The 59,030-nt window shown below is 54.4% G+C and overlaps 5 protein-coding genes and 1 long non-coding RNA gene across 12 annotated transcripts; 2 read left to right on the forward strand and 4 right to left on the reverse strand.

The window, feature by feature from the left end:
• Positions 1 to 3,154: 3,154 nt before the first annotated feature.
• On the reverse strand, positions 3,155 to 3,746 carry LOC126030518 (uncharacterized). The gene is made up of 2 exons (XR_007503128.1): positions 3,701 to 3,746; positions 3,155 to 3,243 (listed from the first exon to the last, which is right to left on the reverse strand). It is a non-coding gene; the product is annotated as an uncharacterized LOC126030518 (long non-coding RNA).
• A 3,927-nt stretch (positions 3,747 to 7,673) lies between these two features.
• On the forward strand, positions 7,674 to 33,367 carry LOC126030399 (ATP synthase subunit f, mitochondrial). 2 transcript variants are annotated; one of them, XM_049788604.1, is made up of 11 exons: positions 7,674 to 7,819; positions 11,178 to 11,285; positions 24,991 to 25,001; positions 25,197 to 25,658; positions 26,932 to 27,072; positions 29,160 to 29,378; positions 30,318 to 30,419; positions 31,151 to 31,807; positions 31,942 to 32,058; positions 32,427 to 32,609; positions 33,050 to 33,367. In XM_049788604.1, exons 1-11 carry the CDS (start codon positions 7,810 to 7,812, stop codon positions 33,182 to 33,184), a joined length of 2,145 nt encoding a protein of 714 aa, XP_049644561.1. In that variant the 5' UTR covers positions 7,674 to 7,809; the 3' UTR covers positions 33,185 to 33,367. The 2 variants fall into 2 exon arrangements, with proteins under 2 accessions (XP_049644561.1, XP_049644560.1); XM_049788603.1 differs by lacking the exons at positions 24,991 to 25,001; positions 25,197 to 25,658; positions 26,932 to 27,072; ... (4 more) ...; positions 32,427 to 32,609; positions 33,050 to 33,367 and adding exons at positions 12,550 to 12,666; positions 12,775 to 12,883.
• CPSF4 (cleavage and polyadenylation specific factor 4) lies at positions 13,279 to 23,951 on the reverse strand. 3 transcript variants are annotated; one of them, XM_049788689.1, is made up of 8 exons: positions 23,757 to 23,951; positions 21,708 to 21,758; positions 19,948 to 20,100; positions 19,143 to 19,238; positions 18,953 to 19,046; positions 18,629 to 18,701; positions 17,363 to 17,455; positions 13,279 to 13,879 (listed from the first exon to the last, which is right to left on the reverse strand). In XM_049788689.1, the coding sequence occupies exons 1-8, from the start codon at positions 23,857 to 23,859 to the stop codon at positions 13,811 to 13,813; spliced, it is 732 nt and encodes a 243-aa protein (XP_049644646.1). In that variant the 5' UTR covers positions 23,860 to 23,951; the 3' UTR covers positions 13,279 to 13,810. The 3 variants fall into 3 exon arrangements, with proteins under 3 accessions (XP_049644646.1, XP_049644645.1, XP_049644644.1); XM_049788688.1 differs by having other exon boundaries at positions 17,363 to 17,458; XM_049788687.1 differs by having other exon boundaries at positions 17,363 to 17,533.
• BUD31 (BUD31 homolog) lies at positions 33,325 to 39,529 on the reverse strand. 3 transcript variants are annotated; one of them, XM_049788711.1, is made up of 6 exons: positions 39,423 to 39,529; positions 38,084 to 38,188; positions 37,489 to 37,610; positions 35,881 to 36,003; positions 34,380 to 34,546; positions 33,325 to 33,574 (listed from the first exon to the last, which is right to left on the reverse strand). In XM_049788711.1, exons 3-6 carry the CDS (start codon positions 37,580 to 37,582, stop codon positions 33,524 to 33,526), a joined length of 435 nt encoding a protein of 144 aa, XP_049644668.1. In that variant the 5' UTR covers positions 37,583 to 37,610; positions 38,084 to 38,188; positions 39,423 to 39,529; the 3' UTR covers positions 33,325 to 33,523. The 3 variants fall into 3 exon arrangements, with proteins under 3 accessions (XP_049644668.1, XP_049644670.1, XP_049644669.1); XM_049788713.1 differs by having other exon boundaries at positions 39,419 to 39,500; XM_049788712.1 differs by having other exon boundaries at positions 39,415 to 39,500.
• A 382-nt stretch (positions 39,530 to 39,911) lies between these two features.
• PDAP1 (PDGFA associated protein 1) lies at positions 39,912 to 46,266 on the forward strand. Its single transcript, XM_049788706.1, has 6 exons — positions 39,912 to 39,976; positions 42,578 to 42,669; positions 43,213 to 43,320; positions 44,506 to 44,627; positions 45,268 to 45,419; positions 45,770 to 46,266. Exons 1-6 carry the CDS (start codon positions 39,967 to 39,969, stop codon positions 45,826 to 45,828), a joined length of 543 nt encoding a protein of 180 aa, XP_049644663.1. The 5' UTR covers positions 39,912 to 39,966; the 3' UTR covers positions 45,829 to 46,266.
• A 1,308-nt stretch (positions 46,267 to 47,574) lies between these two features.
• Positions 47,575 to 56,521, reverse strand: ARPC1B (actin related protein 2/3 complex subunit 1B). Of its 2 annotated transcripts, none has more exons than XM_049788663.1 (10): positions 56,450 to 56,521; positions 51,781 to 51,857; positions 51,550 to 51,654; positions 50,891 to 51,113; positions 49,935 to 50,042; positions 49,283 to 49,489; positions 49,131 to 49,206; positions 48,278 to 48,483; positions 47,802 to 47,888; positions 47,575 to 47,724 (listed from the first exon to the last, which is right to left on the reverse strand). In XM_049788663.1, exons 2-9 carry the CDS (start codon positions 51,842 to 51,844, stop codon positions 47,819 to 47,821), a joined length of 1,059 nt encoding a protein of 352 aa, XP_049644620.1. In that variant the 5' UTR covers positions 51,845 to 51,857; positions 56,450 to 56,521; the 3' UTR covers positions 47,575 to 47,724; positions 47,802 to 47,818. The 2 variants fall into 2 exon arrangements, with proteins under 2 accessions (XP_049644620.1, XP_049644619.1); XM_049788662.1 differs by having other exon boundaries at positions 47,802 to 47,892.
• Positions 56,522 to 59,030: the final 2,509 nt, after the last annotated feature.

The raw sequence follows: 59,030 nt of genomic DNA on the forward strand, positions 1-59,030 counted from the left end.
CTGGCTTGGGGGACTAAATGGGATGCTGGGGATCAAACCAAGGTCTGTCCTGAGCCAGCCACGTGCAAGGCAAATACCCTACCACTGAGTTATCACTCCAGCCCCAGATTCTTTTATTTATTTATTTTTTTTGGCTCACACCCAGTGGCACTCAGGGATCTTTGCTCAGAAATCCTTTCTGGTGGGGCCAGTGAGGTGGCGCTAGAGGTAAGGTGTCTGCCTTGCAAGCGCTAGCCAAGGAAGGAGACCGCGGTTCGATCCCCCGCGGTTTGATCCCCCTGCGTCCCATATGGTCCCCCAAGCCAGGGGCAATTTCTGAGCGCGTAGCCAGGAATAACCCCTGAGCATCAAACGGGTATGGCCCGAAAAACCAAAAAAAAAGAAAAAGAAAGAAATCCCTCCTGGTAGGGTTAGGGGACCTTATGGGAAGACAGGTTGAACCTGTGTCGGACCCAGGTGGGCTGCATGCAAGGCAAACACCCTACTGCAGTGCTATTGCTCAGGCCCCAAAACAATATATTCTAACTTTGGGTTGTGACCCATTCTGAGTCTAACTTTGTGATGGTAGGGATGAAGGAGGCACCTTTTTCCTTTTGTTTTATTTTTGGGTCACACCCAGTGGTGCTCAGGAGTTACTCCTGGCTCTGCGCTCAGAAATTGTTCTTGGCAGGCACTGGGGACTATATGGAATGCCATGATTCAAACCACCATCTGCCCTAGATTGGCTGCATGCAAGGCAAACACCCTTGTACTCTGCTATCTCTATGGTCCCCAACTATTTCCTTTTAAACCTTTGGACGTCCAAGAGTGCCAGCAATATTCACCCAGGGAAGAGCCTCAGTTTCATGTGGAAGTACTTTGGGATCTCTGTTGGAAAGGAACTCATGGCCCACGGTCAGATCTGGACCACTTGCTGTGTTCTGCTGATCTGTATTCCCTTTCCCTGGTAGCACATGGGTTTTACTAGTGGTCACTCTTTGGGGGTTATTTTTGGATCACAACTAGCCATGCTCAGGGGTTACTGCAAGCTCTGCACTCAGGAATGACTGCTGGCAGTACATGAATGATGAAGGACCAAAATGGATGCCGGGGATCGAACCCTTGTTGCCACATGCAAGGCAAAACTCTTCCTGCTGTGCTATGGCTCCATTCCTAGATGGTCATTTTTTCTTTAAGTCTTAGAATCAATAAGATGAAGCCATCATATTCTTTTTTTTTTTTTTGGGGGGGGGGGTTTGGGCCACACTTGTTTGACGCTCAGGGGTTACTCCTGGCTAAGTGCTCAGAAATTGCCCCTGGCTTGGGGGGACCATATGGGATGCCGGGGATCAAACCACGGTCCTTCCTTGGCTAGCGCTTGCAAGGCAGACATCTTACCTCTAGCGCCACCTTCCCGGCTCTGAAGCCATCATTTTCTTTGGTGGTTGTTTTTTTTTTTGTTTTGTTTTGTTTTTGGGTCACACCCGGCAGCGCTCAGGGGTTACTCCTGGCTCTACGCTCAGAAATCGCTCCTGGCAAGCTCGGGGGACCATATGGGATGCCGGGATTCGAACCACCGTCCTTCTGCATGAAATGTAAACGCTCTACCTCCATGCTCTCTCTCGGGCCCCGAAGTCATCATTTTCCATTCAAGGCAGAACTTACCTTTACTTACCTTGAAAAAAGGAACCAAATGCTGAGTCCCAAGTCATCTCCAGATCCCAAGAAAAACTATAGGAATTGATGAGGGAGGGTCATACCAGAGATGTTCTGGGATTACTCCTAGAGGGGCTCAGGGGACTATTTGGAGTATTGAAAGCTACATGCAAGGCAAGTATCTATCAGGGTACTATAGTAACAATCCCATCTTTTTTTGACAAAACAACTTTCTTACCCCAAAAAACCAGGCTGCCACAACCATCCAGCTCCATTTCCATGCCCATATACTTGTGGGCCGAATTCAGTGCCTCCATCTCCTCCTGAGCCAAGTCTAGCTCCTCATCCTTGACTGTCACCAGCTCCTGGAAAATAAGCACATTCACCATGAGCCTGACAATCACAAGATTGAACAATTAAGAAGAGCAAGTGTTTAGTCTTTGGTTTTGTTTTCAGGGCTTACTCCTGGCTCTATGCTCAGGGATCACTCCTGATGAGATACCAGGAATTTAAAACTCAGGTTGGCTGCCTACAATGTGAGTTCCCTGCCCACTGTACTATCATTCCAGCTCCATCCCACATCTTTTTGTTCTGCTTTTTTGTTTTCAGGCTATACCCAGCAGTGCTCAGGAATCATTCCTGACTTTGGGGTGGCTTGGGTATGCATGGCACTGAAGTAGCATGTCCTCAGGTCCCTGCATTGAACCATCAGCCCAGTAGGTTGAGAACTACAAGTTCTACAACACTGAAGATCCTCCCAGCCCCTCTTCAAACATTACTGCTCTGAGCTTCTAGCTCAGTCTATTCACCAGGATGTCCAGGCTTTGCATATGCGGTTCCAGATTCAACCCCCAGTAGCACCACACGGTTCCCAGTACTACTGGGATCAACCTTGGAGCAAGTCTTGAAGCCTAGAGCAGCCCCTGAACACCACTGGGTATAACCCCTAAAACACAAAGAAAAGAAAAGGAAATGAAAATCTCAGTTTGCAGGGGCTGGTGAGGTGGCGCTAGAGGTAAGGTGTCTGCCTTGTAAGCGCTAGCCAAGGAAGAACCACGGTTTGATCCCCCAGCATCCCATATGGTCCCCCAAGCCAGGGGCAATTTCTGAGCACTTAGCCAGGAGTAACCTCTGAACATCAAACGGGTGTGGCCCCCCCCAAAAAAAGAAGAAAAAAACTCCAAAATCTCAGTTTGCACTCTCCCCATGAGCAAAGAAAAAGGACTTTGGTTCTGGTCTCCAAAAGCAGATCAAAGAAATGGGGATACTGGGGAGATAGCATGATGGTAAGGTCCATGTTCTACATGGGCCTGACCTGGGTTTAATCAATCCCCAGCACCCTATATGGTCACCAAGCCCTGCTAGGACAGATCCTTGAGCTCAGAGGCATGAACAAGCTTGAGCACAGCTGGGTATGGTATAAAAATAACAAAACAAAACAAAAAATAAGAAAATAAAATGTTGATAGTGGGAACCCCAAGATCAAATTGCAGGAGAGAGAAACCACACTCTGACTGACCTGGAACTCAACTGGAAACACCTCCGCACTCGGCTCTGTTTCTTCCAGGCTCTGGTTTGGGGACAGGGCGGCATCCTGGGTCGGCAGGGCTGGAAAGAGCAGAAATGGCTCTAGACCTGGACAGCTCTCCTCCTACCCCCAAAAAGATACTACACACACACTGCCAGCACACGCCTGTCACATCTTTCCTATGAACTCAAGCTTTGTTGAGGACAGAGTACAAAGCAGTGAAGATGCTCACAAACCCACAATCCCATAACCTTTTGGTACAATCTTTTAGGGACTTCAGTTGCAAATCAAGGACATATTCTGACTTCCTGGGTTTGTACGGCCTGGGAATAAGCCTGAAAGTACAGGATAAGGAAATGGGAGTGGAGGATGAGCCCCAGTCACAATGGCTGCTTCAGCACTTCTGACAGGGACTTCTCTTACTCACATGTGCCCCCATCTTCTGCTGCTGGGATCACCTTCCCACTTCCTTCTCATCAAGGTCTGGCTTCCCCATGCACCCCCATTTAGCCCCAAGATAATTTCTGGAATCCCTACCTTCCTCCTCAGCTTCAACTTGCAGATAATCCATGACCAGTTTCTCGTTTATCCTGTTACCACCAAATCAGATTCTTCACCGATGAATGAGAGAGGAATGTGGGCTCTTCCAGAACTCTGGAACCTGCTGCTTAGTAGAGATCGTCTTGCTCCACTCTGAAGATCTGCAGAGTGATTCTGAGGTGAAGTTTGGTCTTGTCTTGCTCTCAGATAGGTTCCCAGGCCATCTCCCTCTTGCTTCACTCCTAGGCCTATGGTATGTATGTATTTCTGCCAGAAAGCTCAGACCTCGTTCTACTCTGTTTGTAACCATTATTCACCATTATTGTTTGTTTGTTTGTTTGTTTGTTTTGGGGCCATACCTAGCACTGCTCAGGGGTTACTCCTGCCTTTACACTCAGTCATCACTCCTGGAATGCTCAGAGGACCATAGAGGGATGCTGGGATTAAACTCAGTAAGCCGCCTGCAAGGCAAACACCCTTCGGTACTATCAGTTCAGCCCTGGAACCAATATTCTCTAAACTAGACTACCACGAGGGCCAGAATGATAGTACAGCAGGTAGGACACTTGCCTTAAGCATGGCTGACTAGGGTTTGATTCCTAGCATCCCATAAGGCACCAGCAGGAGTAATCCCCGAGCATTGTTGAGTGTGGCTCACAAACCACACACACAAACACACCATGAACAAAAACCAATTAAACTCTCACCACATCCACAAGACTCTCTCCCTCCATTCCAAGCCTGTTAGTCAGTACATACCCTATAAGGACCACCATACCCAGTTCCAGGTGCTACAAGCAGACAAGTGGCCTCAAAGAGCAGAATTGCCATGAGCTAAATTCTCACAATTGATTCATCCTTAACATTGTGGAGGTTTTAGGGGCAGGGCAGCCTGATTCTGGAGTTTACAACTTGCTCTGTGCTCAGGCAATCTCTCCCAGTGGTACTATGGGCCGAACCTAGTCCTCTTGCATGCAGAGCCTGCATGCAACTATTGAACTACCTGATTCCGGCCTTAATATTCCTAAACATGCGACAGCTGAAATGGAACCGCTATAAAGCCATTTCCAAGAGCCTTGAAATGCAAGTGTCGAGATGCCCTTGTGTGGAAAGTGGAACCCCTGGAACCAAGCCCCCAAATGTGCAAGTCCCCTATAACACTGATGATAGAGCTAAACACAAAAGGGGCCCGAGTAAGACATGAATCCCAGGGGCCAGAGCGGTGGTGCAAGCTGTAAGGCGTTTTTTGGTGGGGGGAGGGGAGTCACACTCAGCAGTGTCCAGGGGCTGTTACTCCTGGGTCTACGCTCAGAAGCCGCTCCTGGCAGGCTTGGGGAACCATATGGGACGCCGGGATTCGAACCACCGACCTTCTGCATGCAAGGCAAACGCCTTACCTCCATGCTCTCTCTCCAGCTCCAGCTTACCCTTTCTTGATACTTAAACCCCATTTCAAGCGCCCACCGGCAGGGGGAGCTCTCGCTCTCCGCATCGGCCTCGGCCCGGAACTCCCGCCCCAAGCACTCCCGCAGCGCGCGCTCGCGGACTCCATTTCCCAGCGGGCCTTGCGACACCCCCCACTTCCGGAATGTCTCCCCCACCCACCACCACCGGGTGCAAAACTAAACCCGGGACCGCGGCCGGACACCCCGGGGAGACGCGCGGAGCTCCGCGCCGCACGTCTGAGTCGGGGCTGCGGGCGGGTCGGACCCTCCCGCTCCGAGGCCGCCGGCGCAGCGCACGATCGGGCTGTAGCGGAGCCCTTGGAGCGGCTCCGCCCGGGGTGCGCGGCCTGGGGCGCCCCCGAGCCGCCTTCTCTTACCCGTGCGCGGGCCGGGCCGGGGCGGGGCGCGGACGAGCCCCGGGGACGCCCGGCGAGCCGCGGGGAGACAAAAGGCTCCAGCCCGAGGCTCCGTGTGGACTCGCATCTGCGCACTGGCGGGCGCCCGCGTCGGGTCGGGGGTCCAGGCGCGAGGACTCCACTTCCCAGAGGGCTCGGGGGCGCGTGTAGGCGACCGGGAGCCCGACGGAGCAGCCCGAGCCCCCCTCGCAGGGGTCCCCTTGTGGGAAATTGAAACACAGCCCTTTAGAAACGCCACTGCAGGCTGGAGAGACTTTGGGGAGCTATGGCTCGGCCGCCGATTGGTGCCTCTAGCAGAGAGGGACCCCTTGGGCCTATGTGTGCCAAGGCAGTGGCTCCATCCCCTCTACCCCAAATTAAAAAAATTTCTTAAGAGACCAGGGGACAGATGTTTTGCATGCATGCTGGAGCAAGTGTGTGTGTGTGTGTGTGTGTGTGTGTGTGTGTGTGTGTGTGTGTGTGTGTGTGTGTCTGTCTGTCTGTCTGTCTGTCTGTCTGTTGGTTTTAGGGGGCCACATCTAGCAGGGCTTACCCCTGGCTCTTAACTCAGGAATCACTCTTGGCTTGCAAGGGGATGCTGGAGATCAAACTCAGGTTGGTGCATGCTAAGGCAAGTATCTCCTCCCTGCTGTGCTATGGCTCCTGTCCCAGGATGGGAACCCCAGTTGCTAGATCTGGCAGAAAATTAAAAGCCAAAGTACAGTTATTGTGTCTAGGCCAGGCAAGTCCTGTGTAGGTCATCTTCCTATTGGCATACTGTTTGCTATTCGTTCACTTAGCTGTCACTTCTTCAAGGCATGAATCCATAGCTTAATGGCTAGATTCATATAGTATTTGAATCCCATATAGTATTTGAGCCCATATAGTATTTGGCCTGCTGGAGGGTGAGGTTTGAAATCTAGGCCTCCACGGGTCCCTGAGGACCCCCACAAGGAACAAGCACTGCTCAGTTTAGTCCCCAAACTAAAATACACAGGAATTAGATTTAAAAAAAAAAAAAAAAGAAAACTGAAGGCCAGAGAGATAGCACAGCAGTAGGGTGTTTGCCTTGTATGCTGCCGACCCAGGATGGACCTGGATTCGATTCCTGGCATCCCATATGGTCCCCTGAGCCTGCCACGATTTCTGAACGTGGAGCCAGGAGTAACCCCGAGTTGTGCCAGGTGTGGCCCAAAAACCCAAACAAACAAAAAGAAAACTGCAATGTTAAACCCAACTAAATGCAGCCAAGCAGTCTCCACCGGGTCCTATGAAAGTGAAGGAGAGAGTGGACAGATGAATGTTGGGTCGACACAAGACAATGGTGCGGCCTTAGGTTAAAGGAAGGAGGCTAGAGGATGCTCTGGACTCCAGATGTGAAGATCTGGTGGACATATGCATCCTTTGCCCATAGTTTGCATGAGCAATGCAGAGCAAGGAGCAGTCATTGGAAATGGAAGCAATGCCAAGGGGCACTCTGTACTGAGGACTCCTAGATCTCCAGGTTTCTCCAGGAGTGAGCCTTAGGCACAGCTAAGTGTGACCCCAAAACTAAACTCAAGCTGAGGTGTCCTAGGAGAAGGTACAGCAAGAAAACTTTAGTTTTGAGAGGGGCTACAGTGCTCAAGGGCTACATTTGGAGGTGTTGGGGCTTTTTGGCGATCAAATCCAAGGTTCCTACATGCAGAGTATGTGCTCCAGCCCTTTGAGCCATCTTTCCTGCTCAAAAAGTCTTGTTGTTTGGTGATATTTTTGTTTTGTTTTTTGTTTTTGGGCCACACCCGGCGGTGCTCAGGGGTCACTCCTGGCTGTCTGCTCAGAAACAGCTCCTGGCAGGCACGGGGACCCTATGGGACACCGGGATTCGAACCAACCACCTTTGGTCCTGGATCGGCCGCTTGCAAGGCAAATGCCACTGTGCTATCTCTCCGGGCCCCAACCAGTGGTGCTCCTGACAGGCTCATCCCCATAGGGGATGCCAAGGATCAAACCCAGAATGGCCACAAGCAAACCCAGTTGCTATCTATCGCTCGAGTCCAGCTTCCCACTTTCAAGTTCCTTCCAGCCACGCCCTCTTCCTGCCAGGGGCCGGACGCCTCCGCTCAGGACAACACGCGCTCTGACCTTCACTCCATGGCGTCCTCGCAGCCTCCACCTTGGGCGTCGCGACCTTCTTCCCGTGAGCCTTGCCGCCGCCGGCGTGCCGCTTTCAACTTCCCAGCAGCCTTCTCGCGGCGCAGCCCAGCGGACACCGAAGGACTCCAAGATGTCGGTCGGTGAGTTTCCTGGCCGGGGAGGGCCGTCACTTGGGAGCCAGAGCCAAGATCGGTCCCGGGTTCGGGACCCAGGGCCACGCTCCGAAGGCAGGAGGCTGCAGAGCCAATTGCTCTTCTGCAAGGAGCCTTGCATGCGGCTTCTGTGGAGTGGCGCTGGAACCCGGACCCCGGGCCCTGCACCGTTCGACCCTACCTAGGAGGCTGTTGGTAGCGACGAGGGTGACGCCTGCACGGCCAGCCGCCTCCGGGCTCCGGGATGCAGCGCCCTGGCAGGCTCACTCAGGAGGCGCCGCGCTGCTCCGTCCCGCCGCCCGGAGGAAGGCTGTGCACGGCCTCTCCCTGGCCTCAAACCGCTGCTCGGTTGGAAGTGCTCGGGGGAGCCGAACCCTGAGGCCCAGGATGTGGCCGATCGCACCCGAGGCTGACGCCCTTGTGTTTAGCTTTAGCTTCGGTGTGCGCAGTGACCTGCTCAAGGTCACATCGCTTGTCCTCAGCCGAGCTCGATTCACCCGGGGCCTGAAGTTCTCGGCGACTCGTGTCTTGTCCAGGGTTTTGCATTTAGATTTTTTGTTTTGGTTTTGGTTTTTGGGTCACACCCGACAGTGCTCAGGAGTTCCTCCTGGCTCTGCGCTCAGAAATCGCTCCTGGCAGGCTCGGGGGACCCTATGGGATGCCGGGATTCGAATCAACCACCTTAGGTCCTGGATCGGCTGCTTGCAAGGCAAACGCCGCTGTGCTATCTCTCCCGCCCCTGCATTCTGTTTTGTTTTGTTTTTAAATAAAGGAATCGTCTCTGCATGCTGTGTCCTCAACTTAAGAGATCAAAGAGAGAAAACGGGATGTGGGCACAGCCTGGTGGTGGCAGTTTTGATGATCCTAGGGTTGTCCTTTTTTTGTTTGTTTCTTGCCCCAGTTCTTGCCCTAAAAAGAAGATAAAAAGTGAGCCTGTGTTTGACCTGTCTGAACGGGGCCAGAGACTGTTCAGAGGGTGTATTTTCTACAAAACAGTGGGGTGAAGGGGTATAGGAGCACGTGTACAGTAGGAAGAGCGTTTGCCTAGCACGCAGAACCTGGGTTCAATACAGCATCCCATGTGAGTAACCCCTGAGCATTGTCAGTGTGGGCCAGAAATAAAACAAAACAGGAAACTGGACCGAAAGTACAGAGTCCAGGCCTCTTGTCTATCTTTGCTCTGGGTCATGTCATTTATTTGACTCATTCATCATCTGGGTTAAGGGAATGCATTTCAAGCCTCTAAGCCCTGCTTTGTGTGTTTGCCCACGTGATGGATGGAACCAGGGGCTTCTCATATGCAGTATACGAGCTGTCCCACTGAACCTGCAGTAGTCAGGGGTAGAACCTGCAGGGCAGATGTTCCATGCCGCTGTTCCTTCTCTCTTCGTCACCCTGATGGTCTATTTATTTGTTTGGTAGAGGTAGAGGTGGAGGGCATACCCAGTGGCACTCCAGGGTTACTCCTGGTTCTGTGCTCAGAAATCGCTCCTGGCAGGCTCTGAGGACCATATGGGATGCCCGGGCACCTGGGTCTGCCACATGCAAGGCAAACTTTCTGACGCTGTGCTATCACTCCAGCTGATGTTCTTGTAGAGGGTCTCTTACCACAGCAGAAAGACACAGGTGCATTAAAGAATGATACACGAGACTTAAAATGGGTATTAACCAGCATTCCAGCAGTGCTTGGAAGACTGGCTGTGAACACTGCTGTGTGATGCTTGTGGTCTTCACTTTGTCTTGAGAGCAGTGCTTTCGTTGAAGTCAGGCCCTTCAAGCAATCGATGAACTCCAGTTAGTGGAGTATAGACATAAGGCTGGATTTCCCACAGCCCACAGATCTAAAATCTTTACTCTCTGGCCAACTCCTGGGTTGAATTTCACTCTCAGGAGCCACTTGATGCTTCATTGTCTTGCCACTAAGTTTCCTGCAGCCGTGAGATGTGGCCATGGGTGTGGATGCATGTGTAGCTGCTGGTGGAGCAGGACACAGTCATTCCCACTTAGCTAATTCTGGGGCCCAGGTCCACAGTACTTTCCTTTCTTTCCTATTCTACAGACACTAACTTCCTCAGGGTCCTCCAGCCAGTGTGGCACTGACACGAGGCCTGTCTTTGCTTGTCATCATGCCCACTCTACTGTTGTGACCTTGTTACTTCAGAAGGGTGCACAGTAGAGTGTTTAAAGAATGGCCAAGAACTGAGGGTTGTCAGGGAATGACATTTTTCACCTAAAGAAAAATCCTAGGAGAGTGGCTATACCTTGGATGTCTCTTGACATTCTCTGGTTATTTCTTTGGGCCACACCTCTTGGTGCTCCAAGATCATACTCCTGGCCCTATGCTCAGGAAATCAGTCCTGTGATGTTCAGGGGAACATGGGATGGCGGGGATGGAACCTGGGCTAGCTACGTGCAAGGCTAATGCATTTCTGGCCCCATCTTATGAGGACTTTTTTTTGGGGGGGTGGGGTACACCCGGTGACACTAAGGGGTTTCTCCTGGCTATGCACTCAGAAATCCTTCCTGGATTGGGGGACATATGGGATGTTGAGGATTGAACCGAGGTTTGTCCTGGATCAGCCGCCTGCACAACAAACGTCATACCACTGCACTATTGCTCCGGTCCCTAGAAGGGACTTTTTTTTTTTAAGTAAAAAAGATTTTATTTGTAAATTCTGAGGATGACAGAGGAATGCACTTAATAAGTAGGACAAGTTTGAAGCAGCTGGCTTGAGCCTCTGCCATGCTGTGCTAGTCTGAGGATAAGGCTTGTTGGGCCCAGAGCCCTGGCAGTGCTCAGGGCTTCCTCCTGGCTCTGCATGGGGCTTACTCCTGGCAGGGTTCTGGTGCTAGGATCAAGCTTGGATGCAAGGCAAGGGCCCTCCCAGTTGTGATGTCTCGGGCGTTGATTCCCATTGAAGCTCCTTGTGCTGGCCCTAGGGTTGGCAGCCTGTAAACCCGGGTGTTCCTTAAAGCCTTTTGTCTACCAAGACTCTGGTATATCAAGCCTGGCTCCTTCCCCACATTCTCTCAGTAACCCCAGGGCCCTGGACATAGCCTCCCTGACTGGTCCCTACTTGAACCGTGTTCTCAGCATTCTGACCACCCCATCGTCCGCCCCCCACCCCATCCCCTCCAGCTCCCACACATTTGGCTTTTGGATCTTTCCCTGTAATTACACAACATGAGGTCTTAGTTCTTTCCCATAATTATGGTATTGTGACCCCTGCTCAGGAAGAGTGCTGCAACTGCGGTCCTGGCCTGAAACGGATCTGGTGGCCCAATGACTGCTTGGCCAGTGTTCGGAGGCCCCATGGATTGCAGCGTATCTGTGCTTCCTTTCCAGTACCTTTGAAGGACAAGAGACTCCTGGATGTTAAACTTGGGGAGCTGATGAGCTGGATAATGATGCGGGACTTCACCCCCAGTGGCATTGGCGGGGCGTTTCAGAGAGGTCAGTGCCTTGGGAGAATGAACAGGAGGCACGTGTGGGATGTACATGTATGTATGTCCTGTCTCAGTTACTACCACCAGAGGCTGGTTCTGTGGGAATTCAGCCGGGAAATGGGCCAGGATTGCTTGGCTTCAGTCTAGACCAGGGGTCTTCAAACTTTAAAGTGGGGGCCGGATTACGGTCCCTTATAGAGCTGGAGGGCCAGACTATATGAGCTACTAATTCCTACTCACACTGCACATATCTTAAATAAATAAAATGAAAACCATTTATAAATAAACAGATCATGCACCAGTATTTCAATGGGAACTGTGGGCCTGCTTTTGGCTAAAGAGATGGTCAATGTCCAGTTCCATATTTGTCACTGCCAGCTGTAACAAGTGATGCAAGTGGGCATCAGTTAATCTTGATCTGGTTGGAGATTTCAGATGTTTCATTCTTGAAAAAGTCTGTTCACAGGCATAAGTGCTACCAAAGATGGTTACCATTTTGAGTGCATGGTTCCTGATATTTGGATATATACTGAGTGTATATGCTGGCAGATATCTTGGTAGCCAAACAGCGCTCACTGCTGGCGGGCCGGATCAGACTCCTGCGGGCCGCATGTGGCCCGAGGGCCATAGTTTGAAGACCCCTGGTCTAGACATTTCCAGAGCATAAGGCTTCAGAGGAAGTTGGAAGCATCAAGGCGGATCTTTGAGGCTTTCCACCCACCAGGGAACTCTGCTAGGCATTTGGGCTTATTGGTCTTGTTTTGAGGGGCCACAACTGGGGGTGTTCAGCTATTTTGCTTTGTAACTGTGGGAGCTGTGGCCCCCATGCATGTCTCCCAACTCATGAGGCTTGGATGTAAGGCAAGGGCCCTCTGGTTGGAATGCCCTCCTGGGTATTCCAGGGGTGCCACAGGATGAGGATGATGCAACCACAACTCGAGTAGGGAGCACTACAGGGACTAAACCAGGTGAGAGGCACTGTTCTGTCCCTCTGGGTTCCCACAGCAGCATCTGCCCCACTACTTTCCTAGGTACTTACTCTAGGGTGTAGGGTGTGGGAGGGATGTCAAACTGATGGAGTACCATGAAGATGGCATGTTAGTCCCCAAGGAGACTTTCTGGGGGAGGGAGGCAGAGTGGGCTCTAAGACCATTGGGAGTTATCGGTACTCTCCTGTTAGCACTGCTAGCCCTGGTTAATGGTTGGACTGGGGAGCCCCTCCCTCAAAATGGGCAGAGCCAGCAGCCTTAGCACCACACCCCACTTTGCAGGCTACCAGCGGTACTACAACAAGTACATCAATGTGAAGAAGGGCAGCGTGGCAGGAGTGTCCATGGTGTTGGCCGCCTACGTTCTCTTCAACTACTGCCGGTCCTACAAGGAACTCAGTGAGTTCGGGGAGAGAAAGTGGGGGGTGTTGGATGTTTAGACCCTGGGTGCTGGTTGGGCCCCTGGCTGGCCCACTGCCTTCCACAGCATTTTGCTGTTTCTCACAGAACACGAGCGACATCGCAAGTACCACTGAAGGTCAAGGTGAAGGCTCTGCGCCCAACTCTGTTCTGCACCCCAAATCCCTATGCCCTAAATAAATGACAGCTTCCAACTGTTTCTCTCTGGCTGAGCATCAGTGCTGGGTGAGAGGGGGCAAGCAGGATCTAGGGATGGGTGGGGCCCTGTCCATTCAGTATCATGGGACCCCAGGGTACTGACTTACCGTAGGACACCAAGAGTCCCTGGGCCCTGCACCTTCTTCCTTATCGTTAAAGTATGGCTCCCTCATGGGGTTACCTCCTGAAACCCAATTGCAGGGTGCAGAGCCTCAAGTGGCTCCTTCCACACCATTGTAAAAGGAGTGTCTTGAGGTAGTCACTGTTCCACTCTGGAACCTGCCTCTGGTTTCCTGACAACCCTCACTCCCACTCCAGCCTCATTGCTACTGTGTTGGCAGGCTGGTGGCAGCCCCAAGCTGAGTCATGCTTACAAACCAGGTCTCAGCCAGCTTTATAAACGGTATCTTGTAATTGGACAGACCCAGTCACCACAGTGACAGGTGGTTTCACTTGGCCAGGCTGAGGGTCTGCGACAGCATAGGCGCTTGCTGGCCAAGAGGTAGGTGCACAGGGGGAGGCCTGTGGCGCCTGCTTCAGTTTAAGGCACACACCTCACCCACCGTGCCCCAGCCTCACCCCGACACCCAGGTGGGCAAGGCTGAGAAACAAGCGCACTTGAGTTTGCCCTGAAGGCGACCTCGAGGCTCACATCGATGGGCACAGCTTCAGGATTCAGCAGGACAAGGAGGCGGGCAGGGCCTGTCCATGAGCCCCAGAAAGCACCTTCCTCAGCTGCTTGGCTCAACTCGCAGCCCTCCGAGAACAGGTGTGCAGGACCCCCCACAGGAGGCTGAGATGTTCCGGCAAACATGATGCTGACTTGAGGGACAAAATTAAGCCAGTGTCCCTTAACAGGATGACAGCAAGAGGGTGGGAGGTGACAGGCATGGGCACCTCCAGGTCAAGCACGCTTCTGCCAGTGTCACTGTCCGCTGAGAAAGGCCAAGTGCCCTTTGGTGCATCTGTTGGCGTAGTGTCCTTTCTCGCCACACTGGGGACACCGGGAAGAGGGAGAGAAAAGACTGTCTAAAAGTCTACTTCCAGCCTGGCAGCCCTACCACATACCAGCTGGGACAGAGAACAGTGTCTGGGCAGCCCCCTAGCTCAGAGTTCCGGGAAGCAGGCAGGGCTAAAAGTGCAGGCAGACCTTGGGCAGGTTCCATGTGGCCACAATACACAGTGACCCATCACTTACCTCTATGAGACACTGTTGGGAATCCTTGGAGGCAGGATGGAACAGGAATTCCCTGTATGGGAACCTGCCTGCTATTAATGGAGTGACTGCACCCAGTGCCCCCTGCCTCAGCTACCCACAGGGGCGGAAACTGGTCAGATTTAGGCCTGAAGCCCAGAAGCACCATCAGAACAATCTAGCATCAAGCCTGCCCATCACAGGGTGTGTTTCCTGGCCCAGTTCCACATGGCAGAGCACTGTGCTGAGGTGGTAGCAGTCAAGCTACCACACCCCCACCTTTCAACATGATTGAATCTCAAAGAGTTGAGTCCTGGGGCTGGGGAGCACTTGCTGCTTTTAGCACAAATTGCCCCCACCCACACCTCTTCACCCCCTGGCTCTCTACATACTCCCGCTCCAAGACTCTAAATCTTTGTACCCTCTAGGATCTCTGGGTCACCCACTTCCAGGGCCATTTCCTGGGAAAGTCACAGACTAGTTTTGTGGGGCTATCCCTGGCAATGCTCAGGGACCATATGAGTGTCAGGGATCAAACCCAGGCTAGATGTATGCAAGGCAAGTGCCTTCCCTGCTGTGCTATCACTTCGGCTCTTGGGGGAAGGCCCTTAATGTGACTCCTCTCCTTGCAGACAGACAACACCCCAAAGAACATATATTTCTTAGAGTAAGCATTTTTCCCCACAGTCAAGGAACCCAAGTACCACGGAGAGTGACCCATTAAAAGTAAATTGTGGGGGCTGGAGTGATTATACAGCAGGGAGAGCACTGGCCTTGCATGCGACTAGCCTGGGTTCAATCTTGGCACCCCTGTTGTGTCCCCTTCCAGGAGTTAAACCCTAAAAAAGGCTGGGTAGTGTCCCCAAAACTAAAAATTATGGTTTATAGAGTCATTTGAACACTAAGTTTACATATGTACATAGTTAAAGAAAAAAGAGATCTGGATGGTACATACACCAAGAGCCCTAGAGGTTTGTGGAGTTTGAATGGAGGCACTTCTACAGGAGTAGAAGTGGTGGACAAGGTGAAGTTTTTGTTTTTGGGCCACACCCGGTGGTGCTCAGGGGTTACTCCTGGCTATCCGCTCAGAAATAGCTCCTGGCAGGCATGGGGGACCATATGGGACGCCGGGATTCCAACTAACCACCTTAGGTCCTGGGTTGGCTGCTTGCAAGGCAAACGCCGCTGTGCTATCTCTCTGGCCCCTGACAAGGTGAAGTTTTAAGAAAGGAGAAAACAGCACCAGCCAGCAGTGCTTATAGGGCTGCAGACTCATTCCACAAGACAGACTCACACTCACTCACAAGCTAGGCTCATGCTATTCCTCATTTCCAGACTTAAGCTTGTTCCAGAGGTTTTTTGGTGGGTGGGTGGGAAGGGAGTTAGGTTTTGTTTTTTTGTTTTTGTTTTTTTTTTTTCCGGCCACACCCGCTTGATGCTCAGGGGTTACTCCTGGCTAAGCGCTCAGAAATTGCCCATGGCTTGGGGGAACCATATGGGATGCCAGGGGATCGAGTGTGGTCCTTTCTTGGCTAGCTAACCCTCTAGCGCCACCTCACCAAGAAGTTTTGGGAATTAGGGTAAAATTTTTTTTTGTTTTTTTGTTCTCTTTTTCTTTTTTTTCCTTTGGGAGTTAGGTTTTTCTGTCATCTCCACAGATGCTCAAGAAATATGTGGTGCTGGTGACAGAGCCACTGGCCTACTAGTCCAGCTTCTGTTCTGATTTTTTTTTTTTTTTTTTTTTTTTTTGGTTTTTGGGCCACACCCTGTGACGCTCAGGGGTTACTCCTGGCTATGTGCTCAGAAGTTGCTCCTGGCTTCTTGGGGGGACCATATGGGATGCCGGGGGATCGAACCGCGATCCGTCCTAGGCTAGCGCAGGCAAGGCAGGCACCTTACCTCCAGCGCCACTGCCCGGCCCCCTTCTGTTCTGATTTTTAATGAACTCCAAACTCTAGTCAGGAATTCATGTGGCTAGAATGAGAATGATCTCTCAGATACCCAGGCCAGGAGCCCACCTGTACGGCATGCTTGGATGAGAGGCCTCTGTCTAAAGCTGTTTTGCCCTTGCCAAGCATGTGACCACAGGTCCCACCACTTAGTACAGCAGCTGGTATGGTATCTAGAATAGGGCCTGTCCCTTTCCTACCCAGAGCTTGGAAGGGACCTAGGGATTTCCAGGGGTTTTAGAAGAGTTTACTCTTGTTTTGGGACAACATTCACCAATTTTTTTTTTTTTTTTTTTGGTTTTTGGGTCACACCCGGCGGTGCTCAGGGATTACTCCTGGCTGTCTGCTCAGAAGTAGCTCCTGGCAGGCACGGGGGACCATATGGGACACCGGGATTCGAACCAACCACCTTTGGTCCTGATCGGCTGCTTGCAAGGCAAACGCCGCTGTGCTATCTCTCCAGGCCCAACATTCACCAATTTTAAGGGCTTACTCTTTTTTTTTTTTTTTTTTTTAAGTTTTTGGTTCTTGGGCCACACCCAGTGGCTCAGGAGTTACTCCTGGCTATGTGCTGAGAAATCGCTCCTTGCTTGGGGGATCATATGGGATGCCAGGGATTGAACCGAGGTCCATCCTGGGCAACCACATGCAAGGCAAACGCCCTACTGCTGTGCTATCTCCGGCCTCAGGGCTTACTCTTGACTCTGCATTCAGGAGTCACTCCTGGCGGGGTTCAGGAGAGTATATGGGACACCAGGGATCGAACCTGTGTTGGCTGCTTCAAAGCAAGCATCCTCCCCACTGTACTATCGCTCTAGTCCCAAGATCTTGCTCTTCTCTGGGGCCTTGTCTGAGAGTGCCACAAGAGATCTAGGTGCTTCCAGAAAGGATCACTCTCTGGCAGCTTCATTCTAATCCTGATCTAACCCACCTCCTGAGCAGCCTCCACTTGAGCAGCCTCCAATTGTTTTGTTTGGTTCATACCCAGTTATATTCAGGAATCACTTCCGTCAGTGCTGTGGGGACCATATGGTTTCAACATGCAAGGCCAGTGCCCTATCCACTGTCCTGTCACTCCAGTCTTTTAATTTTTGAGCCATACCCAGTGGTACTCAGAGAACCATATGTGGTGCCAGAGATCAGACCTGGGTGAGCTGCATGCAAGGCAAGTGCCTTCACCAGCCCTAGCACTCAGGCCTTGCCACCCTCTCTCACCAGTATCAGAATGTGTGACACCACATGCCCCAATCTACCTCTCGCCATCAACCAGAAGCACGAGGGCTGGCCTGCGACTCCCCAGCCAGCCTAATTGTTCCCCCACCCCGGAACTCACCTTATAACAAGTGACCTGCTCCAGTGGCCGGGGTCCGCGGTTGCCTGCGCTGCTATTTTGACTCTGCATGACCCCGATGAGCTGTGGGGCTCTCTGCTGGTTGGGAGAAGAGTTCTGACTCGTTAACTGGATCAAGGAGGACGACCTTTGTAATGGCGGATTGTTACTTTGCTGGAAAGAGCCACACAACACGGTTTTACTGTGGAAAACACGTGCAAGACTACCAACGGGGGCTGGAGAGAGCGCGGGCCACCGCCCGTAGAAGAGCTTCGGGGCCCGAGAATCACCATGCAGACACACAGAAACGGAAACCAAAAGGAGAAAACAAGACACTGGAGACGCAGTGGTCTCTGGGTGGCGGGGCATGGGCAGGAACGGGGCTTATGTTTGCTCCTGAGCGTGGGATTCAGCTCAAGTGAATGCTTAGTCCAGCCTGGTGGCAGGCAGAGGTGGCATGGGCTGATGGGCACTGCCCATCTGGGCTCAAGGATCCCACTCGGGGTCCTGGGGCAGGGGTTTCAGCCAGCCAAGTGAGGGCATGGGGTGGTTGGGTGCAGACTGCCTAGTTCTTGCTCTGGCCTCAAGTACCAATACCCACATCACCCGAGGGTGCCCTTAGCTCAGGAGAGGCAGCTTAGGTGGGTCAGCAATGCTGGCGTTAAACCCCTGTACTGTGGGAGACTGCTTTAGCCTGCACAAAATGGATGCTATCAACCTTAGCCTTTATCTCTGGGGATAGTTCCACTGAGCTGCATACGTGACTGTCGGCAGGTTCCTAGCCCATGAGCAAATAGGATCAGATAAAAGACTTAGGCCTTCTTTCTAACCTCTACAGATTTTTCCCATAGATATTTCGGATCGGGTCGGCTTCAGTGAACCCACGAATAAGTTGCGGCATTCATCCCCTTCACCCTGCTGGCCGGGGTCCCCAGAAAGCCGCACTGTACCAAGAGGAAACTGCCCCGTCAGGCCTTTGCAGCCACCAGCTGTTGACCTGGGTGCTACACACCACCCGCCTGACAGGAGCCTCAGTTTCTGTGTGCATGTGTACACATGGCTCATGCAACCTCTCTTTCCTGGAACTTCAGTTTCCCTGCTTGTATGTGTGTGCATGCACATGTAGTCCTGATCAGAAGAATGAGTAGCCCTGGAGTGGGGTCATGTGCACCCAGTCCCAGCCCCAGAGCAGAGCTCAGCACAGCCCTGCATAGAGCGATGCCACCTACTCTGCTCCCCAGCACATTCTCAGTGGGAGGGCGGCAGTACCTTGGTGGGAGGCTGCGTCTGCTGCGGCAGTGGGGGCTGCTCAGTGGTTCCCATGGGCAGCTCGAAACGGGGGCTGGCAGGAGAGAGGATAGAGGGGGTGAAGGGGCAGGGCCACCACATGTCTCTGGACAGAGACAGCATATGGCAGGGGCTCAAAACAGTACCCCCCACCCTCATATTCCTATACAGGGCTGAAGGGGTGAGAGCCAGAGCCTCCTGGGTAGCTCCTCTCTTCTACCCGTTCCCGGCAGTCCTACTAGAAGGTTCCAAGACAGCCGAAGCCCTGCCCAAGCAGTGGAGTTCAGGGACAGGGTGGGTACTCACTGCATGAACTTGCACGAGGGCCCCTCCGGACAGAATCCCACGAGGTAGTTGACACAAATGACCCTACGCGTGTGCCGGTGCCTGCACAAAGGGCCTGGGGGAGACAAGGGGTTTAGATACACTCTGGGCAGCCCCGGGCTCTGCTCCCCTGTAGTCCAGGTTGGAGCCAGAAAGGGTAGGGGGTACTTACCGTGCTTGCAGAAGCCGCGGTCATACCACGGGCAGTCCTTGATCTTGGACTCGGGGTCGATGTGTAGGAAGGGACACTCCTTATTGCTGCACTCCCCTGTGGGCGGCAGACCTGTCACCACAGCACCACCGACCCTGCTCTCCACACCAAACCCATGGGGCCTCAGAGCTGTCTGTGGGCTCAATGACCTGCTGGCCTGGTCAGTGACATTGAGGAACTCAAGGCTTCAGCCTCACCCCAGTGTTTGTGTGTGTGGGGGGGGGCCTGGCAAGGGGGGATCCAGCCACCTACATGAACCAGGAGAGCTCTGGAAATGCTTAAAGCCAGGATGGGAAAGAAGACAAGATGGTCCCGGAGGCCAGGGTCTGGAGGAGGGATGCAACTCAGCCTGTTGTCAGCTCCTTGAGGGACTTTGGCACCAGGGATTGGGACTGGAAGTGCCTTGGCAGCCAGCCAGGCCCTCTCTTGGCTGTCTCAAGTCCGTGCCACATACGAGATGGCAGATTCCTCCAGGGACACACAGATCCCCATTCAAGGCCTCCCCCCCCTTTCTTCCACAGTCCCAGGGCATGTGCATGGAAGCCCTCAAAGGCCCTGCCGTCCTCTTCTCCACTGTCCCTACAGTACTGATGGGGATCCTCACTTGGGATCCCTGAGGTACATGTCAGAAGCACAGGGGGGCCAAGGCCATGGGGAGTCCAGAAGTCTGCCCAAAGTTCCCTTCTAATGCAGATGCCAATGCTCTGGAGGAAAGCAGACACAGGCAGCCTGAGCCTGTCCCTGCCCACCTGCCAGGTGTGCTCACCGAACTTGGAGTAGAAATAGCACTCGGGCATCTTGGTCATGTCGTACTCATGCAGGAACTCGCATTGGTCCCCTTTTTTGCATAGCCCCCGCAGCCAATGCTTGCACACTACTGTCTTCTCACCACTGATGTGGCGGAAAGGGCACATGCCCCCTGCCAAGAAGAGGGGGTTTGAGGTGGGTACAGCGGATACAAGGGCACACAGACACACACTCCCTGATCCAGGTGTTTTAGGGCCTCTCCCTTCCCCTCTGCCTTCCCTCCCCCCTCTTTTTCCCCCTTTGCCTTCCCCTCACCCTTCTTCCTGATCTCAGCTCCTTAAGTATTAAGGTATGTGAATACTCGCTGAAAGTTCCAAAATACCAAATCGGGAATTCAGTTATGATTGTTAAACAGAAGTTTTTAAGCTCAGGAAAGGAGTGTTTTTGCTTATTTCTATAGCTACGCAGACACGGTGGAAATTGTAGAAGCATGGCAAGGTAGAAAGGAGGGCTGGTGAGAAAGATCACCTGGCAAACAGTGTTTGCCAATCAGATTTCCGGCACTACATTCAGTCCCCCGAACAAAGCCAGGGATGACCCCTGAGCATAGAAGGAGTAAGCCATAAGCCTTGCTGGGTCTGACCTCCAAACCCCCAGTAAAAATAAACAACAAAGACCAGAAGAAGGAGGCCTGCTTTAAAGGGCAGATGCTAGGCCACTCCAGTTCTTATTTTTCACAATACAGATCCAAGAGTGGCTCAGACTGTGACAGTGGGGTGAGGTGGAGGTTTTCCTGGAGGCCCCAGTTACCAACATCAGCATCTTCTAGACAACCTGGATGATACAAGACTGGGACCAGAAAGAGCCAGGGCAGGCACAACAGAACCAACTGTCTCTGGCAGGGGATGCCCAGATGGGGCCGTGTACAGAGCTGGAATCCACCGGTGTTTTCGGAGAAAGGGAGGCCACACTGAGGACAGCCAGGGACAGACCTAGGACCTACTTCGTAGGCCCCTTCAGTGCTAAGCACTCCTGGTACAGAAAACAAATCCCCCCAAAGTCTCTCAGGAAAACTGTTTCCAAGCAGTAATCCTGGGCTCTTTTTTTTTTTTTTCTTTTCTTGGTTTTGGTTTTTGGGCCATACCCAGCAGTGCTCAGGGGTTATTCCTGGCTCTGTGTTCAGAAATCGCTCCTGGCAGGCTCAGGAGACCATATGGAATTGAACCCCGATCCATCCCAGGTCAGCAGCTTGCAAGGTAAACACCCTATCACTGTGTATCTCTTTGGACCCATCCTGGACTCTTCTATCAGGTTCTCAAATTTATCACAAACAAATGTGCCTGAGGGAAGAGAAACACCCAGGGGGGTCCCAGCAGTGTTGTTTGCTCTAGGTGGAATTTGGGGGCTCCTACCGGTGAGGCAAGAGCTCTGCAGATGAGCCAACAGGCAATGGGATTGGGTGGGGAGATGCACTGTTGGTGGGGAGACACACTGTCAGGAGGCTCTTAGACAGAAGCCAGTGTACCTATGGAATCCAAAAGACCAGGACTCAGCCTGCACTGGATTCAGGAAGATCCCAGGGCTCCGTGCTGAGCTCACGCCCCATCGAGCCAGTGTTCTGGTTTTGGGGCCCCTGAAGATCCTGCTTCTTCCTCACCTGGACCCACTTATCTAGAGACACTGCTGAAAGCAACGAAAGCCTGATAGCCCCCAAGCCTTTGGCCACAGAGGGAGGGTAGTGGGCCCCCAGGAGGAACGTCGGGAACTGGGGTCTCTTACCTTTACCACAGGCAGCCTTCAAGAAGAACTCGCAGACCGCAGCCCCCGACTCTACAAAGATGAACAGGGAGGCATTAGGTGGACCTTTCAGGACCAGCACGCAATGGCTTTGAACCTGGTCAGGATTGGAGCAGGGGAAGCACCAGCTCAAGGAGTCACCAAGAGGAACTACAGCTACCGAACTGGAACAAATGTGCCTCTAACTCAGGACTCTCAGGCTGGTTTCCAGGACACAGAGGCTGGAGGAAGGCTGGGCAATGTCCCCTGAGATGCTATTCCAGAGGGAGCAAGAACTGGGGAAGCCGGAAGCAGGATAGGCTGAATGAGCAACCCTGACCCCTCATTACAGGAACACAGGCTTTCCTAGGAGGATGCAGTGCAGCAATTTAGGGGCCTCAGAACCCAGGAAACACCTGCAGGCTAAGGGGAACAGAGTATGTCAGCATCTTTCTCCCTCAGAGGCTAAACCTTTAGCATTGCTAAGCCGTGGCAGACACAATTCCCTGGCATTGGGAAGCAGGTAGATCTCATCAGGGCAGACAACTCTCTCTGCTTGTGCTTTAAAAAGCCTCAAGGAATAGCACAGGGGGAGGATGTTTGCCTTGCACATGACCAACCTGGGTTCAATCCCTGACATTCCATATGGTACCCTGAGCCTGCCAGGAATAAATTTTTTTTTGTTTTTGTTTTTGGGTCACACCCGGCAGTGCTCAGGGGTTATTCCTGGCTGTCTGCTCAGAAATAGCTCCTGGCAGGCACGGGGGACCATATGGGACACCGAGATTCGAACCAACCACCTTTGGTCCTGGATCGGCTGCTTGCAAGGCAAACGCCGCTGTGCTATCTCTCCGGGCCCAGGAATAATTTTTAAATACAGAGCCAAGAGTAACCTCCCAGCAAAGTCGGTATTGGTCCCCAAACAAAACAAAAAGCTTCAAGTCTCATATGAGAATGTTCCACTTGGGGGAATAGTGTGTCTGGACTTTATTTTTTTATCTGGGTTTTATTCATCAGTAGGGCTGCAATGCTGCCTCTGAAGATAAATAGAAGAACATGGTGCTGGGACCCAAACCCAGCTTGGGCACAAAATTATCCCTTTACTCTTGCAGAGTAGAAATGTGGGGTTCTAGGGATGGGTCTCAGGCGAAGTAGAACTCAGGACCAGAGAAGGGCTGACAACTTTTACCCCAAAGGACTGGGAATGTGACGGGAGTGGGGAGGGTCATAGGGCTTGCTGCGACAATGGCACCCAGCCCCGCGGGTCTGAGACCCGTGAAGCACCTACATTCTCCAAGGCCAGAGCACTTGACCCCGAGGAACAAGCATCCTTGGGCTGGAGTCAGAGGGGTGGTACTGGTTCCTTCCGTGGACCCCAGCAGATTCCCCGGGGGCCTGGCAGCTACCAAGGTGGGGTGTGTAGAAGCAACTGAGGCTCGGACAGGACAAGGGGTGCATGTGTTTGATCAAGGCTGGGCAACCTGCGGAAGCCCTGCTTTCTGCCCAAAAAGGGGAGAGGGGAGCGGATCATCTCTAGGGGAAGGGAACGCAGCTGCAGGGGAAGCTGAAGGCGCATGGGGACCCCGCAGCCAATCAACTCGGCGGAGCGGCCCTGAGAGCAGCAGGTGTAAAGAATGCGGGAGAGCCAGGGGCCCAGGCCGTAAGGAAACGAGAGCAAGAAGAGAGGAATCAGGTGGCTGATTGAATGAAGTTTTTTTTTTGGGGGGGGGGGTGGGCTAGAGGAAAAAAACTGGGGTGCGAGGGCTCCGGGGAATGGGAGTCTTCGGAGGAGCACGCAGCTTGGGGGTGGGGGGGGCCTTGTGCTGGAGAACAGGGCCCAGGGCTTCAAAGAGACTTCCCGTCCAAGGGCACCCCAACCATCCCTAGGCACAAGAGATCCGGAGCCGGGAGACGGAGCGTGGGTGCAAGGAAGGTCCTGGGGCCTAGGGAAAGGGGTGGGGGAGTCCCCAAGACAAAAAAAGGAAGGCGATCCCTGGGCCGAGGGCGGCGCAGAGGGGCTCCCGGGTCCGCGCCCGCCCGCCCCGCGCTCACTGTCCATGCCGGGGAAGGGCAGCGGCTGCGCCCCGAGCTGCTGCTCCACCGCGATCTCCAGGTCGAACTTGATGTGATCCACGCTGGCGATGATTTCCTGCATGGCGGCGGCGGCGGCGGACCCCCCCCGGCCCGGTCCCCGCTGGCCCCGCTGCCTTCCCCCGGGCCCCGCCGCCGCGCACGCTGCGTCTCCGCCGCCTCCGCCTCGCCGCCGCCGCCACCGCCGCCGCCGCCGCCGCCGCGCCTGGGGGATGTCGGGAGCGCCCGAGCTCGCCCGCCCAGCCCTGCCGCGGCCAGCCCGCGCCAGTGTGCTGCGCCGAGCGCCAGGCCCGGGGAGTCGCCCGCCGAGCGCACTCGCGGACTCCCGGAAGCGGAAGTGTCCGGCTCCGACAGCCGTCGCGGCGTTAGTGCGCCTGCGCGGCGCCGTTACGTCATTTAGGTGCGACGCGGGGCTGTCAAGGGCGCGCATGGAGCCAGGCTGCAGGGCTGTGAGACCTTCGTAGATCCTTAAAAAGAGACCCAGGTTGGTCGATCGGTCAGAGTGACGGCGACACTGCGGCGGTGTTTGGGGAGTTTCGGAACTCCCGAGGGTCTGGGGAAGGGCGCAGGTTTGTACCTGGGCGGGTAACAGAAGTGTGGTAACTGGATCAGTAACAAAAAGTTTGCTGGGACCGGAGCGGTGATGCAAGCTGTAAGCCGTCTGTCTGCCTTGCCGGCGCTAGCCTAGGGCGGACTGCGGTTCGATCCCCCGGCGTCCCATATGGTCCCCCAAGCCAGGAGCCATTTCTGAGCGCAAAGCCAGGAGTAACCCCTGGGCGTCACCGGGTGTGGCCCAAAACAAAACAGAAAAGAGTTTTCTTCGCCTTGAAACTCAGCCTTCCCCCTAGACCCCTGCAGAAGCCCAGGCGACTAAATTCAGAGAAAGTGCTTTTTTTTCGGGCCACACCCGGTGGTGCTCAGGGGTTTCTCCTGGCGGTACTCAGGGGGAACAAATGGGATGCCAGCCATCGATACCCGGTGGGCTCTGTGCAGAGAAACACCCTTCCCTCTTTTGCTGTTGCTTTGGCCCCGACGAGAGAGAGAGAGAGAGAGAGAGAGAGAGAGAGAGAGAGAGAGAGAGAGAGAGAGAGAGAGAGAGAGAGAGAGAGAGAGAGAGAGAGAGAGAGAGAGAGAGAGAGAGAGAGAGAGAGAGAGAGAGAGAGAGAGAGAGAGAGAGAGAAAAGAAGATCTGGAGGCGGGGGGGGAGTTCTGGGTCTCTAACATGTAAAGAGAACAATGAAGAGTCTGGAAGCCAGGGATCATATGGGATGCCAGGGATTGAACCCAAATCTGCAGTTTGCTGTATTATTACTCTGGCTCCAACCGCATCTCCTTTTTTTCAGCTGTTTGCTCCCATCCTCAGCGAATGCCACTGTTTTCCTACCCTCCGCCAGGCCCTAGCAGGGTACACTGGAGATGGACCTTCTGAGGTTTGCCCACCTTTTCTCTGCCACCTGCACAAGAACACTGCTGGGCGTGCAGCAGCTGCACCCAGTCAGAGCGCGATGGGTGGGACGCTGCGAGAGGCTGGCGGCAGCGCGTCAGCCAGTGTCCACAATCTGCAACAGTGCCCTCTCAGGGCATCCACTGGGCCCAGGGAGCCAGAAGACAGATCAGCGCCAGCCTCACCCCGAGGTCTCAGTGGAGGAAGAAGCAGGAGAGGATGGCTTCGGAACTCTTTCTAACAAATACTCGTCACGAAGGATGTTCCGCAAGTCCACGGCCCAGTTGTATAACTTGCGGCTCCAAGAACTGGGAGCTGAAGAGGAGGAAAGGGATCCTGAGCCACGTGTGTGGCAGGGCACCCGGAACACCCCATATTGGTACTTCTTCCGATGCAAGCAGCTGATCCGGGAGGGCAAGGTGAGGGGCTCCTCAATCTGCTCCTGCTTCTGCTCCAGCTCCTTACCTGGGAGCCTCCTGGGCTCCCAGCCCCTTCCCAGCTGCTTTACTATTAGCTCCAGTCTCACTACCTCCCAACCACGCTCTGGAGCTCTGTTCTTGGCTTTTTTCCCCCAGCTTTTTCTCACTTCACTGTCACTAAATAACAAGCCTCTTACTCCTGGCCAGGCCCAGTTGTTGCATGTCACCTCAGCCTCAGCTCTCTCTGACTCCAGTGTCAGATTGTTCTTAAGGCTCCCCATACTGTGTCCCAAAAGCCCAGGCCCAGACTCTCCTGTTACCTCTGCTCTCCCCATGCTAGTTCCTTCCTCCTGTATCTCCCTTTCTTGCACTTATCCCTCAAGACATCAGAGATCAGAGAGCTTTGCACTCTGCCACCGGCTATACCCCTGGCCTCTCTTGCTACCTCTGCCTCAGCCTCTAGTGCTGATAGTGCAGAAAGCGACTTGTGACCCTCTCACCCCAGAATTTCTGGTACCTTTGAGCTTGACTGAATATTTGGGACGGGGGTGTGGAGTATGGCCTAAGTGAGACTGATCAAATAGGTTCTTTTGGTCCTGCTTTGAGATAAGTTTGAAATTTGCAAGCTGAAAAGTAGAGAATCAAAAGCTAAAGCCCTTATAGTGGCTTCTAAGGCCTGGGAGTGTGGCTGCCAGCCCCTGGTATTTGCTGCTTCCACAGGTGGGCAAGTGATTCAGTCCCCATCACCTCCCACCTGCCCTCAGTCCCTGACACAGGCCACCCAGGGGTGTTGTGCTGGGTTGTCTGCTGTGGCCTCTGTCCTTCCCATCAGTAGGTGCCCTGTGAGTGAATGGCCTCTGTTCTCAGTGGCGGCACCACCCACCCTCGTCCAGGGCGTGAAAGGGGCATGGAGAGAGGGCATAGATGGGCTGCAGGTGCCGTGGGCCCTGTGATGGTGCCGTAGCACTTGTTAACTAATGACAAGAGCTAGCTCTGACTCCCCCCCCCCACTACTGGGGGGGCGTCGACAAGGAGACAGGCAGGGTTGGGACCCTCTGACGTAACTGGCTCTGGGCTTCCATGAGCTCCTGGCTCCACACCCTGCCTGTAGTGGGTCCTGCAGTCCTGTAGGTCCGGAAATCTTGGCAGAATTTCTGGAAGCTTCTTTGCTGCAGAGCACAGAAACCTAGGGTGGGCTTTGGCTACTGGGCAAGCCTAGGCTTGGGGAGGGCCCCTCAACCTCAGTATCCCTCTGCACATAACCTCCCCACAGCTGGCTGAGGCCTTGGACCTGTTTGAGAGGCAGATGCTGAAGGAGGAGCGAATCCAGCCTCTCGAGTGCAACTACACAGTGTTGATCGGTGGCTGTGGGCGTGCTGGCTACCTAAAGAAGGCCTTCCGGCTCTACAACGACGTGAGTGGTGGGTGGGCATGGGCCAGGGGCCCTGGTTTCCAGTTTCTACACACTGTCCCCAAGCACTGCCATATATGTCCCAGACCCCCCCTGAGGCATCCCCTCCCCCAGCCCCAAGAGAGCAGAGCGTGGACCTAACCATGCCATCTTTTTGAATCACTGGGCAGATGCCCAGCACTGTGTGGCTGGCCACACTGTCTCTCTCTCTCTTCCTTAATCTAGCCTGGTGGTTGGAGAGACCACATGGAAGTAAGCAATGGAGTCAATGGCTTTGCACATGCCAGCAAATGTCGGCTGCTGAGCCACATCCTCAGTCTTAAAATTTTTCTCATATTTGGGGCCGGAGATAGCATGGAGGTAAGGCGTTTGCCTTGCATACAGAAGGACGGGGGTTCGAATCCTGGTATCCCATATAGTCCCCTGAGCCTGCCAGGAGTAACCCCTGAGTGCTGCCGGGTGTGACCCAAAAAAACAAAAAAAAGGGCCTGGAGAGATAGCACAGCAGCGTTTGCCTTGCAAGCAGCCGATCCAGGACCAAAGGTGGTTGGTTCGAATCCTGGTGTCCCATATGGTCCCCGATGCCTGCCAGGAGCTATTTCTGAGCAGACAGCCAGGAGTAACCCCTGAGCACCGCCGGGTATGGCCCAAAAACCTCCCCCCAAAAAAATTTACTTTCTCATTTTTCTCTTTTGCTTTACTGCTTTAATGTTTTTCCAAATAAGCTTATTCATTTTTTTATTTTTGGCTTTCGGGCCACTCAAGGATTATTTCTGGTAAGGTGCTGGGGATTGAACTCAAATCAACCATGTACAAGACAAGCATCCTACCTGTTGTGCTATATTTATATTGCTCAGGCCCCACTCCCAAATGCTTTTTTGAGTGGGTCTTTTATTGCTTTATTTTGGGGCCACACCAGGCAATATTCATTGGTTATTCCTGGCTCTGCTCTCAAGGATCACTACTGGTGGGGTTTGTGGATTATATGGGATGCCTGGGATTGAAACCAGTTGGCTGAATGCAAGGCAACACTACCCACTGTACTATCGCCTCAGGACCCCAGTAAGCTTTTTATTTATTTTTTGAGGGGGAGGTTGGGCCACAGTCTGTGGTGCTCAGGGGTTACTCCTGGCTCTGCACAAGGGACCATATGGGATGCTGGGAATCGAACCACAGTCCATCCTGGGTTGTTGCAATTCAGCCCTTGATGGGGCTGGAAGGTGATAGGATGGAGGATGAGGTCTTGCTCCTCCAGCTCGGCCCACTCGTCTGCCACCCTGTTCAGCTGGCAGGTCTGAGGGTTCAGGATAGCGTAGGGTAGAAAACTCACAGGAAGTCAGGCTTCAGGAAATATCAGTTTTATTCAGTGGAAGAAGACTGAAAAATCCATCCCATAATGATCCCCCATCTTCCTCAGACCCTTGCTTTTATACGCAAGAATCAGGTACCACCCTAGGGTGGGAGCAGAATACCAAGTAAGGAATAATCCAATATACCAGGTCACACCCTAGGGTGGGGCACAACTATTGATTAGGGTAGGATCAGTAACCCAACACTGGGTCAGCTGCATGCAAGGTAAACACCCTACTGCTGTGCTATCTCCGGCCCCACCAGTAAGCTTTTTAAAGGAGTGATAGACAGTACAGCTGCCTGTAGAGCTGAGTGCTTCATATATACCTCTGTACCTCACCCTGGCCCCTTATGGTCTGTGCCAGTCAATAGTCACCTGTTTCGGATGGGCACCATTTTCTGCAACCCAGTAACCCCCAGTTACCCAGCACTTGCTTGCAGAAGACTTGATTGTCCTCATTTTTCTGAGGTGTTCACTTGCACTGGAGCTTGGGTTCAGGGGCTTCTGTGTACCCTTTTCCAGCCCACACCTAGCCAGGGACTCCTCAGTGCTGCATGCACCCATCCAGGCCTCAGCTGCTGTGATTTCCGCAGCTGCCTTTCAGAGTGGTTGGGGGCTTCTGACTGCCCTGTAGGGGCTCCCTTCAGCCACGTCCGCCTCCCAGACCTGGGTGGCACACACATTGCATCTTGGCCATTGGCCCCTGCATGTCCATCTGAGTTGCTCCCTGTCTTCACAGATGAAGAAGCGGGACCTGGAGCCGTCAGACGCCACGTACACGGCCCTGTTCAACGTGTGCGCCGAGTCCCCCTGGAAGACCTCAGCCCTGCAGAGCGCCCTGAAACTCCGGCAGCAGCTTCGGGCCCGGAACTTCCAGTTCAATCTGAAGACGTACCATGCGCTGCTGAAGGCAGCTGCAGTGTGTGCAGGTCTCCCACTGTGCCTCGAAGTTTTCAAGGTGGGAATATCCCCTAAGGGTGTCAAACCACCTGTCACCTCACCTTGGGGTGTCCCTAGGCTGGAGTGTCCAGGTTTGTCCTTGTGTGGGCTTGGGACAAGGTCCACACAGTCGTCTCTGAGCTGGGGATGTATTTAGAGCCATTCTTACTCAGAGGGCCCCTTCCTCTGATCCCCAAAGTCGGGTCATGGCCAGTTGAGGGGAGGCTCCAGGGAAATGTGGGGAATAGGCTGTGGAACTAGCCTCTGATCCCCAAAGTGGGGTCGTGGCCAATTGAGGGGAGGCTCCAGGGAAATGTAGGGAACAGGCTGTGGAACTAACCTTCAGTGGCTACTGTCCTCCAGGTGAGGGTGAGGGGATCTTTTTTTTTTTTTTTTGGTTTTTGGGTCACACCCAGCGGTGCTCAGGTTACTCCTGGCTCTGCACTCAGAAATTGCTCCTGGCAGTCTCGGGGACCATATGGGATGCCAGGAATCGAACCGGGTCCGTTCTGTGTTGGCCGCATGCAAGGCAAACGCCCTACCACTGTGCTATTGCTCTGGCCCCAGATGGGGGGAAATCTTGAGGTGTGAATAGAAAGACTCAAGCTTGGTGTTTGCTCTACCTTCTTGCATTGTTGGGGAGCGACACAGAGCAGTGAACCCTGAGGCTTGGGGAACAAGGGAAAACAAGGTCAACTTCTTTTTTTTTTTTTTTTTTTCGTTTTTTTTTTTGGGGGGGGGTCACACCCAACAGCGCTCAGGGGTTACTCCTGGCTCTATGCTCAGAAATCCCCCTGGCAGGCACAGGGGACCTTATGGGATGCCGGATTCGAATCACCTTCCTTCCGCACGGAAGGCAGGCGCCTTACCTCCAGGCTATCTCTCTGGCCCACAAGGTCAACTTCTGAGTGTCCTGTTTAGCTGTAGCTCATGGTGGGGCTACTTTGTTTGCTCCCAGGAGGTGGTGCAGAAGGGCCACACGGTGACAGAGGAGACCTTCAGCTTTCTGCTCGTAGGCTGCATCCAGAACAAGGAACACGGCTTCCGCCAGGCACTGCAGGTCAGTCCTGCCTGCCCATGGGCTTTCCAGAGCACCTGCCCAGTGCTGGTTCTTTCTAGATTTCTGCACTGTGGTTTCTGAGTGCCATTCCGACCCCTCACTCCAACCATGAGGGCTTAGCCAGCACATACCCTTCCCCACCCATCTGCTGCTTTCACACAGCCCCCTGGGCTCTCTTGACTCCTGGTGGCTTCAAGTTCACTCACTGCAGGACCCATTCAGCATCTCAGCCTGGGGAGGCTGTAGCTACTCCACATGTAATGTCAGGTAGCCACAGTTATTGGGGCCCTCTCAGTGTGAAGCTGTACCCGGCTGGTCACTAAGGGACGTGAGGAAGCTTCTGGCTGAGGCGCATGGCGGGTGTTCGGAAACACAGTTGCACCCTTGAATGTTCCAGGAGCTTGTAGAACCTTCTAGAATTCTCTAGCTTTCCCTCCCAGAGCTAGGGAGAAGGAAGGCAGAGGCCGTGCATTCCTGGGCCTATAGGGGAGTGAATTACAGCAGCATTTCTCTGGGTAGTCTAAGGGGATCACAAGCTGTTCTGTCACAATAAGGAAACAAGCCAGAAGTGAAAAACACTGAATGTGGGAGGGAAGGCAAGATTCTGGGCTCCCATCTTCCTGGGGCCCCGTGAGGCTTCATAGAAGTACACAGCTCACCCATTCCTCAGCTGCTCCCCTCAGGCACACTCCACAGGGGTTGTAGGGCTGAAATTGGTCTCTCCCCAGTAGGTGTGGAGGCAGATGCTTCAGCTGGGGCTCAAGCCAAGCCGGCACGGCTACAACCTGCTGCTGGAGGCAGCTCGGGACTGCAGCCTGGGGGATTGCACGGTAGCAGCGAAGCTGCTGCTAAGGCCCCAGGAGGAGCAGGGCCTGCTCCAACTCCCAGCAGGGTTCCAGGCAGTATCTGGCATGGTGACCACAAGGCATGTGGAGGCCCTGGAACGGCAACTGCTTCTGGAACCTTCTAAGGTGCTGGGGAGCCTTCCAGGGCTTCAAGATCAACATGCCAAAGACCCTGAGGTGGGAGCCCAGGCAGTGCCTCAATGCTCAGTGGCCATAGAGCCACCGACTCCTGCACCAGGAATCAACCTGCTGCACCTGGAGGCAGTGCCATCCACGGTGGTGGCCTTTGGGGCAGTGTCCACCCCGGCTGACAGGCTGGCCTTGATGGGAGGCCTAGAGGGCTTCCTGGGCCAGATGGCAGAGCATGGATTGAAGCCCGACATCAAGACTCTCACTCTGCTGGCTGAGGTGGTGGCGCCTGGGAGCGCTGCAGAGTCCTCACTGCTGGGACTGCTGGACACGCATGCACTGGAGGCTGATGTCACATTCTTCAACACACTAGTGCGCAAGAGGAGTAGGTCTGGCGACCTGGAGGGGGCCAAGGTAAGTGGCTCTTCCAGCCCCCTCCATCTTCATTAGGTGGCACATGGGTTGGGGGATAGGGGTGCACATCCTGAGCTGCTGAGTTACGGGGTTATAGCCCTCAGCTGCTGTTGACCCTGTAGTGTTGGCTGCAGGCACTGCTCCCCATCCTGGCGAAGCGGGGCCTGGCCCCTGACATGCGAACCTTCTGCAGCCTGGCTGTTGGGTGCCGGCGGCCAGCAGATGGACTGCAGCTGCTGGCAGACATGAAGGTGAGTGGGCCTCACCCTGCTCCTGGCACCCCAGCCTCTGCAGACAGAGGAACCCTTGCCAGCAGTGGGGCAAGATCAAGTAGGGGGACAGGACATGGTATACAGATAGGTGGAAGGCAATGGCCAGAGTAGGGTATGGTAAGATTTCTGGGTATACAGATAGGTGGAAGGCAATGGCCAGAGTAGGGTATGGTAAGATTTCTGGGCAAAGAGTACTGGATACCCACAGCCCAAACTAAGGTCTCCCTTTTTTTTTTTTCCAAGTTCTCTGGGCTTGGCTTGGTAGGGTGAACCAGGGGTGGGCAGGGGCAGTCACTCTGGTCACGGGACTCTGGTCCCACCTCACGCTCATCTTCTCTGTGACACAGAAATCCCAGGTGCGCCCCAACACCCACGTGTACAGCGCCCTCATAGGCGCAGCCATCAGGAGGTTGGACTATGCCTACCTCATCGCTATCCTCAAGGACATGAGACACAGCCGTGTCCCAGCCAATGAGGTGCTTATCCGGCAGCTAGAGTTCGCCGCCCAGTACCCACCTACCTTCAACCGGGTATGCACACCTACTTCCCTATTCCTCCCCAATGTCTTAAGGTCTTGGGGGTGCCACCCAGTGACATCCCAGGAGAAACCAGTCTGGAATCCTAGGGGCCTCACCCACACAGCTGCCTGCTTCCCTGTCCCTGTGCTATGCTCAGAAAGGGTGTTTATCCCTTGTGCAGCAGATCTGGCCTGCTGCCACCCTCTCAACTGCTCACAGCCACGCCCCCAGCAAAGCCCAGGCTTGCCCAGGTGGGACTGTACCTGCAGAGGGGAATTGAGGCCTGTGGGAGGCCTGGAGTGCTTACAGCCAAGTGCTTCTCTCCACTCCAAGGAGAGAAAATCAGCCACCACGGCCAGAGGCAGCTGCTATGTGGGGAGTATTTGGGGATTAGGAGGAGGAATCTCTAAGCATGGTATCTCTGAACACCTGTGCCAATTCTCGCACTCCAGTACCAGGAGAAAAACACCTACTTAGAGAAGATCGACGGCTTCCGAGCTTACTACAAGCAGTGGCTGGAAGCAATGCCTGCAGAGGAGACACCGCACCCCTGGCAGAAATTCCGGACCAAGACCAAGGAAGCTTGAGACATCGGTGTGTCCCAGAGGCCAGCACAGAGAATGTGGGGGCAGGTGACAGCAACCTGGAGCCCCTGGCCAGCTGTGCCCTAACAGCTACACTTTTCCTGTAAGGTGGGCAGCCGAGTTCAAAACCCTGCTGTCCTGCCCACTGCCCCCAAAAAGAACACACACAGCTGGGAGGTATCAGGTTTATTCCCACAAATCACATGGAAGATGTTGATGCCTCCCCAGTAGCAGCCTGGGCCCCTGCTCTGGGAGAAGCGCTGAGCACTGAAGGGGGTACAACCAGCAAAATCGGCTAAGTCCAAAGTCCAGGAAGATTGGGGGGGTGAGGGGTGTTTGTTCTCAACCAGAGCAGCCACGGCAGCCACAGTGCGTGCATTCGATGATCCGGCCCTGCAGAAGATAGCATGGTGAGCAGCCCAATCCCGAGACCCTCCAAACATACCCACCCATCTTGGAGGAAAAGGACACAGCTCAGATACTCCTTCCTGTGTTCAGGACAGTAGAGTGGGGAGGGTGTTTGCCTTGCGCAAAGCTGACCCAAGTTTGAATTTCCCTGCACCCCAAATATTCCTGAGCACTAACAGGAATGATTAACACCTGAGAACTCCCCTGCGTCCCATATGGTCCCCCGAGTGCATAACCAGGAGTAACCCCTGAACGTCACAGGGTGTGGCCCAAATCAAAAACTATCACGTGAGGTTAGGGCCCCTCAATATCAGTTAATGGGGGCTTTGGGCCATGGGAATCCAACAGACACCTCAGACACAGCTGAGTCTCAGCATGAAGCTGGGAGGCAACACTCCTGCAGAGCTGGAGGGAGGGAGCTTGTCAGTGCTAACAGGGGCCTGATCCCCTGAGTGGAACAGGGAAGGGGATTTGTAGCCCAACCTCTGCAGTCCCAGGTTGATTCCTCCTGGGACCCAGGAGCCAAGGTGCTCGCATGCTGCCATGAACTCCTGGGTTCAGCCTTTCAGCCACCCTCGCTCCCCAGGGCCTTGCTGTGGAGACAGCCTCGACTCATGCTCTGCCTCATCGGCTCCACCTTAGGGTGGAACCCCCATGATGAGTAGGGAAGGTGGCCCCAGAAAGCCAACACCTGAGAACACCTGCAGCTTCATCCAAGGGGCTCCATTATGGCAGTGTCAGGGCCCTCAAACTAACTCCGGGACAGGCAAGGCAGGGGCAAAGGCCTCACCACTTCCAGCTTGCTTTTGGGGACACGGCAAATGCAGTTGGTGCCAAAGTTGGTGTCACGGGTCTGGATGCAGCGTAGGCAGCAAAGGTTCTCATAGCCCTGCTTCTTCCATTTGGCAATGAGGTTCTTGTCCGCATAGCCTTCTTTGATGCAGTACTCGTACAGCTCTGGCCGTGGGGGACGGGAAGGGAGGAAGCATTAGACACAGCACAAGTCTTTCCCCAGCCTGGCCTCTACTTCAGAAGAGAAAACCCATGATGTGGAGGCCAGAGCTATAGGACATTTGGTAGAACATTTGCCTTGTACATGGTTGACCTGGATTCTACCCCCAGCACCTCCTATTTAATACAAAACCATTTCATAGGGCTGGAGAGAGCGCACAGCGGTAGGGTGTTTGCCTTGCATGCAGGACGGTGGTTCAAATCCCAGCATCCCTGAGCCTGCCGGGGCGATTTTTGAGCATAAAGCCAGGAGAAGCCCCTGAGCGCTGTGGGTTGTGATCCAACCCCCCCCCACCCCTCCCCCAGAAAAAAAGCCCACTTCAGAATAGGATTAAACCCCGAGCACCTGGGGAAGGGGGGAGTCACACCCGGTGACGCTCAGTGATTACTCCTGGCTATGCGCTCAGAAATCGCGCCTGGCTTGGGAGCCCATACGAGATGCGGGGATCAAACCGTCATCTGTCCTAGATTAGCTCGTGTAAGACAAACATCCTACTGCTTGCACCACAGCTCTGGCCCAATAAAGTGTCTAAAAGACCAAATAGGTTGCTATTAGATTACACTTTATTTTACCTAAAACAAAGATCATCCCTGGTTCCTTTGTATGTTTACATTTGAATTTAACCCAAAAGAGAAAATAAACAAATAAAAAAAAAAAGAAATTATCTTACTTGTAAACCTGGGTGGGACTGGATCAGGATAGCCAGAGCTATCTGTCCATACTGCCCGATCCAGGGATGGTATCTGCACTCAATAAAAATACAGCAGTTCTGGCAGACAGCTGGCTCTCCATATGAGGTAGAAGACTGCCAGACTACATGTGTTTCACCCTCAGCCTGGTTTGGATCATTTCATGAACTACCCTGACTCATTCACCTGGAGTTGGAGATAAGGTGTGTGGGGTGGCACTGGCCATGACCCCACTTTCCAAAGGGAAAGACTTTCCATGTCTTGCAACAACAACTGAAGTGTGTGGAGACTGGAGTCTCCCTTGGGTGCCAGGGGTGATACCCAAGGAGCATGACCAAACTGCCCCATGCAAAGAAGGAAGCATGGGGGTGGGAACACAAGAAGCAAACATCTTAGAGGGCCCCGTGATAGCACTGTGGGGAGGGTGTTTTTCCTTGCATGAAACTGACACGGGTTCAATACCGGCATCACCTGCCATTGTAGATATGGTGAGTTGGGTGATTTTACAGGCTGCAAGGCTGTTAACTGCTGAATACACCCGAAAGCTAAGTTAGGAGCATCCCAGAGAGTTTTGGATCTTTGGATCTTACCTCTGCTAATGGCTTTCCGCTTATAGAAGAGGTCAAAAATGTAGCGGGTTTTCTGGTGGTGGATCCTGAAGATGGGCCAGAGGGACTCCACCTTCCTCTTTCCCTCATGAGGCTCTGTTTCAGCTGAAAAGGAAGTTTGGTGGTTTTGGAGTTACACTTTGTGGTTGCTCAGAAGGTACTAAGCCTTGATGCCAGGCCTCCCACATACAAGGCATGTGTTCTAAAATCTCCCTAGCCCCAAAAGTGTTTTGACAGGTTTAGTCTACACAGGCCACAAAGTTGTTTAATAAGGATAATTTCTTGAGCCATAGAATATTGGGATTAAGGTGCTTGCCTGTCCTGCGATTAACCTGGAGTGATCCCTGAGCTCAGAGCCAGAAATAAGCCCTGAGCATAGCCATGGGTGTGGCCTAAATACAACAAAACAAGCAAAAAGTACCCTCATTCTGGATAGCAGATGAGCTCCAGGAAATAGCTAGGTTTTGACTTCTGAAAAGAAAAAACAAAATCCCTAACAGGTAAACCTTACATAGCACACAATGTGAGACACTCGCTGCTTCATAGGGCACATGACCCCAGAACACTTCTACTCCCAGACTGAAGCCATCAAGGGCAGCCTACCATGTGCCGAGCTGTTTATCATGGAACAGAAACATAAAAGCACATTTCACAGTTGTGAGCTCATCAGACAATTCAAAGGCTCATCAGACAATTCAAAGAGGGTTAGAGTCAGCAGTTGGTGCACTTGTCTTGCAGGTGGCCAACTCAGGTTCAATCTCAAACACCTCACAAGATCCTCGAAGCCAAGCCCTGCCAGGAGCCATCCCTGAGCACTGCTGGGCATGATCCAAAAACAAAGAAGGGAGAGGAAAGAAATGCAGAAGGAGTTAAAAGTTTAAGAAACAGTAAAAAAACAGTAAAAAAAGGTCAAGGGTGAGAAGTAAGCACCACTGTGGAGCACTTACTTGACATGGAAGCACTTGGCCCACCAAAAAAAAAGGAAAAGAGGAGGTTTTCTAGGCATTTTTTCCTGGGTAATCCCAAGGTACTCAGAAGCTCCTGCTCTGTACTCAGGAATCATTACTGACAATGCTCAGGGGACCAGACCATATGAGGTGCCAAGATCAAACCTGAACCAACAGCATGCCAGACAAGTGCTCTCCCCACTGGATTATTGCTTCATCCCTAGAAGACCATCTTTTCAGAGACTGAGATTACACAAAGCAATCTGCAGCTTTAATACAAATTCCGTAAGATTCTAACTTCTTATTTCAGAAATAAAATTTAGAGCCAGAGTGATAGCACAGCGGTATGACATTTGCCTTGCACGCTGTACTATATGTGAGACTAGACATCAAAACTGTGTGGTGCTGGTATAAAACAGCAATGAACAGAATAAAGATGCATAACTCTATACATAGCTAAGTGATTTTTTTCACATCAGTGAATGGCAAAATAATCTTTTCAACAAACTATGCCTGGAATGTGTATCCCTCAAACAAAAGTATGAGTGTGGACCTAAGCTTCTAAAAATTGATCAAAGATCTAAAACTACAACTCTTATAAGAAAATACTAGGACAAAGTATAGCGACCTTAGATCAACTTACCTTCTCTCATCTTCTGATCTAACTCGTCCAGAGTTGGTTCAATCAACTCCCAGCCATCTGGGGGTGCTTTTCTGCTTCTTTTGACTTTAGGCATTTCTTCCCTGAGAAGGAATCTTCAGGCTCTAAAAGGAGAGACGCAGACCTGGAATCAAGAAGGAAATAATCCACACAGTGAAAGTGGGTAGAATGGGTTCAGGAACTTCAACACATAAGCCTTCTGCTCCTAAGAAGTCAGCTCCGTGAGGAGGAAAACTGGAGAATGTCTGCTAGTTTTCCTGAGACCCGGCTTTTTATTAGGTAGAACCAGACCACACCCTAAGGTGAGAAATAATGAATACTGGTAAGGTGGGACCCGGTAATCCGACACCAGATCACACCCTATACATCGAGTTGTGAGTTGTGTAGGACCCAGTTTATCCAACATCCTCTGACAAAATAACCCGCAAAAATCTAGAAGTAAATTCAATTGCCACATGAGCCTCGGCACGTAAGAGAAGGTGACAGAGTGGCCAGGAAGTAAGCAAACGGCAACTATGATACTGAAGGGACCTGGATTTGTGGGTGAAAACAAACAGACGTAGGAGACCTGGGGTACCTCAAAATCTGGCTCTGAGAGTCCAGCTGCAAGACCTCCGTCTTCTGTCACAAGCTTCCCGTTTCTCGTGCTTTCCCGGACTTCTTTTATAGTCCTGGGCCTCCTCTGTAAAATGAGTTTCCAAGGTCAACATAAATGCCTCAGGGAAGGTTCCCCCAGGTACAAATCATGCTGCAGATTGAACTCAGCTGGCCCCGCTCACCATTCGTACATTCAGTCCCTCCCTGCCGGACAGCGTCTGTTTACAGTAAGGTTTACACCTTACTGTTTACAGGTGAAGGTTGTCACACAGCAGGAGTGAGCCTCGCTGAGATAAAATCGGGATGCAGGGCCCCGAACTTGCGAGAGAACTGATTCCGAGCACCTGACTCCCCAAAACTTCTGTGTATTTTATTTTCCTTGGGATGGGGCACACCCGGTGATGCTCAGGTCGTACTACGGGCAATGCCGAGATGGATCCTAAAGGGACTCAGGGCACCATATAGGGTGCTGTCACTTTTTTCCTTTTTCCTTTTTGGGTCACACCCAGCTGCGCTCAGGAGTTACTCCTGACTTCTGTGCTCAGAAGTCGCTCCTGGCAGGCTAAGGGGACCACATGAGATGTCGGGATTGGAACCACTATTTGTCCAGTGTTGGCCTTGTGCAAGGCAAACGCCCTACCGCTGTGTCATCGCTCCGGCCCCCAATATAGGGTGCTATGTGTACCCTATATTGTATAGTGTACTCCCCACTCCCCCGCGTCCAATCACCGTTCTCCACGGAGATACAGCGGGATGGAATCCGGGGGGCGTGCCAGAGCGCACGATCAGGGAAGCCAGGTACAAGAGTGACCCCTTTTCTGGGACAAGGGTAAAAAAAAAAAATCGAGAGTCCCGGTCCCGTCGAAAAATGTGGGGGTACAGAGGAGCCCGTGCAGGGGAGGCAGCCAGAACGGGCATTAAGAGACGGGGATGCGTGCACGGCAGGAGCGAGGGGGAAGGATCGGCATCAAGGCCGTGCTGGAAGGCCGGAGCGGTGGCGCAAGCGGGAGGGCGTTTGCCAAGGCGCTAAACTAGGACGGACCGCGGTTCGATCCCCCGGCGTCCCTTAGGGTCCCTCCCCCCCGAGCCTGTCAGGAGCGATTTCTGAGCGCAGAGCCAGGAGGAACCCCTGAGCGTCACCGGGTGTGGCCACAAATGCCAAAAAAGAAAAAAGTAAAGACCTTTCTAGAAAGGACAGAAAATCGTCCAGGCAGAGAAAACAAGGCGGGAGATCATGCAGAAAGCAGCCAGGAAACGGCGAATCCCCAGGGCGGTAAGAGCCATCTCCACCAGGAAACCTCACTCACTCACTTACTCACTCCGGGCCCGTCCCCGTCCGACGGTCCAGCTTGGTCAACTACTGGCCAGCAAGTCGTAACCAAGGCAGAGAGAGGGGGGAAAAAAAAACACAGCGACTTCCTTCCAGGACCGGGAAGCGTCGCGATCAATCAAGGACCCCGCGCCGCGGAGTCCCGCCCCCCCCTTCGCGCAAAGATTGCGTCAGTTTAGTCGTCCACGTCTCTGCCTGTACAAAATGCCTCACCCCTGCTGGCCTTCCTCTCTTGTTACTCTCCGGTAGTGAGTGGGAGTGGCATAGAAAAGACAAGTCGTCTTTCAGGGTGTGGAAATTAGGGCCTCCGTTACCCGGCAGCGCGGTGGAAGTAACAGTCTTCTTTCAGGCGGCTCACGAGACAGCCGAATTGTGCGTCGGTTTCTCTTGAAGGACCCCTATTCCTCGCGGCTCCGGCGCGCGGAGGGCCAGGCCGGGCGGAAGAAGTCGAGCCCAAGGCATTTCCGCTTCCGGTGTCAGTTCGAGGCGCTGCTGCCGCCGCCGCCGCCGCCGCTGCAGCTGCCGGAGCCGCGATGCCTAAAGGTGAGGGGTGGGCGGCGCGCGGGGTTCGGGGGTCTCGAGGGGGGACGGCCCCGAGTCCGGCTCTCGGCGCTTCCTCGGGCCGGCGGGTGGCGCGGAGCCAGAGCCCAGCGTCGTTCTCGCCGCCTGATTGTCCCGAAGGGGGACCCCGAGTCCCTCTTGAGGCCTCCTCCTCGAGCCTGTCTCTAGGGTTCGGGGCGCCTCGGAGACGCGGATCGGGTCTGGGGGCGCTCTTCCCCGGGGATCTGGGGGTTGCTTCCTGCCTCGGGGGCTCGCCCCGAGTCACCGCGCCCCGCGCCCAGTGCGGGATTCGTCCGCCTGCCCTAGACTAGAAGAGTATCTGGGTGCTCGAGCTGCCGGGCCCGGATCCGGAGACCCGGGAGGGATGCTGCCTCAAACCGGGCGAGGGGTTTGAGGCTCCCGGTCCTAAGCCCCGGTACCCACACGCTGCCACCCCGACCCGGTCCCTCGGCTTCTTTGCAGAACTGGTTTGGTTAGGGGGGACGCTTGCTTGCTTCATAGTGACCCACGTGCCGCGCTGCCCCGCCCGGCAGGGCCGCGATTATGGGGTGATCGTTAACTCCTGAAGTTTGCAGCCCTGTACACCCCAATACCTTACACACACACACACACACACACACACACACACACACACACACCACACCACACACCAAAGAAAGAACCTTCGCTTAGGATTCCGATCACTCAATACACACACCCCTTGCAGACTGTTTGCATCTGCACACACACACACCTTGCAGACTTTGCATCTGTACACACACACACACACACACACACACACACACACACACACACACACACCCCTTGCAGACTCTTTGCATCTGCACCCCGGTTCCCCCGCTATTCTCTCTCACCTGCAATGTCTGGGCCGGAGGAGTCCAAGGAGTTATTTTGTGGCCGCTCTCTCTCGGAGCGCTCAATTTAGCCCCGACCCAGAACAGATGGTAGATAGCAAAGGGCTGTCACCCAGTCAGAGATAAGCTTGCTGGGTCCCCTCCCGTGTCTCTCTGCTTTCCCGAAGCCCTTCTGGGCTCTCCCCTGCTGGGGGGGAAAAAGGGCGGGTACGGAGTGTTCTTGACCCCCAGTATATGGCGTTCACAGCTCTGGCAGGCTGAAGTCTGCTACTGAAAACCGCTTTCTGGAAGTCTGGTTCTCTCTCAGCTGAGGGAGAGCTGCAGGCATCCAGGTTTCCATTTCTTGCTTGCATTGGCTCGGGGAGTGAAAGGAAGCCAGAGCTCAGGAAAGAAAAACATGGGCTTCGGGCTTCCGAAAGAAATCGGAGGCCAGGCGTGGCTTCGTGTTTTTGCTTTTCTAAAGTAGTAAGTTGTTGGGGAGCAGAGAACCGCCCACTTGTTTCCGTTGTGTAACAGGTTGTGCTGACAGGAGTGAGGTTTCTGATGTTACTGTGGACCCAGTTGGGGCCAGTGCCCACTGGCCGATTGAGTTGTTAGCATTGCCTAGACTGCGAAGCGGACGAGGAAGAACTGGGGTGGGATTTGAACTAGACTGACTTAGCCTTGCTTCCGACAGTGTAGGAGTGTCCTGTGTATGAGATTGGCCTTTTGCATTTGGGTTTTGTTTGGTTTTGGTTCTGGGCTGTACCTGCCAGTGCTCAGGTGCTAGTCCCCACAGCTGCTGGAGCCCCCAAACTGTCCAGGCATCCATCTCCCCAGCTCAGATGCAAGTCTCCATCTGCTGCCTGCTTCTCATCCCCTTTGACTTATGTGGGTCTCTTGGCCAGCCTCCCACCGCTGACACTGGGCTGTGGCCCGCATCTGCCAAGACACCCTTGGGAACCTAGCTCGTCATTAAAAGTGGGTGGGGAGGTTGGGAGGTGCCCAATTAGGGCCTAGCAGCTGCTGTCTAGGAAGTGGAGACAGGCCTGGTTGTGCTAGGCCCCAGCTGTCTAATTACAGAGTCCTCACTCAGAGTCCTCGCTCCCAGGAAAGGTGGGGCCGGGACAGAGCACCCCAGCACAGTGGGCCGTGAAACTGAGGCCAGCAGCAGATCAGTGCTGGTCTTAGAGGAACTGGAGTTCCAGGAGCCTCATGGGCCATTCCTGGGGTGCTTATTGGCCCTGTCCACTGGCTAACTGGGGTGGGAGTTCCCTTTGCTTGCCTGCCTGTTTTTACCCCTATGCCTTAGGTGACTATGGTGCTAGATTATCTCCGGGTGTTGGAGCAGACTGTGCTCCTGCCTCTCTACCAGATTATATGAAAAGCGGCCACCATGGCCTGTTCCTGGGGCTGTCCAGTTGGGAGCAAGCATGCCAGCCCAGGAGGCTGAGAGCTGCCATCTAAGCCATCTAAGCTCCTGGCTCTGCCTCTATGGGTGCTGGGAATGTATGAGGTGCTGCAGACAGGGGCTGTGCTTGGCAAGATGCAGTACCTGTGACAGGCCCTGGAGAGCAAGTCCAGGCTCCCATGTTGGTGCAGCCACTCCCCCAGCTCCTGTTTTACTGGGGAGGCTGTGTCTACACCCCACTTTGACGGTGCTGTGGTGGTGCGAAGGAGCTTCTTGGGCCCCTTTGAGCAAGGAGGGGGTTGGGGCGCAGTGATTCATGCTAATGGGGTCATCCCACAGGGAGGAAGGGAGGCCACAAGGGCCGAGCACGGCAGTACACCAGCCCCGAAGAGATCGACGCCCAGCTCCAGGCTGAGAAGCAGAAGGCCAGGGTGAGTACCTGCCCGCTGTCTCCCCCTGCCCACTGTGGCTGCTCCGTAGCTCTGGGACCCCCACCCCTTCCCCAGTCCTCTTCACAGGAAGTATGGCTTTTGTAGATAGCCTGTTTCCATGTCCACCAGGCTCAGGGTAAGAGGGCACCACTGAGTATGGGATAAAGGGCTGAAGATGCCGACCCTGGGAAATGAATGCTGGCGTGGCAGCCGGGGCATGTGTCAACAGAGTGCTGTGTTGAGAGACAACTGATATGGCCAATCTGACTGTGTGCTTGGGATGCAGCAGGGACTAGGTGGGCAGTGCCAGGAGCCCACTGTGTGCAGCTTCTGGGATCTTTCAGGAGATGCAAGGGCTGCTCCACCCAGAGACTGTGGGGCTGGGTATTCCCTTGGACTACGTCCCTTGAGGCAGAGCAAGGCTGGATCCTGCTTCTAGGCTGTCATTGCCCGGACCTGGGGTGAAGGGGAAGGTCACGGGGTCATAGTCTTGGGGTCTTGTTTTGCGTTTTTGATTCTGCAGGTTGTTCATTTCTGAAACAGGAAGAAGAGGAACAAGAAGACGGTGGAGATGGGGCTACAGGGGACCCCAAAAAAGAGAAAAAATCCCTAGACTCAGAAGAAAGCGAGGATGAAGATGATGACTACCAGGTATGTACAGTGAGTTGGGCTCGGGGCCCCTGCAGGGCAGCTTCACCATCTCCAGACAAGCTGTTCAGGAAGTCAAGGGTCACCGCGGGTGGGGACACATTGTAGACAAAGTTCTTGGGGTGCTGTGGTGAGTAGGTGACATTTAAATTGAATCTGAGAGGAGAGTCCAGCACAGGAAATCAGGGTGTGGAACCGTACATGACAGGTTCTGAGTGGGGAACATGGTTTGGTCTGGGGGAACAGGACTGATGAAGGGAGAGTGGCAATGGCAGCTCTTGGTGGTTTGTGGCCCTAGAGCAGGGGTCTCAAACTCAATTTACCTGGGGGCCGCAGGAGGCAAAGTCAGGGTGATCCTTGAGTGCAAAGTCAGTAGTAAACCTTGAACATTGGGGGTGTGTGACTCAAACAACTAAAACAAAAAAAAAAATAAAGATTTCTCTAGGGCAGGGCCACAAAATGTGTGGAGGGCCGCAAATGGCCCGCAGGCCTTGAGTTTGCCCTGCCATAGAGGAAGGAACTGGTCAGAGGAGAACTTGGCAGGGGAGGCGGCATCTGAGCCAGAAGGTGCTCCTTGGATTTGGGGTGACAGACCCTGTGCACAATGGCCAGAGTTGAGCCCCACTTTAGAGACGCTCATGGATCATGGTGAATTGTGCTAAGTGAGGATTGGGAGACCAGGATTCTGCTAGACCAGCTAGGATTAGGTCAGCAGGTGCCGAGCCAGCCTGTGCCCAGATGGGCTGTCTTGGTTGCTGTTGACCTGGCAGCTTGAAAAACAGAATGAGTTGTGACTGGGGCAGAGGCATTGATGACCCTGTGTGGCCCCATGCTCATTCCTCTGCCCTTCCTGGGTAGGGTGGCCCCCTGAGCCGAAGAGCCCTAATCAGTATTGGTGGATGGCAGCAGTCCGTGTCCTGCTCTGGGGCCCTCTGGCTGTGGGAGTGACACCCAACCCCACTGAATCCTGAGTTTCAAGGCGAAGTTGGAAGCAGGGAGTGGGGCTCTGTGTCCAGAGCTGGTGGGTTAAGTCTGAGGTCACGGCAAGGTGCTGGGCCCATGTTTCCACTGTCACTTGCCACCGTGGCTGTCCTGCCTGGAACTCAGCAGAGACTGGAACCTGGGTCACCCCCATGACCAGAGGCTCCATGAACCCCTGTGCCCACCACTGCTGCTTGTATGTCTCAGCAAAAGCGCAAAGGCGTGGAGGGGCTCATCGACATCGAGAACCCCAATCGGGTGGCACAGACAACCAAGAAGGTCACACAGCTGGACCTGGACGGACCCAAGGAACTTTCCAGAAGAGAACGGTAACTAGCTAACCTGGGCAGGGTGGGCTCTGCTTTATTTCCGTCAGTTCATCCCCCTGAGGGCTCCACAGGAAATAAGAACAGAAGACCAGTGTTTTCCTCAAGCAAAACTACCAGAGAGAGGCCAGAGAGGAGAGTGGGGATGGCACTTGTGTTACCTGTAGCCGACCTAGGTTCAATCCCCAGCATCCCATATCCCAAGTGCCCCAGAAGTGATGCTAGGCAATAGTTTCAGGCCTGAACGTTGCACTGATGTTCTGACTCAGGGCCATGGTCATCCTGAATTCCAGCAAAACACCATATCAGGCTACATGGGGCCAGGGGTTGCCCTGTGCTAGCCAGATGTTAGCCACGTGCTCTCAGTCCAGGGAGCACAGACAGCACTCAATTCAGAGAACCCCACAGGATGTAGGCCTTGGGGGGGCTGCCTGCTCCCTCCAGAACCAGGTCTTCAGGATGTTGGTGTGATAAGATGCCCAGCTCCCATGCTCGGGAGAATTGGCTCCCATCTCATTGTAGATAGGTCTGACCACATGGGGGCGACTTTGGCCTCCTGGCTTCTTCTGGGCCTCATAGCAGAGTGTGAGGCCTTCATCCTGGCCCCTGCATCCAGCTCAGCTGCTGCCTCTTCATCCCCCAGAGAGGAAATCGAGAAGCAGAAAGCAAAAGAGCGTTACATGAAAATGCATTTAGCGGGGAAGACAGAGCAAGCCAAGGCTGACCTGGCCCGCTTGGCTATCATCCGGAAGCAGCGAGAAGAGGCAGCCCGGAAGAAGGAGGAGGAGAGGAAAGGTGAGCGTAGGCACTGCTCTGCTGGTGAGGGGCCTATTTTCTCCTCTGGCTCCCTGGGGCTCACAGCAGTAGCTGAGCACGCTTATTTCCAGGCTTCACCAGGACCTGAGCTCAGCAGCACAGGAAAGTTTGAAGCTGGTCTGTCTGAACTCAGGGAGAGCTTCCCTCGCCCAGCAGTGAACCCGCTGGTGTTCTTTGTGGGGGAAGCACCCTGGAAGCCACACTCCCAGACTGCCCTGGACACTGCTAGCTCTGAGCATGCCTCATGTGTGTGCATGTGTCTGTCTGTGTCTTTGTGGCTCAGCATCAAGCAATACTCGGGTCTAATCTCTGTCCCCTTCTGCCCGCAGCAAAAGACGATGCCACTTTGTCAGGCAAGCGGATGCAGTCTCTGTCCCTGAGCAAGTAGACCAGAAGGGATGGGCTGGGCCACCGCGGGCCTGCTGCCTCCTTCCTACCTGCCTGTCATGGCACCGCCTCTTCATCCTGGCACAGAAATCGTTTGGGGGGGGATGATGGGGGTGGGGGGCTGCTGTCTCCGAGACGGAAAGATGCTGGACAGCGTTTCTTATGTGACATCAGATGTTCTCGCTGTTACTAGAATGGGAGCCCTGGGTAGGGGCTGGGAGGGGAAGTGGTTCCCAGAGATGGGCTATGGCCCCCCGCCTGGCAGTGGCTCAGGGATGCACCCTGGGAGTCCGTGACCCCCAGTAGGCTGCCCTTCTGCGTTTTCCTCTGAGCCTGGTTCAGGCCCTGAACCCTGCCCAGCGCTCGCTTCAGATGTCCCCAGCCACGGGCTCCACAAACCAACGTGTATATTTGGCAGATTAAACTCCACCTTATGGTACTCAGTTTGGCGGCATCTTGGGCCCAGGCCTGGTCTCTCCACCCACCGGGGGGTGGGGGGGTGGGTGGGGGGTGGGCAAAGCTTCAGAGCTGAGTCAGGCAGACCCTGGTGCCCAACCCTCCACAAGGAGCCATGCAGGAGTTTGAGCCCTGATCCCTAACTCCCAGCACCCTCACAGACCTACATTTAGCCATCAGGAGACCCCACTCCAGCTCCCCCTGGTCCTTAGAACACCTCTGCACATGAATGTGGGGGAAGACAGATGGGGTCAGAGTCAGTGTCAGCTCCAGGGACCTCCAGTTAGCAGATCCCCATGCAGGTCCTAGACAACACAAGTGCCCTCGGTGTCCCTTCAGTGGGCATAAATTCAGGCCTAGCCCAGGTTCTGGAAGCTCTCAGGCCAGCGGGCCAAAAGCAGCAGGAACAAAACCTGGAGAGGGGATAGGAGTGGCAGTGGCCCTGTACACAGCCAAACTGGATCCAGTCCAAGCACCCCATATGGCCCCTAGGCACAGAGCCAGGAGTAAGCCCTGGGACTGCCGGATGTGGCCTAAAAAGACAAATTTGACATGAAGGAAAGTTTGCCTAAGATGTGCAGGAGCAGGTGAAACCCTAAAAGGTGACGAGCATCCAAGGAGAGGTTCTTGGGGGTCAGAGAGATAGCACAGCAGTAGAGCATTCTACTTGCATATGGCTGACCCAGGACTGATTGTGGTTCAATTCCCGGCATCCAGAAGTAACCCGAGTGCTGCCGGGTGTGATCCAAAAACCAAGGGAAAAAAAAAATGAACAGTTCTTATTCATGCTCCATAACAGCACCCCCTCTAACCCCATGCCCATCCTTAGATGGAACCTTCAAAAGAAACTGGGTTTAAGATCAGTTGAGGGGTGCTTGGAGCTAAGGGGTCAATGTGCCAGCAGGCTCAAGGACCCCATGTTCTGGTGGTTTTTTTTTCTTCCCTCCCTTCCTCCACCATGTTCTGGTTGTTTTGAGTCCTTACGCCATACCTGGCAATGCTCGGGCTTTACTGCTGGCTCTGTGCTCAGCAATCACTCCAGCTGGGCTCAGAGGACCCCATGGGAAAATAGCCTCTCCACTCTGCTCAACCCCATTGAGACCCTCTAATTTGATCCTAGCACAGTATCAAATGAGGTTATCAATGAGTGCCCCCAACAACAGGACTAGTACCAGGGAATTCTGGGCCACTGAAAACTGCAGGATACACACAGCTGAGTTCTGGCTGTGGGTTTATTGTCTTCAACAGAAGCAAAAGCTGGTGAGCAGCAGCACAAGGAAGGGTTTGCAGGAGTAGATGAAAGCGCCTTCTGGGCTGGGTCAGAATACTCCATGTCTGCCTGCCCCTGCAGTAGAAAGGCCCCTGACCAGCCGGGGGTCTCAGTAAAATGGGCAGCCGCTCCTCACTTGATCTTCAGGTCCTTCAGGGCAGATTCCAAGCTCTGCAAAGAGGAGCAGGGAGTGAGTTTCAGTCCCCATAAGGACACTGAAGGGGGGAGGGGGGAGGGCAGGACCTCACCTTAACATCCCAGATGCTCATGCCACCATCCATGCCTGTGGTGCAGAACTGGGAGCACTTGGCCTTGCCCCCACTGAGCACTGAAATCTGGCTGCAGAGAGGAGAGAGGGGCTGTCAGGTCCTTCCCACCTCTGAAGGGACCTGGGGCTAGTTCCTGAAACCATTGTAGGGCAACATGGGAACGCCTAACTATCAAAGGGGCAGGTCATCATCTGGCTACACTGGTTGGCTGGCTGGCGCACCCCTATGATTGGTACAATTGGAGCTTTGTTTCCAGCGTGCTCAGGAATCACTCCTGGCAGTACTTGGGATCATATGGGACATTAGGAATTGAACCTGAGTTGGCTGTGTGCAAGGCAAAAGCTCTGTTGTGCTATTGCTCCTACCCTAGTTTATGAGTCTGCAGTGGGCCCTACAAGTTTCATGGTCATTGGGCATTGCCTCCTCCCCCATGGTCACTGCTGACAGAACCTCACCTGACGCTGTTCTTGTGCAAAGAGTCCAGGCCCGCGCCAGGCCCAGCAGCACCTTCAGAGCTTGCCTTTTTGTCCAGGTTCTGGAAGCGCTCCCGAGCTGTCAAGCCACGCTGTGAGCTCTGCTTGGGCACATCCAGCCGCCCCCCGGAGCTCAGCACCCCGGTGGCGCTGTCATAGGTGAACAGCACCGGGAAGCAGTCATGGCCCTGTAGTGGGGGTGACGGTGGGACTCAGAGGGAGACCCTTACCCCAAGGCCAACCACAGTACCTGGTTTGGGGGTGAGCGTCTAGGGCTGCTGATAGAAAAAGCCAATCTGGGGCACCCCTGAGTCCAGAGCTGCTGTCCTGAGCAGCCCCCAGACCTTTTGTAGGGTACCCCAAAAGCTGGGGGCTTCTCCAGGTCTGATTCACTTCTGGGACGCCTTCAGAGGTTGTGCAGACGGGATGGTAGCAGCGCCCCCTTCTGGACACAGCTAAACTACAACCCCGTAGGTAGCTGGGTCCGTGGAGCTTCAGCAAAGGGGAGCAGAATCCACCCAGACATGGGAAGTGAAGGAGCGCACCTCAGCGTTAGGTCACTGCAGTTGGGGATTTGGGGGGGGGGGGGTGGGCACACCCAGCGGGACTTGGGTTACTTCAGACTGCTCTCAGGTGGGGCTGCGGGATGCCAGATCAAACCCAGGGTGCAAAACAAATGACCTCCCTGCTGTGCTGTCGCTCCGACCCCAATTGGGGATGTTCTGGACACCCCATAACCCGGCCTATACTGAACACCATGGGCCAATGGTTGGGGGTACCTCTGGGCTGACTCCAGGGAGCCCCACTAGCACAGGCACTACCCCCCACTGCTCACCGCTGCCACCAGGCTGTTCTCCGTGATAAAGGTGACGGCCAGCAGGGGCAGAGTCTCCGAGGCCAGAGTGGCAACACTGTGGGGACAGAGATGTCACTACCCCATGACCCCTCATGTGCCCCATTCCTGACCCTAAGGCCCGCAGCACTCACGCCATCTTCTTCTCTGCATCAGCCAGGCACACAGTGCTGTCGTGGCTGACCCAGGCCACACGGCTGCCACTAGCCGAGAAGCAGACTCCGTGCACCCAGCCACAGCTGCTGCTAGACTCAAACATCAACTCCCCGAAAGGCATCTTAGAGCCCCAGGGGGTCGGCGCTGGCCGCTGCTCCACCTCCTTGATGTAGGCCGAGAAGATCCTGCAAAGGCAGCAGAGAAATGACAGGAAGGGAACCTCCAGCTTGGAGTCCTGGGACCGCCTGGTGATCCCCCCAGATGGGGACTTGGGGATCTGGACTCTGCTATGGGGGGGCTCAGGGCACTGCTGTCAGGACTGAAAACCAGCGACAGGTTTTTTGTTTTTTTTTGGCCTTAAGATAATGAGCTTTGTCCCTGCTCGGCCAGGCACAACTTAGGGTGAAAGACCACCCCTTCCCATTCATGTCCTTCTGACAGAAGTGGGGCAGGATTCAGGGTGTAGATTCTAGAGCGAATGGAGGCCCAGGAGTGTCCCTGCTTAGGGGAGGAGGAAGCAGATGGGGCCCCAGTGATGCTTCAGAGCAAAACCTGCTGACAGGTGGCCCCCACCCTCCCCCAGCAGCAAAGACCAGCCTTGGTCTGGGGTCCCCAGGGGGGAGTCTTCACCTGCACTTGAAGTCGCAGGAGCCCGCAGCCAGGAGCACATTGTTGGGATGCCAGTCCAGGCTGAGCACAGTGGAACGGATGGGCTTCTTGATGTGCTTGCATACCCACCTGCATGCAAGAGAGCCAATGAGGAGAGGGACACGTGCCCTGCACCCCCATATTGGCACATAACAGTTCACAGGCTGTGGGTTTGTTTCGAATTTTTCTGGTTTTTGTTTTGTTTTCGCTTTGGGGCTGCTCATGTCATTCTGTGCTCAGGAATCATTCTTGGCTGGCTCAAGCACCCTATGGGATGTTGAGGATCCAACCCAGGTCAGCCAGTTTGTTTCTTTTATTTGGGGCCAACCTGGTACAGGAAGAGGACCCCTGGACTTCCTTGGGAGGGACCATATAGTGTGTAGGGTTGGCCAGCTACAAGGCAAGTACCTTCACCCTCTTTCTATGCACCACTAAAGAGTCTGAATGGTGGGGGTCAAGGGAGCTAAGCCCCATCCCAGGACTCTGGACTTGGCTCCCACCCTGCCCCAGTATTTTTTTGTTTGTTTGGTTTTTGGTTTTTGGGTCACACCCGGCAGCACTCAGGGGTTACTCCTGGCTCTAGGCTCAGAAATCGTCCCTGGCAGGCACAGGGGACCATATGGGATGCCAGAATTCGAACCACCATCCTTCTGCATGAAAGGCAAATGCCCTACCTCCATGCAATCTCTCCGGCCCCATCCCCAGTGTTCTTTTTTATTGGGGGGGGGTCAATCTGATTGATTGATTTTTTGGTTTTGGGGTTACACCCAGTGGTACTCAGGGATTACTCCTGGCTCTGTGCTCAGAAATTGCTCTGGGACCATATGGGATACCGGGATTCAAACCACTGTCTGTCCTGGATCGGCTGCATGCAAGGAAAACCTGCTGTGCTATCTTTCCAGCCCCTGCCCCAGTGTTCTCTGCACCCCTGCACCCACCAATCATTCTCCTGCTCAAAGTAGCAGATGGAGATGACACGGGAGCCACTGCCCACAGCAAACTTGTCCTCTCGGGGGGCCCAGCGCACACAGCGGGCCGCGCGGTTAATACGCAGGATGACCAGCGTGGGTTTCCACACGCGGCCCTTGAGTGTCCACACATAGGCATTGCGGTCTGTGCCGCAGGTCACGATGCGGTTGCTCTCAGGTGCCCAGTCGATGCCTGTGAGGTAGGGGGACGCGAAGCTGAAACACCCCCATGCAGAGGGTGTCCCTTGCACAGGGGTGGGGCTCAGTGGCCACAGGTAGGAAGCAGCTACACTGCCCGACAGGTAAACTTTCTAAGGAATCTTATGTCAAGGGGCAGTAGGCTGAAACTTGTATGTTATGGCTCTCCCAACGAAGAGACAGAAAAAAAGCTGGGTCCTTGGGAAGGTTGTACTGCTGGATCATGCCTCTCCTGAAGCTCACAAGTCTGAGATTTCAGTGACTTAACGTATCATTTCCCTTTAGGACTAGCCCCGACCAGCCTGAATGAGTGACATGTTTCTTGCCACCCAAACTGCCAGCGATTGATCCACCAAGTGGGGCGGAGGGTCCCGGCTGATTCTACCCTGTCCCCTACCTCTGCCAGGTGACCCAGGTACTGCCCGACGCACCTGTCACCTGCCCGTTGTGTTCCTTGAGCTCATGCACCTTGGTCCACTTGGCTCCGCTCTTCTCGTAGATGTGCACCTCATGGTTGTTGGGGCAGATGGCAATCTCTAAAAAGAGATAGCGGGGCTGGCAGAGGCAGTAGGGGCCCCTTCCCTCCCAAAGCACCCGGGTAGTGTCCTCTGTGACCTCTGCGTGCAGACCCCAGGAATCCCAGTGCAACCAAGGGCACTCACGGGTGTGGTCTTTGTTCCAGGCATGGCAGCTGATGGGTTCCACCAGGAAGCTGTGGTACGCCATGGTTGCGTGGCTCCTGGGCCCAGAATGAGAAGGATCCCAGATCAGCCCTGTGCCCTGCCTCAGTTTCCCTCTTCACCTCACTGGATGCCTTGAAGGCTCCAGGAAACAGATACAGACTGGGGCTGGGCTGTGGGGAGATGCAGGCCCAGGAATGGAATGTACTGCTCTGTCCTTCCATCCACCCATGCCTCAGCTCCTCAGGTGCCCCATGAAGCCTGTGTCATTGTCGGGCACCTTTGTTTGTGCTCTTCCCCAGCTAGTCCCCCTGTACAGATCCCTGCCCCAGACCAAGTGGCACCTAGTGTGTCTGGACTGACAGACACACTAAATGCTCTAAATAAAGCATTTATTGATTATTAGAAGCTGAGGATGCTGGCTGGCTACAGTATCTGGGGAGGCCTGGAACACCCCAGAAGGCACTAAAGACGAGTGTGCTGGTGGGAGGAATAAAAGCCCAAGCTCTCAGCCATCCCGTGTCCAAGGAGCCAATTTCCCAGTCACCTTTGACATTGCAGCAGACAGGAATTGGGGGGGGGGGGGGCCTAGGGATGGGGTCCATGGCTCCATCCTTTCCCCAAACCAGTAGCTGCAGACGGTTGGTTGGGCCCAATTGGGGAAGGGCCTGGAATTGTTGAGGGGACTTGGTACTCAGGCCATGGGGGCCAGTCACAGCCTGACCCCTGCTCCCTAGCAGGGCCATTGCAGGGGACACTGAGGAGTCCCCAGTCCTGAAGAAGCAGCACGTACCTTAGAGGTGGCCCCAGAAAACAGAACCATAGCCCTGCATCCCCCAAAAATGATTGGCACAGAAGGGGCAGTGTTAGTGGTCCCAGAAGTCAGAACCTAGGGGACCATGGGGGGGGGATGCTTCCAGCCCCTTCGAGGTCCTTCCTTGCACTCAGCACCGTCTAGACCTTTCTGGTACCAAATCAGTCATGCCCAAGACTCCTCAATGACCACCCTGCACTGGACCGGGTGGTTCCAGGGCAGCCTTCAGTAACAAGGAGCTGGGGACAGGCTGGCCCAGGGCAGCACCACATCCTCAGACTCTGGCCCACTTGCCTACCCACTGCCCTAGAAAAGCATCAACCAGGTGGCAGAGGGCAAGCACACACAACACACAAGCATAGTCACATCATACACAATCACACATTCACAACACAATCATATAGTCATACACACACTCAGAACACAATCATACACAATCATACCACACACAATACAATCACAGTCATGTACACATAATCATACAACACAATCATATGCAATCACATGACAATCACATACACAGCACACAAACACATTCATACAACCACACACACAGCCCAGGCCACACTTCAGCACATATTCAGCCCAATTACAGTCCCACAGGTACCCATGTACCCACAAACACACACACACACACACACACACACACACACACACACACACACAGCCCAGCCCAGCCCCCAGATGCTCCTTCTCTCCTTTTAAGGTCCCACATAGGTGATCAGCCCAGGCCTCCGGGTGGGTGGGGTCCCCATCCCAGAACAGAGGCACCAATTGGGACCAGGGGTGTCTGACCACAGGGCTGAGCCAATCTTCTCACCCACATGTCAACTTCCTTTCTGGCTCACTCCCCTGGTCTGGCACGTGGGGGGGGGGGGGGAACGGGACGAGGTTGTTGGGGATCCAGCACATGCCTCATTACTGCCTCCCATTTCTTTTTTGTTTTTGTTTTGGGGCCACACCCAGCAGTGCTCAGGGGTTATTCCTGGCTATCTGCTCAGAAATAGCTCCTGGCAGGCACGGGGGACCATATGGGACCCCGGGATTCGAACCAACCACCTTAGGTCCTGGATCGGCTGCTTGCAAGGCAAGCTATCTCTCCAGCCCCACTGCCTCCCATTTCTAGGGGAGGGTGGGGCAGAAACCCAACCAGCTCAGTCCTTCAGAAGGAAGAGGTGGGGGCCAGAGAGAGAGCATGGAAGTAAGGTGTTGGAATCCCGGCATCCCATATGGTCCCCTGTGCCTGCCAGGGGCAATTTCTGAGCATAGAGCCAGGAGTAGCCCCTGAGCACCGCTGGGTGTGACCCAAAAACCAAAAAAAAAAAAAAAAAAAAAGGAAGAGGTGCCAAGGCTGCACTTGGGAGTACCCAGAGCCTGAACCCCTTCCTGCCCAGGAAGAGATGGGAGTCCTCTGAGTGGTCCTGGGGCCCCAAAATATACATGAGGTAAGGAAGACTGTGGCCCCAGAGGAAGGAAGTGACCCTCCTCTCAGTTGACCCCAACTCTGCAGCAGCCCAGGAAGGAGACCTCTCCCTTTTGAAAATTTCCAGAGCAGAGCCCTGAGGGTAGCAGGCACCAGCCAGCCTCAACTCTCACCTCCTCCTCTCTTCCTCTTCCCACTCTCATCTCCTTGCTCCTCCCCCACTCTTTTCCCTCCCCCCTCCCTCACTTCCTCCATCACCCCTACTAAGAAGGAAGTGAGCTACAGTCCTCACCGCAAACCCCCCAGTTTCTCAGGGTTCCAGGTCCTGCACCAGGGGTGCTAAAACCTCCACTTTTAGGGCATGGGGGCCGGGAGCACCACAGAGAGAGCAAATTGAGGAGACAAGACACTGGGAAGCCTTAGTTTGCCCCCTCACCGTGAAAACAGTGAGGGGGGGAGCCCCTGAACCAAGACACCGCACACAGTACTCAGAGTGGATATGGTGGGGGTGTGGTTTACATCTAGGGTGCCAGAGACCATGAGCTAGGTTGGGTGGAGATTCTGCCTCTTTTATTTTGTCAAGTTCACTTCAGGGTTCCCCTTGACAGGCTCCTTTCCTTCCCTCCTGGCGGGGAAGCTTGGGGTGGGGGGTTAGGTAGGCTGGCAAATTGGGGCTCCCAGAACCCCAACCCCAGCCTGGCTACTATTTCCAAGTAGCGCTGGGTGCGAATGGTCCCTACTGGGTGTGTCCCCAACATACCTCTAAGCAGAGCCCCCTTAAAGGGGGCCCAGGTTGGGCTGCTTTTGCAAGGCGCCCTCACAGGAGCTGTCTGGCTCGCTCAGGGAAGTCCCCACCCGCGAGTTTCACCCCAGCCAAGAAGCGGTTGGTTACTCAACTTCCTGCCGAGGGAGCCACTCTCCTACAGCCCAGGCAAGAAACTTGGGTTGTAGAGCTTTGGGGCACCCACCCAGGGCCCCCAAATGGCTCCAGCCAGCGGTGCTGGGGGGGCTCTTGCGGGCGTGCGTGGCACTTTCCAGGCACTGAAGTCAGAAAGATCCGCTGGGCAGGACCAGGGAGAGTCCAGAACCCAGAATGGGAAAGTGGCTCCTGCTGTCTCTGGGCACCTCCCAGAAATGACCCTGGGGACTTGTAGAGCCAGTAGAAGCCCCAGAGCACGAACACGGAAGCGCAGGGACCCGGAACAGAGCCAGGGGGGCCCATTTTCAGAGCCCAGAGGCCATCAGCATCACCCCTAAGCAACCCTCAGGAGTGTCTTCATTTCAGAGGGCTTTTATTCCCCCCAACTTTCATTGTGCTCCAAAGGAGACTGATGCTCCTGCCAGGCACACAAGTCTCCCCAACTCTTATGTGGGGCTCACCCCGGGACAGGCCTGGTAGTGAGAGCGACAGGGACTAGATGGTGACAGTTCTTAGTATGAGCAGGACACCCCCCCTTTAATGGGGAGTAAGCCTGTCAGTCCCCACTCCCCATCTGGAGGGTGGAGAGTTGATAGGTGAAGGAAGAAACTGACAGTGGGCCCTCAACTCTCAAAGGGCCTGCCCTGGAGGGGTAGGACCGGGTGTGTGTGTGGAACCTGCAGACCCAATGCCCGGGGCTGCTATGCTAGTATCAGGCTCAGGATCACAGTTTGACTGTCAGGGTCCTGCCTGCGGGCAGCCAGCGCTGACCCTCGGGCCGGTTCCATTGTCCCAATCACCCCCCAGACCTGCCCGTACCAGCCTTGGGGCGGAGTGGAGGTGGGAGCTGGGGGGCAGGCAGGGAAGATCAGGAGTGGAGGGACCCCAGATCGGGACTCAGGGGGCAAGAGAGAGGGACCCCCCTGGAGCAGAGGGACCCCCGAAGCGGGGTGCAGAGCCAAAAGGAGCGAGAGGCCAGAGCAGGGGGCTTAGGGGGCCGGCAAGGGCGGGGCGGGGGCGCCAGCTCATTTCCCGGCGGAGCAACCCGGAAGGCTGGAGGAGGCAGGGGAAGTGACTGGGCGTGGGTGGGGCCCTCCCGATCGAAATAACGGGGTGTAGGGGAGTGTGGAGTGGGGACCGGGTTGCAAAGGCGGGGATGGGGTGCGGGAAGAGGCCGGAAAATGGGGCGAGGGGGGGCATGAGCGTACTTGCCCCAGGTTCCCCTCGTCCTGGGCGGCGTCCACCCCTACCCCTGGGGACCCCCCAAACCCCACATCTGTGCTCTTCACGTCCGAACCCCCCAAGCCCGTGCACCCTCTAAGTTCCCGGGGAACGGGACCCCCAATTGCACGCGCCCCTTCCTTTTTCCCTCCCGGGGCCCCCTTGCCTCCAGACACCCCGGCCTGCGCCCTCCCGCTTTCCTTCTCACCCCACTCTGTCCTTTCCCACTTTTCTGCCCCTGCCAAGCACCCCCAGCGCCAGGCAGCAACCTCACCTCGGGGCACCCAGGCCGCGGACTCTGGGCAGTCGACGCGCCGACCCGGGTCTGGGCCCCGAGCTGAGCCGCAGCCACTTCCTCGTGGGCGGGGGCGGGGTCCTGGGAATGGGCGTGGTCTGGTGGGCGTGATTATGTCCTGGCCACGCCCCGCTCTCCATCCCGGGACTGTCTGGGCTTGAAGCCTCTAAGTCCAGGAGCCTGGCCAAAAAAAAAAAAAAAAAAAAGAGCCCGCCAAGATGGGGCTAGAGCGGGAAGGGCGTTTTTACCTTGCACGCAGCCGACCCCGACCCGGTTCGCTCCTCAGCTTCCTAATAGGTACCCCAAGCCTGCCAGGAGTGATTTCTGAACTCAAAGCCAGATAGTAAACCCCTGAGTTCTGCTAGGTGTGGCCCCAAAAAAAAGAAAAAAAAGAAAAAAATCACCCACCGTATGGCCAGGGAAACTGAGGCCCAGCAAAGGAGCACCTCCAGGGCATGGTGGAACCCCGAGTCGGAGCTCGGGAACTGGAGATTAGGGCCCTACGTTCTACCCTGGTGACAGTGACTCAAGAGTGGACATCAGCATATTTGCTAAGCCTGCAGGGGAGGTGGAGGTGGGGATTGGGGCAGGTCAGTAGAGCTGTGCCCTCACTGCACAAGTTGGGTGCTGGACCTGTAACAAAGGGGCACAAGGTTGCCCTGGCCTGACCCACAGACTGTCCCATAGCTGAGTTATTTTCCCCCAGTCTCTTCTTTGCCCCCAAGTCCCCTTCATTCCATTAAGTCACTGGGTGTCCTGAGGTCTCGCCTCAATGGTCCTGGTGGGTGTAATTGGTGCCCCACTGGCAGATCACCAGAGTGAAACCCTACCCTTCTGTTCCCTCCCCATTGAGCATCAACAGATATGGGGCTCCACTAGACACAAATCTGGGGGCTGGACCCCTGTTAAGTCTTCCGGTGTGCTTGTCCCTCACTGCAGGAGCATGCTGTCACCAAGGCCCTCGCCACTAGAATCCTCCACAATGGCCTGGCACCAGTTCCAGTTACACCCCACGGTATGGTTGGGAGAATGGGGGCATTTGGAACACTGAACACAACCCATGGGAACCTTCCTGACTCCAAGATATAGGGAGGGATAGAGGGTTGGGGAGGCTGTTGTGGGGCTCCCATAGCTCAGCAGATCCAGGAGGTTCTCTGGTGAGAGGTGCACCCCAAAAAGGCAATGGGGTTCACATTTGAAATGTCTCCCCTGGAGAAAAGGATCAATAAACAGAGCGTGGTGTGTGTGTTGTGTGTGTGTGTGTGTGTGTGTGTGTGTGTGTGTGTGTGTGTGTGTGTGTGTGTGTAAGAGCTTGAGAGCTTTACAGTTCTCAGAAGAGCTTGAGAGCTTTCTCTTTCTTCCTGGAATCCTGGTGCCCTGGGACCAGCACTCCCACTCCCTTCCTGCCTTCTCAGATTTCTAAGGATCGAGTCACCCCCACTCCCACACTGACTCTCAGGGCAGCCACACTCCCACACTGACTCTCAGGGCAGCCTGGACACTCCAGGTTAGGAAGCTTCTGGAATCTTCCTTTCACCACAGCAGTGATAACTGCCTCCTGCTCCCAAGATGGCAGCCAAACTTGCAGCAATTGGACCCAAGACACTGGACAAGAATGAAGAAAGCTTTCACTGAGCGTGTGCCTACCACAGGGGCCCGTCATTCCCCCTCACTACATCAGGAATAGAGGAAAGAACTCCCTCACCTCCAAACTCAATCCCCAGGCCTGCTATGAAGACCCAAGTGCTAAGGGGCTGCACCCCCTTCCAAGTCATGGGCTGTGTCAGTTCCACTGAGATGTTCAGGTCTCAAATGCCTGAGAGGCAAGGAGGGCACCGCTGGCTTTATTCCGGCACTATACAGAAGTGAGCCATGACCAGAGGGCCAGTAGCTCAGCACTACTGGAGTGGCCCTCAAACCCCTCAATAAAAAGAAAGGGGTGTGTGCTTTCACCAGCTCTAATGACCAAAGATGGCGCAGAGAACAGAACTGGGTGTATGAGTCGAGGCTGATTTAATTGGGGTCCAGCACCCCAGCATGCCAGGTATTCGGTCACTGGACACTCACAGTGTAACTCATTGGCGTCTCTAGATCTCTGAGGTGGAACCTTCAGTCTAATTCTGGAAAGGGCCTATTCTGGGCATAAAGCAATGATGCAAAGGCATACCTTAAGGCAAGGCCCTCACACATGTCCTTGCTGTGTATCCAGGTAGCATGATTGTCCCTTCTGGCAGCAAGCAGGGCCAGACCTCAAAAGCTTGAGGCTGAGGCCAGAGTGATAGCATAGTGGTAGAGCATTTGCCTTGCATGTGGTTGACCCAGAACGAACCCAGGCTTGGTCCCCGGCACCTGATATGGTCACCCGAGCCTGCCAGGAGCAATTTCTGAGCACAGAGCCAGGAATAACCTCTGAGTGCCTCTGGGTGAGGCCCTCCCCACCAAAAAAAAAAAAAGCTTGAGGCTACAGGAGCCACGTTTCTCAGTAGCCTCACAAGCAAACAGACAGTCCAGGTCCACTGCAATGCTGCTGGTAGCAGCTTCCACTCAGGCTCCACTTTTG

Source organism: Suncus etruscus, chromosome 15 (genome assembly GCF_024139225.1).
Source record: "Suncus etruscus isolate mSunEtr1 chromosome 15, mSunEtr1.pri.cur, whole genome shotgun sequence".
Classification (NCBI taxonomy): domain Eukaryota; kingdom Metazoa; phylum Chordata; class Mammalia; order Eulipotyphla; family Soricidae; genus Suncus; species Suncus etruscus.

Coding starts and splice junctions, on each gene's coding strand:
- LOC126030399 (XM_049788604.1), top strand. Junction 30,420..31,150: donor GCTTCCGCCAGGCACTGCAG/GTCAGTCCTGCC, acceptor TCTCCCCAGTAG/GTGTGGAGGCAGATGCTTCA. Junction 32,059..32,426: donor AGCTGCTGGCAGACATGAAG/GTGAGTGGGCCT, acceptor TCTGTGACACAG/AAATCCCAGGTGCGCCCCAA.
- CPSF4 (XM_049788687.1), bottom strand. CDS start 23,859: ATGCAGGAAATCATCGCCAGCGTGGATCACATCAAGTTCGACCTGGAG. Junction 21,759..23,756: donor GCCCTTCCCCGGCATGGACA/GTGAGCGCGGGG, acceptor TCATCTTTGTAG/AGTCGGGGGCTGCGGTCTGC. Junction 19,239..19,947: donor CTATTTCTACTCCAAGTTCG/GTGAGCACACCT, acceptor TGCCGCCCACAG/GGGAGTGCAGCAATAAGGAG.
- BUD31 (XM_049788711.1), bottom strand. CDS start 37,582: ATGCCTAAAGTCAAAAGAAGCAGAAAAGCACCCCCAGATGGCTGGGAG. Junction 36,004..37,488: donor AGATCAGAAGATGAGAGAAG/GTAAGTTGATCT, acceptor CTTCCTTTTCAG/CTGAAACAGAGCCTCATGAG. Junction 33,575..34,379: donor CCAAAAGCAAGCTGGAAGTG/GTGAGGCCTTTG, acceptor TATCTTCTGCAG/GGCCGGATCATCGAATGCAC.
- PDAP1 (XM_049788706.1), top strand. Junction 42,670..43,212: donor CTGAGAAGCAGAAGGCCAGG/GTGAGTACCTGC, acceptor TTTCTGAAACAG/GAAGAAGAGGAACAAGAAGA. Junction 43,321..44,505: donor ATGAAGATGATGACTACCAG/GTATGTACAGTG, acceptor TGTATGTCTCAG/CAAAAGCGCAAAGGCGTGGA.
- ARPC1B (XM_049788662.1), bottom strand. CDS start 51,844: ATGGCGTACCACAGCTTCCTGGTGGAACCCATCAGCTGCCATGCCTGG. Junction 51,655..51,780: donor CTGGAACAAAGACCACACCC/GTGAGTGCCCTT, acceptor ATCTCTTTTTAG/AGATTGCCATCTGCCCCAAC. Junction 49,490..49,934: donor TCCTGCGACTTCAAGTGCAG/GTGAAGACTCCC, acceptor CTGCCTTTGCAG/GATCTTCTCGGCCTACATCA.